The 72,089-nt window shown below is 45.1% G+C and overlaps 1 long non-coding RNA gene across 1 annotated transcript; it reads right to left on the reverse strand.

The window, feature by feature from the left end:
* Nucleotides 1–2,103: 2,103 nt before the first annotated feature.
* LOC137322559 (uncharacterized) lies at nucleotides 2,104–56,851 on the reverse strand. The gene is made up of 3 exons (XR_010963176.1): nucleotides 56,797–56,851; nucleotides 8,490–8,660; nucleotides 2,104–2,223 (listed from the first exon to the last, which is right to left on the reverse strand). It is a non-coding gene; the product is annotated as an uncharacterized lncRNA (long non-coding RNA).
* Between the last annotated feature and the right edge of the window lie 15,238 nt (nucleotides 56,852–72,089).

The following is a 72,089-nucleotide window of genomic DNA, read 5'->3' on the forward strand; positions in this document are numbered from 1 at the left end:
ATCGATTGCACCCATATAGCAATACGGGTACCTCCACATGAGCCAGGACTGTTCATCAACAGGAAGGGCTATCACTCCATGAACACTCAGCTCATCTGTGACCACCGCAAGAGATTCCTACACGTGTGCACCAGATTCCCTGGCAGCTGCCACGATTCCTTCATCCTCAGGGAGTCCACCGTGCCGCCCCTCTTCCACTCACCCAACACCCGCAAGGGCTGGCTCCTCGGGGACAAGGGATACCCCCTGCACACGTGGCTTATGATACCTCTGAGGAACCCCACCACTGAGCCACAGCGTCGATATAACGACAGCCACATCGCTACCAGGTCCACAATTGAGCAGGCTATAGGGCTGCTCAAGAAGCACTACAGGCGCCTTGATCATTCTGGGGGAGCGCTCCAATACGTGCCACGCAGAGTGGGACACATTATAGTTGTCTGTTGTGCCCTGCACAACATGGCACAACAGAGAGGGGTGCTGCTGGAGGAGGCCCCATCCACATCCGCCACCCATATTGAGGACGACGAGGAGGAGGCCGAGGAGGAGGAGGCCGAGGAGGAGGAGGAACGACCCATGGGCAGAACATCAGCTCACCTGGCTGCTCGTCAGGTTCTATGTCAATGGTTCTCCTAACATCAGACTGTCTGAAGAGTCCAGACCTCATCACGTGGACAGAGGAGCGGCCATACCAGCCCCCTCCACTGCCCCCCGCACGGAACAGTGGTGCAACTACACTTGCACCCACTGTAGTATGACCCAATGGGTGGGACCAGGTGTTCGTCTTCACGGTGAGTCCCACGAAAGGGACTTATTGCACAAGCCGGTCAAGAATGGACAAGACGTGGCAGTAGTGGTGATAACAATGGGGTTTATTGTGGATGTGCACAAAACAAGTATAAATAAAAACATGACAGATAGTCATACACCCTCGTGCATTCCCTTTGTGTTTACAACACCTTCACCTTACGCTTCCGGGAACCCCTAAGTGGTGCTACCCCTGTGGCTCCAGCAGAGGTAGTGGCAGGTTGCTCTTTCCATGCCCTGACCGATTAGATGCTTTGGGCCGACGCCCTCTGGGTTTCAATGCCCGTGAGGGCCCCTCCAAAGACTACTCCTCCTGCACCTGTGCAGGGGCAGACTCGGCCACCTGGAGAGGAGGCAGCATTGCGGGTACTGGTTGAGAGGGGGGCAACGGGTGAGACGTGGGGGCACTTTGAGTGGCGTCCCCACTTCCATGTCCCCTTTCACCATCATCCCTCTCGTGGCCCAGGCCAATATCACTCCTTCCACCCTGCTGGATGGCAGTTTGGATGACCTGTGTGAGGCCTTGGAAGGCCACCTGTAAAGTATCTGTCAGCCTGTTTAAGGCAGCAGAATGTTGCTCACCCTGAGTCCGAACGGCCATTGTCAGGGCCTGAATGAACTCATTGTTGAGCTGTGCGTGACGCTCGAGGGAGGCTAGCCTTTCCTCCATCGCAGACATTCCCGTACCTACCCACGACACTATCTCGCAGATACCCTCCTGTACTTGTGCCGCCATTCCCCTCATGCAGGAGTTGGACTCCTCCATCACCTGCACGATTGTGGAGAGTGCGCGTGGCACCTGTTCCAGCACCTCAGCAATGTGCTGGTGCCCCTCGATGACTCTCCTTTTCACGGCTGGCCCCCAGGGTTCAGCATCTGGGTCCGGCTGAGCAGAGCCTGGAGAAGAGTGCTCCCACCGACGCGAACTCTCCACGGCTGCCCCTGCCACCAGGGTCTGCTCATGCTCACATGTGCGTGGTGACTCATCATGTGCAAGCCCAACTAAGTGAGGACGGGGACCCACCGAGGTTTGTGTATCTGCGCTGGTGGATGCATGGCTCAGATGTGACGATGGACCCTCAGAGACCGGCAGGTCCTCTGAGGAATCGCCCTCCACGGTCACAGCGCTCGCAGATGGCCCTGCAAGAGAACAGAAAGCAATATTAGGCATGTGGACAGATGTTGAGGTGCAGCAGATGCCAAGTGATGCTAAGATCATTCGCTATTGTGAGTGCTGAGTGTCAGCTTTCTGTCACCGGCCGTTTCTGCAGCCCCAGCCTCGCCATCCGCCACGGACAGGCACTCCAGCGTGTGGCTGAGCTCTAATGCCTCCTGCTCCGTGTCTGTTAGCACCACCTGGTGTGGCAGGCCCCCTCCGGTCCGAGCCCTCTCCCGGGCGTTCTTGCATCTCTTCTCCTGTCAAAGAAAAACACAGAGGCGTGATTGAGTGATGCTTGCATGGTGAGACACTGCAAGCATTGGTGTGGGTGGGTTGAGCGTGAGGGACATGGATGGGAGGGTGCGTGTGCCACATGGCCATGACATTGTATGGGGATTGGGGTGTGTGGTAGTGTTCGAATGGGGACAGGGGCGGTGAGTACGTGCAGGCACGGTGAGGATGATAGGTGAGTGGATGTGAGGAGTGATGCGAGAGCGTTGTGGTGGCAGTGCAGAAGGGGTTGTGTGGTGGTGGAGGTGATGTGGAGGACGGAGTGTGGGAGATGCAAGATTATTACCACTGGGTCACAGTTGACACAACGGAATGTGCTGCTACAATTGGCTATTGAAATAAAGTTTCTATTAAAGAGGGAATTAGTGGTATGATTCCACATTCCAGCACTCCAGGCAGGAAATGGCACTTGTTGGGAGTGCATTTGGGAAATCACAGATTTGCAGACTGATTTTATGTCATTAATATTATTATGTGCACAAATAAAATCAACTGAATGAGGGGCAGTAATGAATGACTGGACACATAGATAATCCATATTTTAGCTCCCTATCACATTTCCTCCAACCGACAAATCATTGTTGTTTCCTAAAAGAACAAGTACCATCAAAACTGTAATATAATTTTAGTCATTAACTAAACTGATTTTCCTGGCCTTCACTTCAGGGGTATGCTCATTCTCTGGGCACCAAGGTCAGGAAAAAGTTGGGGGTAAAAAATGATTGCACTGGGCCTCCAGTCCCTTTACATTGCCCTAGGATTTCCAGGGCTTCTCCAGAGGCAGGGGAGCAGAGACAGTTGCCTGTGCCTACAACAGGTGCAGATCTGATGATGGGTTGCATCAGGGTTGCACCGTGGCCTGTGCCTACGACAGGCGCAGGTCTGTTAATGGGATGATGAGGCAAGATGGAGCATTCCTCACCTTCCCATCTTATTTTCCTGTTGCCTCTCTTTGTTGATGAACAAATCAAATCACTCAAAATGCTTTGTCTTTAAAAACATTTCATCCCCTACTTTATTCTCTCAGTGACTGAAATGATAGCCAAAATAAGATTTTAAACAAAATAAAACAATTGAAAAAGTTACATTTTTCACAATAACATGTTTAAATAAATCCATGAAATTGTCTTTTGTTTTTTTTACTTCAAGGCCTCAGCCTCTTTCAAAACCTTGGGCTTCAATTGGATACATTTACCTCATAGTCGCTGGAGGTAACTTTCAACTGTTCTGAGCATATGCAGTTTACAGAATTTCCCAGCAGGCAATCTGTACATTAACAGGTAGCTGAAAGGTCAAAGGAGGTGTCTCATTCTGTGAGTTTATTTGATCATTTCCCCCCCTCCCCCCAAAAAGATTTTGAAAGAAACTGGAGAGTGAATTGTCAAAGCTTTTATTTCAGGCCAGTCTAGCATTCATTTGTATTTCTTAACAACAGACAACACCTGTGAACCGGAACATGCCTAAACACAAGCACCTGTGATTGTGGTTTCTCTGTTGACTATTAGAAAAGAAAACAAATTGTTTATAGAGAATAGATTGCAAAAAAAATGGAAATCACATAAATAAGGAACTTTTGAACATTTTATGAGGTAACTTTTGTTTGGTTCTGGAAAGTTACATTTATTAAAGACTTATATAAGTTAGTAAACTCACTAATAGTTCACCAGATTCTAACCTTCTGCATTCCTGGCATATGCCTGCAGCGCCCATCGGGAAATTGTACAGTCTCAACCCATGATTTTCTATCTGTTCATTTTAAGGAGCAGAAGATTTATGCTTAAATGCTTTAAGGCAAGACTCTAAAGATAAGAATGGATTGACAGTGGGCAAAATTGAACCTTTATTTATGGCATTGTAATCTTCAATGTAATTTTCATATATGACAACAGCTTGGGTTTTCTTTTGTGCAGGAAGACATCATTCAGCATTAGAAAGACAAAATGGTGGCTGCTGAACAAGAGAGGAAAAGCAGCAAGTGCAAAGGATTGGACAGGGAGAAGGACAAGTCACAAGAGAAGAATTTTGAGGAGATTTTTAAAAGTAAGGAGAGAGATGAGTTGGAAGTTCTCGAGGGCAGGAGTGGATTGAACGAATGACCAACCCATAATGGTGGCATGGGCAGAGTAGGGGAGAAGGAGGGAGCTGTGTTAAAGGAGAAGAGGGTAAATCTGCAGACATTTGGGAATAAAGCAACGTTGTTATCACCCTGTGTTCCCCTCCCCCCACCCCGTACCACCATTACTTCTCCAAGAAATCAAAGATATTCTCTTTTTTTTAAGTAAAATTATCTTTCACGCTGGCATGCTAATCTTTTTAACAGCCAACATGGTCACCTACTAGCTAGCCCTGTGAACTGTTTATTGTTGCTGGGTCAAAATCCTGGAACCCCCCTATCTAGCAGCACAGTGGGAGCACCTTCACCACATGGACTGCAGCGGTTCAAGAGAAAAGCTTACCATCACCTTCTCAAGGGCAACTAGGGATGGATAGTAAATGCTGGCCTTGTCAGCAATGCCCATATCCCCAGATTGAATTAAAAAAACAAGCTTTTAGTCACCCGTCCTAATATTTCCTTCTTTGGCTCAATGTCAATTTCTGTCTGATTACACTCCTGTGCAGCGCATTGGGATGTTTTCCTATATTAAAGGTGCTATATAAATACAAGTTGTTGTTGTTGGTATATGTCTTGTACAAAGTCTATTTTAAGCATCTTTAAAGCAAATAGCTCTTAAACTAAGGTGAATGCAGGTAGATAATGCCATAAAAAAAGGCCAGCATCAATTTAGGTTTTATAAATAGGGGTATAGAGTACAAGAGCAAAGAGGTCATGATAAATTTGTAGAGGGCAATGGTTCCAGCTAGAATCATTGTGCAATTTTGGATGCCCCATTATAGAAAAAACAATAAAGCCATAGAGAGCGTACAGCATAGATGTACTAGCATGAACACCAGGATGAGACACTGGGGAAAAAATTGGATAAGGGTCTGTTCTGGTCGATGGCTAACACCCTGCGCCCGACGGACCCTGGGCAGGCAAGACGCAAGTTTGGACCCAAGGGAGCATTTAACTGCAATCGATGTTCCTTTCCAGGCCTGGCACGTGGAATCAATGCAATTTGCACTTTCCACCACCAGAGGGAGCTCAATCTCTTAAAGGGAGGATGTTCCTTAGAAATCTCTTAAAGGTAGCTTGTACCTGTTATTTGCTGAAAATAACAGTCTACTGTCTGCATGGAATCTGAATAGAGATCAGAAATCGCACATGTAAAACACAAATGCAGATCCCATCCCTATGTTTACACACTGATGAGTTATGTTAAAACATTGAATAAAGATTGCACACTACTAAATCCCACATCCTCCAATCTGCACGCCAGACCTCACCAATCTGCTGATCTGAGTTGGTACCAGGCCTGTGAGAGTGCATGCACCAAGGTTCTCTGCTGATGCACGAGAGACCTTGGTGCAAGAGGTGGACAGAAGGAGGGACATCCTATATCCACAGAGTGGGGGGGTGGGGGGGGCACCAGAGGCCCTCCAGACATATACTCAAAAGGCAGTGGGAGGCAGCGGGGGACGAAGTCAATGCCAGGCGCACAACATCATGAACATGGATGCAGTGCAGGAAGAAGTTCAATGCTTTGACATGAGTGGTCAAGGTGAGTGAGGTCAACTGTCAAGTGGCATCTCCTAACAACTGCATAACGCACTACGACCCCCCATCCCCCACATATCAATAAACTCTTTCCATCAGTACTCAACTCTTCCAATCAGATGCTTTTGCTCATCCTTATATATTACCACTGTTTCAAGCTGCCCACCCACAACTCACAGGCCACACACACTGGCAGCTATTCAACCATGACAGGCACATCACCCAGGCACATATCAAGAGGCAGAAAGTGGCGTGGCATTTAGCCCCTCGAGCCTGTTCCACCATTCAATGAGATCATGGTGGACCAGTGACCTAACTGCATATACCCATCTTAGCCCCATATCCCTTAATACCCTTGGTTCACAGAAATCTATCAATCTCAGATTTAACATTCACAAGTGAGCTAGCATCAACTGCCATCTGCAGAAGAGTGTTCCAGACATCTCCCACCCTTTGCGTGTAGAAGCATCTCCTAACTTCACTCCTGCACGTCCTGGCTCTAAATGTTAGGCTATGTCCCCATGTCCTAGTATTGAAGTCTACGTGACCTCCAAAAACAGTTACAAATGTCTCGGCAGCCAGAAGCAATAATCCAGCCACTAACCTGTAAATCCTGCATGGTCCCTTTAAATAGCACTGGTGAGGGGATCCTCCAGGCTCTCTAAGACACGTTCAGATGGTCAGGGTTAAGACTGTGTTGAGTTGAGCGTTAAGTCCCAAAATGCTGTGTATCACTTTAAATCAGCATTGCACATTGATTGAAGCCATTTTCTCCCTACTTTACATGATTCCAGCGTTCCTTATCTGCGCCTGTGCAAACTCCTACACCAAAATGCCTTCTGGCGCACGTCACGCAGGAAACATGCGTGCGCATCCAAGACGCCATCTTGGATGTTGGAGAGGCCGTGTAGCGCCGAAACAATGGACGTTACACGGCCCAATTCAGCGCCCACTGTACTTATGAGAAGGTGGATAATATACAAAGACTATTTCCACTAGAACAGAGAAGGTTAAGAGGAGAGCTAATAGAGGTTTATAAAATTATAAAGCGTTTCGATAGGATAAAATCTAGAAATGTTAAAACTGGATAGCCATGTGGTGAAGGATAGAATACCAGAGCCTGGTCTTTAGTTGCTTCCAAGCCTTTATTCACAGAGTTTCTTCTTGCACACACACCAGACCCTAGATAAGTTCTCCTATAAAAAGGATACAAGAGAGTCCCCAACCGATACCCACCACCCGAATACAATTAAAACCAAATGATACAAATCATACAATTAACAAGAAAGACTATGTTCTCTGATTGAAAAGTCAGTGATGAGGGACCATCAATTTAAAATTGCCACTGAGTGGGTGAGGAGCGAGTTTAGGAGAATTTTTTTTGTGCAGAGTGTTGTTGGTGCATGGAATGTTTTGCCTCAGGGAGTGCTGGAGGTAGAGACCATTGCATCTTTTGAAGGGAGGAGTAGATAAATATTTAAAGCAGCGAAAGGTACAGAGCAATGAGGAGAGAGCAGGGCAGTGGGATTAGTTTGGGATTGCTTTAGCAAAGAGCCGGCACAGATATGATGGGCCGAATGACTGCCTCCTGTGTTGTAAATTTCTATGGCGAGTTAGTCAAAAATTGCTTGTATTATAAATGCATTCGATCAGCTTTGTGTATCGAAAGCATAGAGTTTGTATGTTTATCTTCCACAAATGAGGTACCAGCTTTGAGTTCTGAAAGTGGGCAGCCTTCCAGATACCCACAGTTCAAGCTATTTGCTGGAAAATAAATAGTGGTCCCTAGAATGGGCACAATGTTAGTCATTGCTGGATGAGTAATTCATGTAGTTTCTCATAAACACACTTAGCAATAATACATGGGAAATGTTTCTTATCTCTTGGGAATTCACAGCAACTTGACTAAGAGGTTAACCTCTTGTCTTTCAAGCTCACCAATCAGTGACAAGCTAAACTGAAAGGCAGTGGGAACGTAAGCTGAGTGAAAGTGGCTTGTGTTTCCACATATTACTATTTCTATCTAAAATATCTCTTATTTAATGCAGCATGTTTGAGGGTACCAAAGTTCTTGTTATTCCCTTTGAAAGATGTTGTAAAGGACACGATGCACCAAGAAAGTGTCAAATCACAAAATCTTTCCTCTATGTGATCATAATTTAAATAATGCAAGGCTGTGTGGCCTTGTAATCATATCCAGGTTCTAGTAGGCAAGTTCTGGTTTTTAGAATACATTTAAAAAATCACTGGATAAACAAATCATCTAATAATTATTTTTAAACAGGTAATATCACAATTGTACCACAGTTAAAAGCCAGCTAGTATATTGAAAATATATTGCTGTTTTTCATGAAGTCTGATATTTTCAATTAGATTTAATTTAAATAACAATCTAGCCTTTGAGGATTTAACAATGCTGAGAACTTTTCTTTAAATCAGTATTTGAGATTTATGTGTAAACCAGTTAAAGACAGAGCTATGTTTTATAATATTGAATCCCAATTAAAAAAAATCTCCAGTACAGTGCAAGAAGGTGGCCACACTGGAAAGTCAATAACTGCAGTGTTCTTTTCTTACCGTTGTCTGAACGTCTTCCCTTTCTCCCTTAACAATAAATGGAGTCCTTGCTGTGATCAGCACTATTACAAAGGGACTGTAAGGTTCTGCTGTGTGTCTCCATCACCAAATCCATTTGGCTCCATTTAGATGTTGAGTACAGGAAGGCAGTTGTTGTGCACAATTGGTTTCCTGTATGCCATAAATTGGCAGCAAAGGAAAATAGAGGATGAATTTATTAGCTTACAAGGTCAGCTAATCGGAAGCATCTTGCAACCTGAAATGTTCCTGCTGACGATTCAGTTTTAAAACAACAGATTTTTTTTAAATATCAGAAAAAAGGAACTTGAAGGTTTAGAAAGATGTTTCCTATTAACTTTAACTGCATTTTTTCTGAATTGTATTTTAGGAAGAATTGTCGATTATAATAAACAATAATTACAAGGACAAAAACTGCTTATTTTTCATTTATTTCACATTTATTATTTTCCCGACTTGCATATCCTCCATTGTCCTCTTAAGGATATCTGCACTGGGCAACCTTTCCTGAAATGGGAGTCTGTCAGCCAGCTCACAGACCTCTCCACAATTACACTTTCTAACCGGCTGTTGGAAGGTGCACTCTAACATTTAACCCCTTCTTGAAGGTACATGCTTTCCTATGCTTGGTGTTGCACCAGCTATTGAAGTTAGAACTCACTTCTCTGTGATGTGAGCAGGAATCTGTGAGCTATCACTCTGTGACAAAGTCGATGGCTTAACCAATGTTTTTTCCCATCAGGTCACTTGTGTTGGTCTTTTAGAATCTCTGCCGTATCTCTTCTTTATCTCAAGGGGGCTGGAATACTAGATTGATTCCTGGGATGAGAAAGTTGTCCTTTGAGGAGAGATTGAGTATAATGGGCCGAAATCCTCTGGAGTTTAGAAAAATGAGAGGTGATCTCATTGAAACGTATAAAATTCTTAGAGGGCTGGACAAGGTAGATGCTGAGAGGCTGTTTCCCCTGGGCTAGAGAGTCTAGAACTAGAGGTCATAGTCTCAAAATAAGGGGTCAACCGCTTAGGACCGAGGTGAGGAAAAATTTCTTCACTCAGAGGGTTGTGAATTTTCAGAATTCTCTACCCCAGAGGGTTGTGGATGCTCAGTCGTTGAGTATATTCAAGACTGAGATCGATGGATATTTGGACACTAAGGGAATCATGGAATAGGGAGATAGGGCGGGAAAGTGAATCTGAGGTAGGAGATCAGCCATGATCTTATTGAATGGCGGAGCAAGTTCGAGGGGCCATATGGCCTACTCCTGAATCCAATACTTATTTTTCTTATGTTCTTATACAAAGTGATGCTTCAGTTGTACAGAGCCTTGGTCAGATTCCATCTGGAGAATTGCGCTCAGTTCTGGACATCGCATCTCAGGAAGGATATATTGGCCTTGGAGCGGGAGCCGCTCAGATACACCAGAATGATTCTGGGGGTTAAGGGGTTAATTTATACAGACCGGTGCCATAAATTTAGCTTGTATTCCCTTGAGTATGGAAGATTGAGGGGTGATCTAATCGAGGTGTTTAAAATGATAAAGAAAAATTATTTCCTCTGGTGGGGAAATCCACAGTACGGTAGCATAGTGGTTATGTTAATACAGAGGCCTGGACTAATAATCCGGAGTCATGAGTTCAAATCCCGCCACGGCAGCTGGGGAATTTAAATTCAATCAATTAAATTCAATTAATTAAGTAAAATCTGGAATTAAAATACTAATATCAGTAATGGTGGCCATGAAACTACCGGATTGTCGTAAAAACCCATCTGGTTCACTAATGTCATTTAGGGACGGAAACCTGCCGTCCTTACCCGGTCTGGCCTATATGTGACTCCAGACAGCAATGTGGTTGATTCTTAATTGCCCTCTGAAATGGCCGAGCAAGCCACTCAGTTGTAAAATCTCGCTTTAAAAAAAATCATAATAAGAATAAAACTGGACTACGAGGCACCGGACACGACAAAGGCAAACCAACCCCTGAAAAGTTCTCCTCACTAACATCTGGGGACTTGTGCCAAAATTGGGAGAGCTGTCCCACAGACTAGTCAAGCAACAGCCTGACACAGCCATATTCAAAGAATCACACCTTTCAGCCAACGTCCCAGACCATTCCATCACCATCCCTGGGTATGTCCTGTCCCACTGGCAGGACAGACCAACCAGAGGTGGCAATACAGTGATATACAGTCAGGAGGAAGTGGCCTTGGAGTCCTCAACATTGACTCTGGACCCCATGAAATCTCATGGCATCAGGTCACACATGGGCAAGGAAACCTCCTGCTGATTACCGCCTACGGGCCTCCATCAGCAGATGAATCAGTCCTCCTCCATGTTGAGCACCACTTGGAGGAAGCACTGAGGGTAGCAAGGGCTCAGAATGTACTCTGGGTGGGGGACATCAATGTCCATCACCAAGAGTGGCTCGGTAGCACCAATACTGACCGAGCTGGCCGAGTCCTGAAGGACATAACTGCCAGACTGGGCCTGTGGCAGGTGGTGAGTGAACCAACACGAGGGAAAAACTTACTTGACCTCGTCCTCACCAATTTACCTGTCACAGATGCATCTGTCCATGACAGTATTGGTAGGAGTGACCACCGCACAGTCCTCGTGGAGACGAAGTCCTGTCTTCGTAATGAGGACACCATCCAACGTGTTGTGTGGCACTAAATGGGATAGATTCAGAACAGATCCAGCAGCTCAAAACTGGGCATCCGCATCCATGAGGCGCTGTGGGCCATCAGCAGCAGCAGAATTGTATTCCAGCACAATCTGTAACCTCATGGCCCGGCATATTCCTCACTCTACCATTACCAACAAGCCAGGGGATGAACCGTGCTTCAATGAGGAGTGTAGAAGAGCATGCCAGGAGCAGCACCAGGTGCACCTAAAAATGAGGTGTCAACCTGGTGAAGCTACAACTCAGGACTACATGCATGCTAAACAGTGGCAGCAACATCTACAGACAGATCTAAGCGATTCCACAACCAACCGATCAGATCAAAGCTCTGCAGTCCTGCTACATCCAGTTGTGAATGGTGGTGGACAATTAAACAACATAACGGGAGGAAAAGGCTCTGCAAACATGCCCATCCTCAATGATGGTGGAGTCCAGCACGTGAGTGCAAAAGACAAGGCTGAAGCATTTGCAACCATCTTCAGCCAGAAGTGCCGAGTGGATGATCCATCTTAGCCTCCTCCCGATATCCCCACCATCACAGAAGCCAGTTTTCAGCCAATTCGATTCACTCCACGTGATATCAAGAAATGGCTGAGTGCACTGGATACAGCAAAGGCTATGGGCCCCGACAACATCCCGGCTGTAGTGCTGAAGAATGTGCCACAGAACAAGCTGCGCCTCTGGCCAAGCTGTTCCAGTACAGCTACAACACTGGCATCTACCCGACAATGTGGAAAATTGCCCAGGTATGTCCTGTCCACAAAAAGCAGGACAAATCCAATCCGGCCAATTACCACCCCATCAGTCTACTCTCAATCATCAGCAAAGTGATGGAAGGTGTCGTCGACAGTGCTATCAAGCGGCATTTACTCACCAATAACCTGCTCACCAATGCTCAGTTTGGGTTCCGCCAGGACCACTCAGCTCCAGACCTCATTACAGCCTTGGTCCAAACACGGACAAAAGAGCTGAATTCCAGAGGTGGGGTGAGAGTGACTGCCCTTGACATCAAGGCAGCATTTGACCGAGTGTGGCACCAAGGAGCCCTAGTAAAATTGAAGTCAATGGGAATCAGGGGGAAAACTCTCCAGTGACTGGAGTCATACCTAGCACAAAGGAAGATGGTAGTGGTTGTTGGAGGCCAATCTTCTCAGCCCCAGGGCATTGCTGCAGGAGTTCCTCAGGGCAGTGTCCTAGGCCCAACCATCTTCAGCTGCTTCATCAATGACTTCCCTCCATCATAAGGTCAGAAATGGGGATGTTCGCTGATGATTGCACAGTGTTCAGTTCTATTCGCAACCCCTCAAATAATGAAGCTGTCCGAGCCCGCATGCAGGAAGACCTGGACAACATCCAGGCTTGGGCTGATAAGTGGCAAGTAACATTCGCGCCAGACAAGTGCCAGGCAATGACCATCTCCAACAAGAGAGAATCTAACTACCTCCCCTTGACATTCAACGGCATTAGCATCGCCGAATCCCCCACCATCAACATCCTGGGGGGTCACCATTGACCAGAAACTTAACTGGACCAGCCATATAAATACTGTGGCTACAAGAGCAGGTCAGAGGCTGGGTATTCTGCGGCGAGTGACTCACCTCCTGACTCCCCAAAGCCTTTCCACCATCAACAAGGCACAAGTCAGGAGTGTGATGGAATACTCTCCACTTGCCTGGATGAGTGCAGCTCCAACAACACTCAAGAAGCTCGACACCATCCAGGACAAAGCAGCCCACTTGATTGGTACCCCATCCACCACCCTAAACATTCACTCCCTTCACCACTGGCGCACTGTGGCTGCAGTGTGTCCCATCCACAGGATGCACTGCAGCAACTCGCCAAGGCTTCTTCGACAGCACCTCCCAAACCCGCGACCTCTACCACCTAGAAGGACAAGAGCAGCAGGCACGTGGGAACAACACCACCTGCACGTTCCCCTCCAAGTCACACACCATTCTGACTTGGAAATATATCGCCGTTCCTTCATCGTCGCTGGGTCAAAATTCTGGAACTCCCTTCCTAACAGCACTGTGGGAGAACCTTCACCACACGGACTGCAGCGGTTCAAGAAGGCAGCTCACCACCACCTTCTCAAGGGCAATTAGGGATGGGCAATAAATGCTAGCCTCGCCAGCGATGCCCACATCCCATGAACGAATAAAAAAAATCCAGAACAAGGGGAAATAATCTTAAAATCAGAACCAGGCCATTCAGTAGTGAAATCAGGTAGCACTTCTTCACACAAAGGGACGTAGAAATCTGGAACTCTCTCAATTGAAATTTTCAAAACTGAGGTTGATGCATTGTTTAGGTAAGGGTCTCAATGCATATGGATCAAAGGCAGGTAAATGGGGATGAGTTACATATCAGTCATGATCTAATTGAATGGTCTTCTCCCATTCATGTGTTCCAGTGGTAAATATTAAGATTAGGAGGCTTCCTCCTTCCTCAGGTGAACGATGTGGAAAGAGGAAGGAGGTAGCCTCCGAAAGCTTGTGAATTTAAAATAAAATTGCTGGACTATAACTTGGTGTCGTAAAATTGTTTACAATTGTCAACCCCAGTCCATCACCGGCATCTCCACATCTTAGTTGCTTACGACAGCAGAAAAATTCAATGTTGATTTCTTCATCGGAATTTGTGTGTACTGGAAGAACTTCCAGGAATATGTGCATCTGGCTGCAAGACCAATAGATTCTTTGGTGACCACTATCAGTTCCCAAACATTGATTTCTGTCAATCTTTAAACCTATACCAAACTCTGGCTGCAATACTCTTCTCACGGCTAGTTCCACAATATCTCCATGGCCATGATGTGAAAGGAAGTATCAACAGTTGCTGCTTTGTTTTGTAACTCTATCAAGCAAAAGACTGCACCAGTGGTGAACCCCTGAGATACCAACCCCACTGAAGAGCCATTGCTGCCAAGGAATCTCCTGGTATTGTTCTACTCCTTCTCCTGGCCACACTTTGGAGTTGGAGTTGGCAGATCACTGAAGTACCATTGGGAAAGATATGTTCCAAGCACAGGAAGATAGCCACTAGTCCACCCCTTGCATTCAAACAGATAAGGAATGTCTTTCTCAGCTGGAAGATAGCTAATTTTAATGAGCAAAGAAAGGAACTCTCAAACATGAATTTCTGACTGCTCACCTCAGCCATTTAGAAGACTGATCTCGTTGTAACAAACTGTAACTCACCAGCTGGGAAACCCACTGGACCACGTAGAATGCTGGATTTACACCCCGCCCAATATCACTCTTCACAATCGGGCAGGGTGTAAAAGCAGCATTCCGCCCAATCTCAACAATTTCCCAACAGATGGGTTAGTTTAAAATTGATCCCCCTATATCTTTGGGATACCAGAGATGCAGAATGGGTCATCCAACTATAAAGAAACACTCACACTGGGCCTGAAAGACCCAAAGGCACCATTGCAAGAAAGTGCACCATATTGCATCATGCTTTACTGATGGTAAATGGCTGGAGATTCTAAATGTATTTATTTTTATTAAGTTTATTTTTAAAAAAAATTCCAGCTAAGGAGCACAATAACATTATATAGCGTCTTTAAGAACTTAAAAGAACTTGCATTTTTATAGTGCGCCTTTCATGATGTCTCAAAGCGCTTTACAGCCAATGAAGTACTTTTGAAGTGTAGTCACTGTTGTAGTCTAGGAAACACAGCAGCCAATTTGCACACAGCAATGAGATAATGACCAGATAATCTGTTTTAGGTGTTGGTTGAGGGATAAATGTTGACCAGGACACTAGGGAGAACTCCCATGCTCCTCTTTGAAATAGTGCCATGGGATCTTTACGTCCACCTTAGAGGGCAAACGGTGCCTTGGTTTAATGTCGCATACGAAGGATGGCACCTCTGACAGTGCAGCACTCGCTCAGTACTGCACAGGTAATGTCAGCCTAGATTTTATGTCTCTGGAGCGGGGCTTGAACCCACAACTTTCTGACTCAGAGGTGAGAGTGTCACTACTGAGCCACGACTGACACAATATAAAGAAATGTGCAAACTGCTTCACAGAAGCTTTATTGGAAGAAATTTATCGGCCAAGCCAAAGAAGATTTTAGGAGGAGGAACCAGCAGCTTGGCCAAAAAGATGAGTTTTAAAGAGGCTCTTGAAGGAGGAGAGAGAGGTGGTGAGACAGAGGGGTTTAGAGAGTCTAGGCGGCTGAAGGCACAATCATCAATTGTGGGGCGAGGAGGGGGAGGGAGGGGAGGGAGGGGAGGGGGCTGCACATGAGAAGTTAAGTCAAGAGAAAGAGACAATTTACCTAAGATAGTAACTGGACCTCTTTCTTGACCTTCATCAATATCGATGGTATTACCACCAGCCCTAGAATAACGCCAATTGGAAATTTAGGCCGCCAGGTTTTATGCTGTATATTTTTAACTTCAGTGATCAGCATTCGGGCAGCTGAACCTTTCTTGGGCCTCAGTAAGATCCTTCCGTTTTTTAAATTCCTGGGATTTGGTGGAAGATAAGAAGATCTGCAGACAACCACTTTGCCCTGTTAATCGATCGTGTTGACGGAGTTCAAAAAATTCCTTCCCATCTCTTCCACAGATTGAGTCAGCCTGCACCTTGGAGGGAATGGATTGGAGGTGGAAGGAATTAGAGGAAAATTTTAAAGGACCAAAGAAGAAAGTTGAATTGGGTAAATGGAGTGTTCTTAAGGGATTAGGGATTTTTTGAGATATCTCAATTAATACTTTTTCTTTACTCCATTTCTCTGTAATAACTAATGGTATTAACTGCCTCAGTCGACATTTTTAAGCATGCAATAAGATTGCCTGCTATTCAACCTTTGTTTGCCATAGCAGCTGAACCTTTACCCAATGCAGTCGGATGATATAGGTGGTACGCAAACAATAGTTGGACAGAACGAGATTTTGCTTGATGCAATTAATGCTCTCATTTGTGTCTCTAGTCCAGTACTAACACTTCCTAATATTGGCCAGGTATTGAACATTCTTATTCTCTGTCCAGGGCAACGATCATGGCTCTTAACACCCAGAGAGAGTTAAAGAGTCTGTTCCCTTCAAGTAGACCAGCAGTGTGTTTAAATACCTACATTCCCAGATTACACAAGATCTACAAAGCTGATTCTCTTTCTGTGCTTTACACTCTTCTGTATGATATAATTAGATGATTTCCCCTCCCATTAAATGTTCCCTGTTTATACTCCCAAACCCTATTTAAGGGAGCTTGATTGTGTGAAACAACAATAACCCAGCTTCATATTAAGAATAGTGGAGGAACAGCTCTTCCGAATCTGTGGTACTATTCCTGGGCTGCTTTAGACACAACTGAAATATGGTTAATACATGTTCTACAAGATCATCCTTAGATAGGAATGAAACAGGAGTGCTCCCATCTTGGTTCCTTTTCTACTCTACCATTCCACTCCAGTGCCTTGGTACCTCCCACAGTTTGATCACATCTCATTGTTTGAAACAGCTTGAGAGGTTGGATAGATGCCTTTCATCACTCGCAGAATTCTCCTAGGGCTTCTCGCCAATTCAGTGCTCAATGTAAACCTTGATTCTAGCTGATAGTAAGGGGCATTCAGGTTAAGGTAGGACAGGGTCTCCAATCTAGGCAAGTTCTTGAGGAAGGTAACGAAAGTGCTTGCATTTATACAGTGCCTTTCATGTTCTCAGGAAATCCCAAAGTGCTTCACAGCCGATGAAATATTTGTAAAATGCAGTCACTGTTGTTTTGTAGGCGAACGTAGCAGCCAATATGCACACAGCAAGGCCCCACAAACAGCAATGAATAAATGACCAGTTAATATGTTTTGATGGTATTGGTTTAGGGATGAAAGTTAACCAGGACATTGGGAGAACTCCCTGCTGTTTTTCAAAAAACTGCAATGGGATTTTTTATGTCCACCTGAACAGACGCCAGATGCCTCAGTTTAACGTCTCACCAAAAAGATGGAACCTCCAACAATGTGGCACTTCCTCAGTATCTGAAGTGTCAGCCTACTATGCAATCCTATCATTTGTTACAACTAAAGTTTCATCTTGCGTCCTGAAGGTAGGAATTTTTTCTGAGGCTGTCAGGTGCATCACTTGTTATGAGAGCCTGTAGTTACTTTCTTTTTATTCATTCATGGGATGTGGGCATCGCTGGCGAGGCGAGCATTTATTGCCCATCCCTAATTGCCCTTGAGAAGGTGGTGGTGAGCCGCCTTCTTGAACCGCTGCAGTCCGTGTGGTGACGGTTCTCCCACAGTGCTGTTAGGAAGGGAGTTCCAGGATTTTGACCCAGCGACGATGAAGGAACGGCGATATATTTCCAAGCCGGAATGGTGTGTGACTTGGAGGGGAACGTGCAGGTGGTGTTGTTCCCATGTACCTGCTGCTCTTGTCCTTCTAGGTGGTAGAGGTTGCGGGTTTGGGAGGTGCTGTCGAAGAAGCCTTGGCGAGTTGCTGCAGTGCATCCTGTGGATGGTACACACTGCAGCCACAGTGCGCCAGTGGTGAAGGGAGTGAATGTGTAGGGTGGTGGATGGGGTGCCAATCAAGTGGGCTGCTTTGTCCTGGATGGTGTTGAGCTTCTTGAGTGTTGTTGGAGCTGCACTCATCCAGGCAAGTGGAGAGTATTCCATCACACTCCTGACTTGTGCCTTGTAGATGGTGGAAAGGCTTTGGGAAGTCAGGAGGTGAGTCACTCGCTGCAGAATACCCAGCCTCTGACCTGCTCTTGTAGCCACAGTATTTATATGGCTGTTCCAGTTAAGTTTCTGGTCAATGGCGACCCCCAGGATGTTGATGGTGGGGGCTTCGGCGATGGTAATGCCGTTGAATGTCAAGGGGAGGTGGTTAGACTCTCTCTTGTTGGAGATGGTCATTGCCTGGCACTTGTCTGGCGCGAATGTTACTTGCCACTTATCAACCCAAGCCTGGATGTTGTCCAGGTCTTGCTGCATGCGGGCTCGGACGGCTTCATTATTTGAGGGGTTGCGAATGGAACTGAACACTGTGCAATCATCAGCGAACATCCCCATTACTGACCATATGATGGAGGGAAGGTCATTGATGAAGCAGCTGAAGATGGTTGGGCCTAGGACACTGCCCTGAGGAACTCCTGAAGCAGTGCCCTGGGGCTGAGATGATTGGCCTCCAACAACCACTACCATCTTCCTTTGTGCTAGGTAGGACTCCAGCCACTGGAGAGTTTTCCCCCTGATTCCCATTGACTTCTATTTTACTATGGCTCCTTAGTGCCACACTCGGTCAAATGCTGCCTTGATGTCAAGGGCTGTCACTCTCACCTCACCTCTGGAATTCAGCCCTTTTGTCCATGTTTGGACCAAGGCTGTAATGAGGTCTGGAGCCGAGTGGTCCTGGCGGAACCCAAACTGAGCATCAGTGAGCAGGTTATTGGTGAGTAAGTACTGCTTGATAGCAATATCGACGACGCCTTCCATCACTTTGGGACTTCCTGAGTAGATGAAGGGTGCTATATAAATGAAAGTACTTTCTTTGGTTCTTTAATTTCCTCAATAATTTACCAAGTTTCCAGAATGCTGAAATGTACTTTTGTCTGATTATGTACAGGAAACTGATGAATCTTCCCATAAACATGAAGTTCCAAAGTGCTTCACTGCCAGACTTTGGCAGATTAAGCAATTTGTGTGAATTATATACGCTTGCTCTGTCTCAATCCAGCAAATTATCTAAAGTTATGACTCCTTTTCCTAGTTTATTTTTGCTTAGGAGCTGGAATGTAGTCATTTCGACATCTCTGACTGACTGACTATGTGACAAAAGCATTGTGATTGAGATTGACTTTTCCTTTCCTGTCCCGCATTTTGTCTTTCAGAGACAAACAATTATAAAATTAGAGCTGAGATCCACTAAAATATGTCTATAATGTATCTGGTAAATTTTGTACTATTTTATATTCCTTACAGAACAAATACAACCAGACAGTTGGCACTATTGACATGATCTCCACCCTCATCAACAGATAAGGGCAGATTTACTTCTAAGAATAAAAAAGTTACACTTGCATGCGTTCATTCATCCGGTACAGTTAATGCTCTGTTTTGTGCTGCCTGTTTATGCTTAAAATTTTAATATACAAAATAATTATTCAAAACCTAATGCTAGAAAAAAATAGACCATCAGAGAATTACCATCCTGCACTAGCCACTGTACATTAGACAACTCAGGACAAGACCTATAGGGGAATCAAACTGAGCTCCCACAGGATAGCAAAGGGTAGGGTAGATTTTACAAATTCGCGCTCCCAGCATGGGGTTTGTGTTCCATCAGCACATATCAAGAAATTGTGTGGGGAGGTGAGCAAGTCCCTGAGCTTTGCGCCTGAGTTCACAATATACACTCACAGCCCGCAAAGCTCTGCACCGAGGGCATGAATTTGTTCTGCTGTATCTACACTCTAAGTCTTTGTGCTGTGCCTTGGTGTGCTGGTGTAGAACACACAGCCTATTTGCTTTCCAAGGGATTTACAGTGCTGGGTAACAGCACATTTTTTCCACTTTACATTTCATAGTACTTTACAACTCTAGACCAGATATGGTGTGGAAGGGAACATAGACACCGGCAACATCCTGGCTGTTGTTTGCAGTTCCAGCTCCATGTTATGACACGTTTTCTCTCCCCTATTAAGTGGCTTTTCCATTGTCTCCACATTAAAACCAGGCAACTTACAATGATGTTTTTCTCATAATTGACAACTGACTTTTATTCCATTTGTAGTCACAAGAATTGGGGGGCAGGGGTGTTATTTTAATACCCAGCTAAGAAAACAGGGAAGAGAATACAGTTATATGAACTGCAGAGTCAAGTATGACTGCTCAAGTCACAACATAAATCCTCTCACTCACTGAGGGAAATAGTCAAAGCAAAATATTACCACAACCCTTTATTGACAGAGTTTACCAACTCTTTTATGATGCTTACGAATAGGTAATAACTCCATGACATTCGGGACAAGGCAAGCCTCTTCTTAGGTAGTTGAAGAGGGTGAAGGAAGCAGGAGAACTATGACAATTGTACTGCTCCCGTTAAAATAATGCTGATCGGAAAATTATGGCTAGCTGGTGTTGGGAAGGGAGGAATAGTCAGAATAATCCCTGAAGATGGGGATGAGGTAGTTTGTTGAGGCAAAGCAGAGGCAGCATTACTCTGCAGCTAACCTGTGACATGTCTGACTTAGTGCTTGATGCTCAGACTGGACACCAAAGAGGAAAAGTGTCCCATTTCCCTGTACTGACATCCTGCACTTTGAGGATGACACAAATTCAGCAAAAAATAGAAGAAAAACATGAATGACAGAGTGCCAGTTATAGAGCTTTAGGGTATAAAATATTGTGCCATAAAATGAGTTTACAACCATTAATTCGCCTCCAAGTGAGTCCCTGATCCCGGTCAAATTATCATGGATCTGCCAAGCCAAAGTTCTCCACAGAGAAAGGGAAATATAGAGAGCGGGTCATACTGAACCTCTTTTACAGATGGTTCCAGAGTGAGACTTTGAGGGACTGACCAGACATGGTCACCTCCTCTGGGGCATTATCCTAATTCTTCCAGGTTGTCATTAGCCTATGCTTGTTTGAAAAGGAATAGGAAAAGGAAAAATATTGTAAAACCTCCAAAAATTGTCTCACAGCCACTACAATAAACAATTTTGTTGTAGTAGCCAGAAATAGACTTTGTGCTTCTATCCAACTATCTCTTCAACTAGGATGTTCTTAATGAATTAACCAAAACATAAATTAAAGCTTTAAGGAGTAGGGCTGCAAGGAGCAACAAACAAAGATTGGACAGCATTGCCAACTCATTCATATCATAATATTGATTTATTTTAAAATAGTATCAGAACTCTTGGAATGTATCCAATGTTAATGATGCGTTATGGGAAAGGGCAAAAAGATGCAGTTACAGACACAGACAGAAAAAGCTCTGTATCTTCTCGTACAGCACAGAGAATAATCAAGAAAAACATTAGTAAATCTGGTAAATAAGGAAAATGTCCTCTAATGCATTTTTAAAAGTTATATCAATGCAATAAAAAAAATGAATGAACATCCAGACCGTTTACATCAAGTTAAGCACTGGACACTCTCACACGGCAGATATGGGGAAGATCAAAATGACTGAGATAGATTTAGAGGTGAATTTTACAATTTAGTGCACACAGAGCAAAGTTTCACACAACAAGAGCACATGACGGGAATTGAGGTAACCCATCAATTTGTGGGCCATCGATCTTACATGCATTGAAATTAATGGATGGGAAATTGTGGAGGTGGTGAATCGAGATTGCCGGCTCCATGCTCAGATTCCCGATATGAACTTACATGTCCGGAAGTGCTGAATGTTAAAATTTACTCATAGTTTACTCAAGTAGGCTGACACGCCGTCTTTCACATGAGATGTTAAAATGAGGCCTTGTCTGCCTTAAAAGATCTCATGACACTATTCGAAGAAGAGCAGGGAGTTGTCTTGGTGCCCCGGCCAATAATTATCCCTTAACTAACACCACTAAAACAGGTGATCTACTCATTTATCTCACTGCTTCGTGGAATTTTGTTCTGTGTGCCTTGGCTGCCACATTTCCCTACATTACAACTGTAAACAATTTTACAACACCAAGTTATAGTCCAGCAATTTTATTTTAAATTCACAAGCTTTCGGAGGCTTCCTCCTTCCTCAGGTGAATGTTGTCCACCTGAGGAAGGAGGAAGCCTCCGAAAGCTTGTGAATTTAAAATAAAATTGTTGGACTATAACTTGGTGTTGTAAAATTGTTTACAATTGTCAACCCCAGTCCATCACCGGCATCGCCACATCATGGCTACATTACAACAGTACACTATACTTCATTGCCTGTGAAGCACTTTGTCATATCCTCAGGATATAAACTTAAGTCCCTTCTTTCTTTTACTCCTCAGTGTGATAAATTCTGATAAGGAAGAAAATAGTCATATGGATCTAGACTTCTCCACTTCCTCAGAATAGGGCTTTATCTCTGGCTGGGCGAGACTTCTGGCCTCGGGTTCATTAGAATTTTGGAGATGGGCAATTTTCCACCCGCCCCAGATCCGCTGAAAAATCAGTGCAGGTGGGTGGAAAATCTAGGCCAACATGTTTGTATATTTGATTTCTAAATTAAGATGAAGGCCACAGTTGGAACCTTTACCCCTTACTTAATTTAGCATCCCATGGCAGACCATTGCATATTGTCCAATAATAGATTCACATGCCCTTAGATTGACCCATCATCTCAACATCCCATTGGTAAGATTGCTAATTTAGTTGTTGAACTTGGAACAGCTTGAGGCTGTTGACTTATGTCTATTGGGAACTAAACTACTAGATCCCAATTTTGCCAGTGAGAATATTCTTACCTCCATTATTTGTAATCAGTCTGCAGAGGTACAGATTAATGAAAGAAAGATATGCATTTAATTAGCACCTTATCACATCTTTCAGAAATACCTCAAAGCAATTTTCACCGTAAATAACTTTGAAATGCGATGACTGTTGTTATGTAAACAAACGTGGTAGCCATGTTGTGGACAATAAATCCCACAGACAGCAATGAGGTGAATGGCCAGTTGGTCTGTTTTTATTGTTGTTTGAGGGAGAAATGTTTGCCCCCAGCTCTAAACAGTGCTACGGGATCCTTAACACTCACCTAAACTAGTGGAACCAGTGGACGTCGGTTTAACGTCTCAATTGGACAGCACTTCTGACAATGAAAGACCCCCTCAGATCTCATTGACCAGTAAGTATCAACCTGATCAGGTGTCTCCCGGTGAGGAGCAGAAGTTTTCAGGCAGCACTGGTCAAGAATAGTTTGGAGCCCCTGATTTTCAGTTAATTATGGAAGATCATGGCCTGTGGACCCATGATTTCCCTTCATGGACCTCCTGCAAGTAACTCTCCTCACTGGGAACACCCAACTGGGAAATTGTCTCTTATCTGCTGACGTCCTTGAACCCATCACTTTCTGACTCAGAGGCTGAGCCAAGCTCACTGACTGCAATGACTTTCTTAATCAGCTGCACAAACTAATATTTTTCCGATTTTTGTGCACTTATTTAAATCACATGATATGACTCGGAAGTATTTTAAAAGAAAATATTCCAGTTGTCACACTGCATTTTACTTTTTGAGCAAATATTAAGAACAATGAAGTGAATCATTTTGAGTGCCAATGTAGCTCTTTGACACCAGTTAATTAGGAAATTGGAAAATCCAGGTGTGAAATTGTGAAAAACCAAAACTAAGAGTTCTCACAGTCAGAGAATGAAGCCAAAGGAGACCAGTGGAGGCCTTGCCATTGCCAAGCTAACAACTTTAGAATTGCATGCACCAGTTAGATTAAATGCTGTTGGTTTGCAGACCTCTCTCAAGTGAGTCTCTCCCATGCCCAGTTCTAAAATTCTAACTCCCTCTCCCAATATAATTAGTTATTCATTAATGATGACTTTGCTTTTTGTAATTTAAGAGATAGAATAATTTGCATAGTTCACTAGCATTTCATTTGCTTTAAAATTGCCTGTTACATACAACAACCGGCAATAGTATGATGCTTTAATTTAAAAGATATCTCAAAGCACTTCACAAACTGTCGTAATAAAAATGGACACTGCACCAGGAAGGGAGAGATCAGGAAGCTTGGTTGAAGAGATGAATTTTGAGCAGATTTTTAAAGGTGGAGGGAGAGGCGGAGAGTTTTAGGTAGGGAGTTTCAGTAGGGAAAGACTGAATCAGTTGAATGATCCGCCACCAATGGTTGGGCGAGGGGAGAGGTAGATGAACAGAAGGCCAGAATCAGAGGAGCAGAGTCAGGAAGAGAGCTGGAGGAGATTGCACAAATAGAGTGAGACATGGCCATGGAGAGCATTAAAGATGTCGGCAAGGATATTGACTTTAATGCATTGGGGGATGGGGAGCCAGCCTAGGTCACCGAAGATGGATGTGATGGACGAGCAGGACTTAGTGCGGGACAGGAGTTTTAGTGCAGCAGAGTTTTAGACAAGTAGCATGTTCTCAGTCCATAACACAGTACAATATCCAAAAATTAATTTGAATCTCTTAGGAAATTAAATCTTTATCCTTTGAGAAAAAAACCTACTGTTTGTGGTTTTTTTGCTGAAAAATAATTGTCACAGCAAAGTAGTTCAGGTTTGGATCATGTGAACTTTACTTGGTCCGGGGCAGCTATGCTCAGATTTATTTTCAAATGACTGGAGTAAATTATAATTGGCTGGAAATATGGAGCTGAGCCAATTTTTAGTTGTTTGCCATTGAATTCTATGAGAAAATAGCAATATTTGGATCAGCTGCTTCTGAGTTCAGTGGGTTTGGGTCAATTTGACTCCAACCAAAACACATGTTAAATGGAATTTGTTTAGTCCATTCCTAAGAAATGAATTCACAGCTGACCCAAGTTTTTAGTTCAAAACACTCACCAGATGTCACTTTAGGAAGTGTACTGCCGTTGAACAACGGGAGGCCTTCAAGGAGGAGTTGGTTCGGGTACAGAGTAGACACATTCCTATGAGGGGGAAAGGAAGGGTATTCAAAGCTAGAGTGCCCTGGATGATTAAAGATATAGAGATTAAAATGAAACATAAAAGGGAGACTTATAATGAATGTAAGTTTCAGAATACTGTCGAGAAACAGACTGAATACAGAAGGTACAGAGGAGATCTAAAAAAAGGACTAAGAGGGGCAAAGAGAAAGAATGAGACTAGATTAGTGGCGAACATAAAAGGAAACCCAAAAGTCTTTTATAAACATATAAATAGTAAAAGAGTAGTCAAAGGAAGGGTGGGACCGATTAGGGGCAAAAATGGAGATCGTCTTGTGGAGGCAGCGGGCATGCCTGAGGTACTAAATGAATACTTCATATCCATCTTCACGAGAGAAGAGGATGCTGCCATTGTAGCAGTAAAGGAGGAGGTAGTAGCAATATTGGATAGGATAAATATAGATGAAGAGGCGATACTTAGAAGATTGGCAGTACTCAAAGTAGAAAAGTCACCCTAGGTTACTGAGGGAAGTAAGGGTGGAAATTATGGAGCTCTGGCCATAATCTTCCAATCCTCCTTAGATATGGGGATAGTGCCGAAGGACTGGAGGATTGCAATTATTATACCCTTGTTCAAAAAAGGGGAGGGGGTAAACGGGCAATTACAGGCCAGTCAGCCTAACGTCGGTGATGGGGAAACGTTTGAAGACAATAATCCAGAACAAATTGAATTGGCACTTGGAAATATATGGGCTAATAAATGAAAGTCAGCACGGATTTGTTAAAGGAAAATCGTGTTTAACTAACTTGATTGAGTTCTTTGATGAAGTAACGGAGAGGGTTGATGAGGGTAGTGTGGTTGATGTTGTGTATATGGACTTTCAAAAGGCATTTGATAAAGTACCACATAATAGACTTGTTAGCAAAATTAAAGCCCATGGGATTAAAGGGACAGTGGCAGTGAATAGTGGTGAACGGTTGTTTTTCAGACTGGAGGGAAGTATGCAGTGGGGTTCACCAGGGGTCATTTATGACAACAGCTCTTTTTGAAATATATTAATGACCTGGACTTGAGTATATAGGGTATAATTTCAAAGTTTACAGATGACACAAAACTTGGAAATGTAGTAAACAATGTGGAGGATAGTAACAGACTTCAGGAGGACATAGACATACTGGTGAAATGAACAGACACATGGCACAATAAATTTAACACAGAGAAGTGTGAAGTGATGCATTTTGGTAGGAAGAATGAGGAGTGGCAATATAAACTAAATAGTACACTTTTAAAGGGGGTGCAGGAATAGAGAGACCTGGAGGTGCACATACAGAAATCTTTGAAGGTGGCAGGACAAGTTGAGAAGGCTGTTAAGAAAGCATGTGGGATCCTGAACTTTACTAATAGAGGCACAGAGTACAAATGCAAGGAAGTAATGCTAGACCTATGCTAAAGTGGTTAGGCCTCAGCTGGAGTATTGTGTTCAATTCTGGGCACCACATTTTAGGAAGGATGTCATGGCCTTAGAGAGGGTGCAGTAGAGATTTATTAGAATGGTACCAGGAATGAGGGACTTCAGTTATGTGAAGAGACTGGAGAAGCTGAGGTTGTTCTTAGAACAGAGAAGGCTAAGGGGAGATTTAATAGAGGCATTCAAAATCATGAACGGTTTTGATAGAGTAAATAAGGAGAAACTGTTTCCAGTGGCAGGGTGAATAAGCAAAGGACACAGATTTAAAGTGATCAACAAAACAGCCAGAGGCAACATGAGGAAACATTTTTTTACGCAGCGAGTTGCAATGATCTGGAATGCATTTCCTGAAAGGGTGGTGGAAGCAGATTTAGTAGTAAAGGGAATTAGATAAATACTTGAAGGGAAAAAGTTTACAGGGCTATGGGGAAAGAGCAGCGGAGTGGGACTAATTGAATAGCTCTTTCACAAGTGCTGGAACAGGCACGGTAGGCCGATTGGCCTCCTCCTGTGCTGTACCTGCTATGATGCTATGATAATGGGTCTGAAATGTTGACTAATTGCTTCCAGAGATTCATATACAGATATTTGATAAACAATCAAGTGATATTGAAAATATATTTGAAATACTTCATGCTTCACCACCTTGTTACTTACATATCTTGAACAATATCCCAATAAGCCACTGCCAACTTTGCATACAGAAGAGTTGACATGGTTAGTATCGTCAACTAACCCCCTGCTCCATCCTCCATAGGCAACTAGTCATGTTTGTGTCCTATGAAATCACAAAATGTTGACAGAACACAGTAGGTCCGTCAGCATCTGATAACAGAAAGGATTGGCTAACGTAGTACAGTACTGCACAATGGAGTTCTAATTTTATGATCCTGTACTCCCAGTGAGGACGTTGACTCAAGAGGAGAGTGGTTTAGAGATGGGGCTACCTCATTGTAGCCACGATTTTCTGACCCGCACTCCATCAAGCAAGACTTCCTGCTGTGAGCCAGAAGTCATGGAATTAACCTGTACGCAAGTGTCAGCTTGGCTTAATGGTAGCACTCTGGCTTCTGAGTCAGAAGGTTCAAGCCCCACTCTAAGGATTTGAGTGCATAACCTAGGTTGACATTTTACTGCAACTGAGGAAGTGCTGCATAGTTATAGGTGCCAGGTATTCTGCCCTCTGCCTGTCCGAAAGTGGTGTCTGAAAGTGGAGGTCCTGAAACATTTACCTGAGGAAGGAGGTAGTCTCCGAAAGCTTGTGAATTTAAAATAAAATTGCTGGACTATAACTTGGTGTTGTAAAATTGTTTACAATTGTCTGAAAGTGGTGAGCATGGGCAGAGGCTGGCCGGGGATTGTGCTCTGCCAAGTCTCCTCTCACATATTTATTTCCGCCCTTGAATGTAGGGTGGAACTTGACAGAAGCATTTAATTGAGGGCGGGATAATGGAGTAATCATCCACATGATATCTTGTTATCCTGCACTTGCTAGGCTTGTTGGCACAGTTTAGACAGACCGAGCACTAAAAAAAAGTGTTTGGGAAGTTGTTTGAGCAAGGTGAGATTTGTTAGGAGACTATTTGCATCAGGAAACTTTTTATTGCTGCTGTCAGTTTCAGTTTTTGAATGTATGGGTATCTATTCCTCAGGACTTATGCTGTTAATCAAGGAGGGAGGTGGTGGGGGGGGGGTTTAAACAAGGTCCCACGACTTCTTAAAGTGGAATTCTCTTTGGGGTGCCAGTGAAAATTACTTTAGCTCTAGCCATTCCTCTGTATTTGCCTTTCCTTGATGTGGAAGGAGGAGGAAAGGGACCAGAGAAGGATCTGTCCGCATACGAAGTGAACGAGGAGGGTTAGGAATTACCCAGCCATCATAGCATACACAGCATAAAACTCTTGAGGCGACTATGATTTCCCAGGGAAACACTCCATGTGCTATGCAGGATCCTGGAATGGGACCTTAATCAGTCATCATGGAATGCAACCACACTGTCTGTGGAAGTGAAGGTATTAATGGCACTGACATCCTACTCATCTGGATCCTCCCAGTTAAGTGCAATGGACCTCTGCAGCATTTCATAGTAAGTGGGCTACCATTGAATCAGGCAGGTGAGTGATACACATTTCACTAAAGCTGGCCAGTTCATGCATACCTATGGATCCTATGAATGCAGCTTCTCAATGAGAGAGTGCATTGGTATTTTTCAGTGTGGCTAGGTTCCCTAGGATCCAAGGAGCTGTGGACGGCAACCATCTGGCCATAAGAGTCCCGCCCAAGGATGCCATGGTGTATGTTAACATGAAGAATTACCATTCATTAAATGATCTGCTGGTCTGTGACTTAGGCATAAGATACCGCATGTCAATGCACAGTACCCTTTTGAATGCAATGATGCATTTATAATGAGACAGTCATCTGTACGAGCTATTCTTGCAGACAAGAGCCAGGTACCAAATTGGCTTCTAGAAGATATGGAGTACCCTCTCCAATCGTGGCTCACGGCCCCACTGATGCTGAGGAAAGATACAATGAGGCACATTTGGCCACCAGAGTCATAAATTTGGAATGCTAAAGACATGACTCCAATGCCTGGACATGTCTGGTGATGCTTTGCAATATAATCCAGCTTCAGTATTAAGGATAGTCATCACCTGCATAAAATTATGCATCAGAGAGAGGCGTCCAGCTACAGGAAGAAGATGAAGCATCTTGGGCAAGGAAAAGGAATCATGATCAGCAGGAGAGTAAGGACAAACCAAAAGATCATTCTATGTCTTGTCCAAGAAATGTTAGAATGGCACTAATGAGGGACACATTCTCTTAGAAATACAAGTGTCCTTACCAAACTCACTGAGTCACACAGACCCCTATAGCTATTATCACCAACATCTCTCCACAACAATGTAATCTCAAATTTATTGAAAATTCCAAAAAGGTCTATCATTTTCCAAACCCAGTACCTTTATTAATGTCAATGGAATGATAGCTGAAAAATAAGCACCAGTGAAATTTATTACTTAACATTAAACATAAGCCAAACATGATTCTCAATCATCACCATCGTGCTTCTCTCTTCTGCCTCTACTGCCTTTAATACATCTCGCTAACCATGAGTTTTTTCTAGGTGCTGAGTGTCCGAAGTGCAGAGTGCTGACTATCACTGAGTCACATGAAACCGAGGTGGCAGTTGTCTCCAGCAGCCACTGTCCTGACAATATGTGTCAGCCATGGCTCAGTTGGTAGCACTCTCGCCTCTGAGTCAGAAGGTTGTAGGTTTAAGTCCCACTCCAGAGACTTGACCACAAAATCCAGACTGACCTTTCAATGCAGTACTGAGGCAGTATTGGACTGTAGGAGGTGCCGTCTTTCAGATGAGAGGTTAGACCGAGGCCCCATCTGCCCTCTTAGGTGGACATATTCGAAGAAGAGCAGAGGGGTTATCCCTGATGTCCTGGCCAACATTTATCCCTCAACCAACACCATTAAAACAGATTATCTGGTCATTATCACACTGCTGTTTGTGAGAGCTTGCTGTATGCAAAGTAGCTGCCGTATTTCCTACATTACAACAGTGACTACACTTCAAAAGTACTTAATTGATTGTAAAGTGCTTTGGAACGTCCTGAGGTAGTGTGCTATATAAATGCAAGTCTTTCTTTCTATCAGTACCTATTGCAGGTTGCATCTCCAAACTGGTCATACTGCTGCAAACCAACATGTTCGGGCATGTGAAAGAACTGACCTGTCATAGATGCTGGGTGCATGCTCCACTGATCAGTGCAAATACCCTTATCAATGCTCCCTTTGAGGCAGGAACCCATGGCTTGTTGGCAGTGGGGAAGCCAACATTGCTCAGTGATAGAGCCAGCTTCTACAATCCTTCCTGGAGCTGCCACCTGCTGCAGTGAGGAAAATTCCTTCTTACTGGATTCCTCCAACTGGCCAGACAGATGTGGCATGTTCTAGGAAACAGACAACAGTGCCTGTACATGCTGTTAGCATCCATTGATTGAAAGCAGGACCCCTGATATCTATGTCTCAGAGCTCATCAAGCCAAGTCTCTGGACCCTCTGAGCTTAGACGTCATCATCCTCTTCACCTGTTCCCTCATTCCTCCTGTTCATTCATGCATAGTGTATCACCCATTGCTCTCCCTTCCTGATCACTATGCTGCCCTTGTGCGCTAGTTTTTGGGTCGGTAGTTGAAACTGATGGAATGAGTGGCTGAGTGGTTGGAGGGCAGTAACCAAAATGGGATGTCTCCTATTCCTCCATAGCATCAAGCACATAGGGCTGGGAATGGTCGACATGGTTCAGTAATGTCCTTCAGGGAAGGAAACCTGCCGTCCTTACCCAGTCTGGCCTATATGTGACTCCAGACCCACAGCAATGTGGTTGATTCTCAATTGCCCTCTGAAATGGACTAGCAAGCCACTCAGTTGTAAAATCTGGCTTTAAAAAAAGTCATAATAAGAATAAAACCGGACGGACCACCCGGCATCGGACCACTAGGCACCAGACATGACAAAGGCAAACCAAGCCCAGTCGACCCTGCAAGGTCCTCCTCACTAACATCTGGGGACTTGTGCCAAAATTGGGAGAGCTGTCCCACAGACGAGTCAAGCATCAGCCTGACATAGCCATACTCACAGGATCATACCTTTCAGCCAACGTCCCAGACTCTTCCATCACCATCCCTGGGTATGTCCTGTCCGACCGGCAGGACAGACCGACCAGAGATGCCGGTACAGTGATATACAGTAAGGAGGGAGTGGCCCTGGGAGACCTCAACATTGACTCTGGACCCCATGAAATCTCATGACATCAGGTCAAACATGGGCAAGGAAACCTCCTGCTGATTACAACCTACCGCCCTCCCTCAGCTGATGAATCAGTCCTCCTCCCTGTTGAACACCACTTGGAGGAAGCACTGAGGGTAGCAAGGGCTCAGAAAGTACTCTGGTGGGGGACTTCAATGTCCATCACCAAGAGTGGCTCAGTAGCACCAGTACTGACCGAGCTGGCAGAGTCCTGAAGGACAGAGCTGCCAGACTGAGCCTGCTGCAGGTGGTGAGCGAACCAACATGAGGGAAAAACTGACTTGACCTCGTCCTCACCAATCTACCTGTCGCAAATGCATCTGTCCATGACAGTATTGGTAGGAGCGACTACCGCACAGTCCTCGTGGAGATGAAGTCCCGTCTTTGCACTGAGGATACCATCCAACGTGTTGTGTGGCACTACCACCGTGCTAAATGGGATAGATTCAGAACAGATCTAGCAGCTCCAAACTGGGCATCCAGGAGGCGCTGTGGGCCATCAACAGCAGCAGAATTGTATTCCAGCACAATCTGTAACCTCATGGCCCGGCATATTCCTCACTCTACCATTACCAACAAACCAGGGGATCAACCCTGGTTCAAAGAGGAGTGCAGAAAAGCATGCCAGGAGTAGCACCAGGCCTACCTAAAAATGAGGTGCCAACCTGGTGAAGCTATAACTCAGGACTACATGCATGCTAAACAGCGGAAGCAACATGCTATAGAGAGAGCTAAGCGATTCCACAACCAATGGATCAGATCAAAGCTCTGCAGTCCTGCCACATCCAGTCGTGAATGGTGGTGGACAATTAAACAACTAACGGGAGGAGGAGGCTCTGTAAACATCCCCATCCTCAATGATGGCGGAGTTCAGCACGTGAGTGTAAAAGACAAGCGTTTGCAACCATCTTCAGCCAGAAGTGCCAAGTGGATGATCCATCTCGATCTCCTCCCGATATCCCCACCATCACAGAAGTCATTCTTCAGCCAATTCGATTCACTCCACGTGATGTCAAGAAACGGCTGAGTGCACTGGATACAGCAAAGGCTATGGGCCCCGACAACATCCCAGCTGTAGTGCTGAAGGCTTGTGCTCCAGAACTAGCTGCGCCTCTAGCCAAACTGTTCCAGTACAGCTACAACACTGGCATCTACCCGACAATGTGGAAAATTGCCCAGGTATGTCCTGTCCACAAAAAGCAGGACAAATCCAAACCGGCCAATTACCGCCCCATCAGTCTACTCTCAATCATCAGCAAAGTGATGGAAGGTGTCGTCGACAGTGCTATCAAGCGACACTTACTCACCAATAAACTGCTCAGTTTGGGTTCCGCCAGGACCACTCGGCTCCAGACCTCATTACAGCCTTGGTTCAAACATGGACAAAAGAGCTGAATTCCAGAGGTGAGGTGAGAGTGACTGCCCTTGACATCAAGGCAGCATTTGACCAAGTGTGGCACCAAGGAGCCCTAGTAAAATTGAAGTCAATGGGAATCAGGGGGAAAACTCTCCAGCAGCTGAAGTCATACCTAGCACAAAGGAAGATGGTAGTGGTTGTTGGAGGCCAATCATATCAGCCCCAGGACATTGCTGCAGGAGTTCCTCAGGGCAGTGTCCTAGGCCCAACCATATTCAGCTGCTTCATCAATGACCATCCCTCCATCATAAGGTCAGAAATGGGGATTTTGGCTAATGGTTGCACAGTGTTCAGTTCCATTCAAGTAATGAAGCAGTCCAAGCCCACATGCAGCGAGACCTGGACAACATCCAGGCTTGGGCTCATAAGTGGCAAGTAACATTCGCGCCAGACAAGTGCCAGGCAATGACCATCTCCTACAAGAGAAAGTCTAACCACCTCCCCTTGACATTCAACGGCATTACCATCGCCGAATCCCCCACCATCAACATCCTGGGGGTCACCATTGACCAGAAACTAAACTGGACCAGCCACATAAATACTGTGGCTACGAGAGCAGGTCAGAGGCTGGGTATTTTGCGGCGAGTGACTCATCTTCTGACTCCCCAAAGCCTTTCCACCATCTACAAGGCACAAGTCAGGAGTGTGATGGAGTTCTCATCACTTGCAGCTCCAACCACACTCAAGAAGCTCGACCCCATCCAAGACAGTGCCCACTTGATTGGCACCCCATCCACCACTTTAAACATTCAATCCCTCCACCACCAGTGCACAGTGGCTGCAGTGTGTACCATCTACAAGATGCACTACAGCTACTTGCCAAGTCTTCTTCGATAGCACCTCCCAAACCCGTGACCTCTACCATCTGGAAAGGTCAAGGGCAGCAGGCACTTGGGAACAACATCACCTGCACATTCCCCTCCAAGTCACACACCATCCTGACTTGGAAATATATCGCCGTTCCTTCATTGTCGCTGGGTCAAAATCCTGGAACTCCCTACCTAACAGCACTAGGCAGAATCTTCACCACACGGACTGCAGTGGTTCAAGAGGTGGCTCACCATCACCTTCTCAAGGTGTGGAGATGCCGGTGATGGACTGGGGTTGACAAATGTAAGGAATCTTACAACACCAGGTTATAGTCCAACAGTTATAGTCAAATAAAACTGTTGGACTATAACCTGGTGTTGTAAGATTCCTTACCTTCTCAAGGGCAATTAGGAATGGGCAATAAATTCTGGCCTTGCCAGCGACGCCCACATCTAATGAACGAATAAAAAAAATGTCTTCTGCTACCAGATGACCTAGAATGGTGAGTGCCACATCCTCATAGGGAGTCAGTTTGCAAATATTAGCCACTCCTCCACCTACGGACTCTCTCTCCCTGACTTTCTACCTTGTCTTTTACTAGAACACATATTCTTATGATGTTGACTGTTTCTGTCTCTTTCCGCTCATGTGGAAATTCAGAAGGGGAATGAGTGACTATGCAAACTGGAAGAGTCCTGACTCTAGCACAGAGACAGCTGACAGCTGAAAGTTTCAGTTGGTAGCATATTTGGTGTTGATGATTATGCAATCTCTTGCAGGGGTGTCGATGGACAGATAGCTGTGTTATAGAGCCTGAGTGCTTCACAATGTCCATAGGGGCAGCACAGAGATATTTGTGGTGCCAGTGAGACCTTTAGTGAGGTGGGTGATGCACATACCTCGCCCATCCTGCCTGTCTGGGGGTTGTGGAAGTGACACTCGCAGCTTCATCTACCTCCCTCCACTTGGCCCTCACCATGGAAAAAGATGGTCTCTACCCTTGGGTGCCAAATAATCCTGCCCGCCTTGCCCTCATTTCTTTCAATACTACCTCCATCTCAGCACCTGACATGTTGAAAGCTTTTCTTCCTGTACGTTTTCTTGCAGCCATCACTTTCATTCCCTCCTCTGTTTGATTTATTGACACTTCCCCTTTAAGTTGCTACAGGATCCTGTAGCAGTATGTCAGCCTCCATCCCCACTGGCAAATCTGCCCAATCCCTGGTGGGTCTCCAATGGGAACCTACCAAAAATATGCAAATAGCCTGACCCCAGAAAATCTGCCAGGGTCAGTGGTGTGGCCATTGGGCAAATGGTAAAGCATATTTGCAGCACTTCCAGCAGCAGTCAGAGTCAGCAGGAAGTCTAGCCTGCTGTCCTTTGAGACCTTAAACCGAAGCACCATTTTGCTGTTCAGGTGGATGTAAAGGATCCCAAGGCAATATTCAAAAAAAGAAGGAACTTTCTTTTATATAGCACCTTTCACGACCTCAGGATGTCTCACAGTCAATGAAAAACTTTTGAAGTGTAGTCAATATTGTAATACAGGAAACGCAGCAGCCAATTTGTGCACAACAATGTGATATTGACCATTGGCCAGGACACCGGGGAGAATGCCTCTGCTCTTCTTCGAAATAGTGCCACAGAATCATTTACCTGCGAGGGCAGACGTTTTACGTCTCATCCAAAATATGGCACCTCCAACAGTGTAGCACTCCCTCAATGCAGCACTGGAGTGTCAGCCTAGATTTTGTGCTCAAGTCTCTGGAGTGGGGCCTGAACCCATAACCCTCTAACTCAGAGGCAAGAGCATTACCAACTGAGTTACAGCTGACTCTAAGGAGAACAGCATGTACTCCTAATGGCTCTGGCCAATATCAATCCCTCAACCAACACTACTAAAAACAGATTAACTGGCCATTTGTCTCAATTTAATTTGTGGGACCTTGCTATGAGCAATTGGCTGCGTATTTGACGACGCTTCAAAATAATTAATTGGCCATAACACCTTTGGGATGTCCTGAGGATGTGAAAGGCTCTGTATAAATGCAAATGCTTTTTTTTCTGTTAAGATATATGAGGGTAAATTTTCGAACACTTTGCACCAGGTGCGGGTTTCACTCGATGCAAGGGCCAATCAGAGAACTGGGTGTGGAAGTATCCATATCTGCTTCAGGGAGCACCTAATTATCTCACTATTAAAATTAATAATTGTAAAATTGGGAACAACCTGCACTGAGCAAGCTGGCCTCTGAACCCGATTCTCCAGTCAACACACCCGTCGAGTGAAATGGTCCACCAGGCAAGGAGTCTCACAAAATTGACTCTTGTGCCTTATATATTGCAGTACTGTGCTGAGGTGTAGCATAATTAAACATACACAGCATACTTAAACGTGTGTAGCATAATTAAACACATGCGGTACAATTAAACACGTGTAGCATAATTAAACATACGTATCGTTGAACCTCTCAGCATTTTGTTCTGAAATGTGATGCTCCACCCTGGCACTTACCCACCATTTGATGTTAAATGAAAGCTCTGAATTGCTAGTTATGACAAAGCATTCAACAAAAGAGGTGGGGTCAGTGAAAGAATAAGTCAGCACTCTAGTCAACAAACAACATCAGAAATGTTCTTAAGGTAACTAGCAGTGTAATATAAGTACCTACTTTTATCAGTCAACATAATTTGATGGTCATGAAACATCATTGGCAGAAAATGGTGGCTAGTTCATACTTATAATCTTCTATACTTGTCAGCTGATCATTCTTTTGGTGCTGCTGAGCTGTTGATTGTTGTTCATGCCTAGTTATTAGTTATGCTTGGGAGAGTTTAGGATTGTGTGATTCAGTAGGGGGAATTCTAAATTAGAGCGGAATTCAGGTGTTGGGCGAGGTCCCATCGTTTTTAATGCCCAGGTCTCATCTGCTTGCTGCCAGTCAGCTGCCCGGTGGGCAGGAGTAGACGTTTGAGCGGTAGGAGGCTACCGGTTTAGGGAGGGTCTCACAAGAGAGAAGGGGGGTGGGCCCAGGGCAGGGCAGGCCTAAACTTTCCTTGTGGGCCCAGAGGAGCACTGCTGCTCCTCCTCACCCCACAAGAAAAGTAATAAAAACTTACCTTAAATGACCGCTTCTGGTCCCAGATCCTCTTCCAACTGTCTTCGCCTGGCGGGAAAGCCACAACGGCTTCCCCGCTCAGACCAGAGTTAAAATTGCAGTCAGGGCCCAATGATGTCATCGGACCCTGATCTGCATATTTGAAGAAGGATCCTGCCTGCACCAGGCAGCTGCCTTTGCCACATGCTCATAAGATCAGGTTAAAATTGAAGGCGGCAGGATGCAGATGGGATGTCGGTGGGTAAGACAACTGGCCAATTTTAACTGCCCACCTGCCCGGTTTTCATCTTTCAGAGAAGCTGCGTGATTAACTTCAAGGTTTCTCTTGGTAAAAGTTCCAGCATGGATTTTCCACTCGATGCTACACAATGTCAATCAGGTAGCAGAAATTGTGCGGGAATTTTGTCCCGCACAAACTCTGCCCACTTTGCATGTGGGATAATTTCTGGAGGAGGTGGGGAAAGTTGCCTCAAATGGACAGAAGCTTCATTTGAATATTAATCAGAGGACAGGACTTCTCATATGTGAAATGTGCACCCAACGTTGCTGTAGCAGTTGCTGATTTAAGGGATGCAGGTAAATAAAGAACTAACTTTCATATATATAATACCTTATCCTCAGGATGTACCAAAGTGCTTCACAACCGATGAAGTACTTTTAGTATGCATTCGCTGTTATATGGGCTAATGCAACTGCTGAGTTGTGCAAAGCAAGATTCCATAAACCGCAAAAGAATGAATAAATAACCAGAAAATGATAGTTTTGGTTGAGGGAACAATGTCAGCCTCAACGCTGGTAGAACATTTCTTCGAATAGTTCCATGGGATCTTTTACATTCACCTGAGCAGGTAAATGAGGCGTCGGTTTTGGCATCCGAAAGTTAGAACCTTCGACAATGCAGCACTACCTCAATACTGCACTGAATTGTCAGTTTAAATTATGTACTCAAATCCTTAAAGTAGGGTTTCAACCTACAACCTTCTAACTCAGATGAGAGTCATACCAACTGAGTCAAGCTGACTTGGCTCAGTTGGTAGCATTCTCATCTCTGTTCATTGAATCTGCTCTATTTCAATGATTTTTGACAATTTATGCCCATTTCTACTGCTACTTAGGTTGACTTCAGCCTTTGTGCTAATGGTTCCATTTTTTTTTGCCCCAGCTTTACTACAGAGACCAGTGGGTTTCCCAATGGGATTCCCACTATCTGAATAGTTTGAAGAAGAGGAGGGCCTATGGAGGGGTGTCACAGAAGCATTGTTACAAGATAGAAGCTCTGGGACCACCTGCCAAGAATCTGAAACCCTCATCTACAGACAGAGGTGACAAGGCCTCAGATTATTAATACATACAGATGCTCGCCTTCCCAATCAAGCATGGAAGAATCCAAATCACACATTGATGAGGATTCTCCTCTTTGGGGCAGAGTTCCAATAGGTGGGACTTCTAACCACCCTTCCATATCAGCCCAACCCAATTTGCTGGGTCAGGATCATTTCAAATGCACGGCAAGGTCCTGGTGTCATTTGGAGGCCCATCAATGTGAGCAAGGAATCTCAAGCAATGCTCAAAGTGAGGATGCCGCTGAAGCACCAGAAGAGGTGGCAAGGGACTTTAAAGGTCAGAAGTGAAGATCGGAAGGAAGGCTTCCACCAAAGGCTTCAGCCGAGACCCAAGGCCTTCAGCAGGTAAATCTCTGAGGCTTTCCAAAGGCTTTCAGAATTTTTGTCCCCCTATCCTGATAGTCCCCTTTAATTGACCCCTTCCCTTTAAATTGCACTTAAATGCAATATTCCACTCTACCATTATGTTGCTCCCTGCACCTGTCCAAATCTGCACCTGATGCTGTACTAGTGAGCTGACCTCAGAAAACGAAGTGCAAACTGTACACTTCCTTTCAGTCCATCCAAAATCCACTACTAGCCACTCTAATCTACACTGATAGTGGAAAGTTTAAACTTTTCTATCCCCTTTTCATGGCCAATGTTATTGCATTCCCACATGAAGGAGGCACTGGTCTCATTTCATGCTTGGTATCTGCATTCACGATAAACTCACTCTGGGTTTCTGTCTCTTTGCTGCTCTGATACTTTCATATACCACTAAAGAGTATTCAATTACCCATTTATTTTATATGGCTGATCCTCTATCTCAATATGGTATTGAGATAGAGGGTCAGCCATGATCATATTGAATGGCGGAGCAGGCTTGAAGGGCTGAATGGCCTACTCCTGCTCCTATTTTCTATGTTTCTATTACCTGGAAAATAACATACTATTAAATGGAGGATGGTTGTGGCAAGCATTGTGGGTAATGATACATGTGAATGCATTATGCTATGCCATGTGAGTATATTGTATAGTTTGAACTCGGACTTCTTTCATGCTATGTTTCAACCCTTTCTGATGTTGCAGAAGTCATTCCTGATCCTGGACAAGCCTTTGAAAGTTTTTTCAAATTATATAAGTCCTGAAATTGTCAGGCTCCACTTCCAGCACAGAGTCTTGCTGACAGGAGTGCTGCTCAATGACTTGGATGCAGAGGTCAGTATGCCTGATTCGCAGATTTACCAGCCAATTAAATTAGAGATTTCCATGTCCAATTTTCCATTTGGTGCTCCCATCGAGCAAGTCTCCACGCTGGGAGAAAAGTCTTGTAATTTTGAAACTATACAGTGATTTCAATGTTTGCATTAGATGTGTAATTTTCTGACTTCAAGCTACCGATGAGGAGCCTCGCACATCTCAAATCTAGGCACTATTCCCTAAATCCTTTGAAATAAATCAGCAGAAAATCAGGTAATGTGTACGCCCCAATTCAAGTTGGAAAATTACCCCTTACTCGGAAATTGATGAGCAGAGTTCTGTGCAGGTGCACACATACTCTATGTCGGGAGCATAAGTTCATAAATGCTGCCCCTATGTGTCAGGTTTGTGGTCTTACAATGATTGCAGAAATCATAAGGCACCACTGCCTCCAAGGAGGCTCACTAGATGTGAGCGTGGATCAGAGTTTGGACTATAACATTGTAGCCCCAACTCTCAGTACCATGTTCGCATCTAGCACCATTTCTGCACTGACAAATCAGCAATTCATCTAGAAGCATCATACATCATAGACAGTAAAGCATACTTTCCTTGTATGGGTAACTGACATGGTGCCATGTCAGTCTTGGCTCAGTGGTAGCACCCTCACCTCAGAATTAGAAGGTTGCAGTGTCAAGTCCCACTCCCAACAATTGCTTTTATTACAATTATTGAAGTTGCATGGTAGCATAGTGGTTATGTTACTGGACTAATAATCCAGAGGCCTGGACGAATAATCTCAGAGTTCATTGGCCCGATATTACCAGGGCGGCGGGTTCAAGGCGGGGGGGTCGATTGGGCGCGTGGGTAACGCGCCCGGTGAAAGCAGTCTGCCCCGCGCGCAATCGCAGGCTAATTGGATCCACTTACCTCTTGTTCCGGGTTCCCCACTGCTGAGCTGCGCGTTGGGCGGACTGCGCATGCGCAGTAAGGTCTGTCAGCTGGAGGAGCTCTATTTAAAGGGGCAGTCCTCCACTGACTGATGCTGCAAAAAATAGGAAAAATTACAGAATGGAGCAGCCCAGGGGGAAGGCTGCTCCCAGGTTTAATGATGCATCACTCCAGGTATCATTGGATGGGGTGTGGAGGAGGGGGAGAACAGAGATCTTCCCCCCGGCGGGCGGGAGGAAGCGGCCTGCCTCTGCCACCAAAAAGGCCTGGCTTGAGGTGGCAGAGGAGGTCACCTGCACCACCAACATATCGCCCACCTGCATATAGTGCAGGAGGCGCTGCAATGACATAAGTACGTCAGCCAAAGTGAGTACACTTACTCATTCCCCTACACTCCGTCTGCCACATCACCGCCTCCACCCCACATCTCCTTCTGCACTGCCAAAACTACTCTGTCACATCACCCCTCACACCCACTCAAACCTCATTCTCATCTTACCTGCACTCACTCACCTCGCCAGTACTCATCCTGCCACTACCACTCAACCCAATCCTCATACAATCTCATGGCTCTATCTCATACTCACCCTCTCATGATCTCTTTCACGGTCAGCCTCACTCAACCAGCCACTACCTGTGCTGCAGCCACAGGGCATGCATCACATAAGTGCAGTAGGCAGCGTAAGGCAAACATGTCGTGAGCATGAAGGGGATGCACAAGGGTGTTTGAGGGTTTCTCATGGTTTTTACTTATATTTAATTTCTGAGCAACTCACATTACATATTATATTGGCACCACTACTGTCACGTCTTTGCGAATCTTGTCTGCTTTCCTGAGGATCACAATGAAGACCTACAACTGATGCCACCCATTGTGTCACTGCAGAGTGGGTGTAGGTGTATTTGCAGGGCTCTTTTGTGTAGACGACTGAGAGACGTCGGCGATGTTCCCGGTGGCACCCTGGAAGGATGCGGAGGAGAAATTGTTGAGGGCAGTGGTGACTTTGACAGCGACAGGTAAGAAGATGGTGCTCGGGCCAGCCGGGAGCAGCTTGGCATGAAGGAGGCTGCAGATGTCCACGACTACATGTTGAGTGACTCTGAGCCTCCGTGTGCAGTGCTGCTCAGAGAGGTCCAGGAAGCTGAGCCTCGGTCTGTGGACCCTGTGGCGAGGGTAGTGCCCTCTGCAACGCATCTCTTTCTGTGGTTGCCCTCCCTCCTGCTGTGCAGGTGGATGTGTCACAGCACTCTGTTGTGGAGCTCCACGTGTCAGAGGTGGACGGCGAGGCTGGTGAGGCTGGTGATGCTGTTCACCCTCCGAGGAGGTCATGACTGCAGCTACGGCGGCCCCCATCCGGAAGATGTACATCTGAGGGGGTCCGCAACGTAGGTACATGTCTCTGGACCCTGGGGTAGGTGTGCAAGTTGGTGAATTTTATTGTTAGGAGGAGGGTGGTGGAGGCCAAACTTTGTCCCAAGTGACAGAGTGGCCTCCTACAATGAGTGTGGGTCCCCCCCTCCCACCTGTCAAATGGACCTTTGCAGCTGCCACAGGCTGATGGCTGCAACACGTCCATTTGAACTGGGAGTGTTTCCCCCAGTACAGGAAACAGTCCCAGTTGTTTGTAAAATCCCACCCCTCCTGAAATATCTCCTTAATCAGGTCTGTAAACGACCTGAAATACCGAAATAAATAGTTTATGTGGCACCCCGCCGGCTTTAATTGCCTCCGGGAGTCCCACATATGGGAGCTGCGCGCGCATGTCGGCGCGTCTGTGGGAAATCCGGAAGTGGGCGGGTTGCAGCCGCGCTCCCGACTCGCCCCGGGATTCCCCGATTTTCGGAGCCCCCCCGCCAGGAACGCACCCAATTGCGGGTGCTAAAATCGACCCCCATGAGTTCAAATCCTGCCACAGCAGCTGGGGAATTTCAATTCAATTAATTAAATAAAATCTGGAATTAAAAAAAATTGTACCAGTAATGGTGGCCATGAAACTACTGGATTGTCGTAAAAACCCATCTGGTTCACGAATGTCTTTTAGGGAAGCAAACCTGCCGTCCTTACCTGATCTGACCGATATGTGACTCCAGACCCACAGCAATGTGGTTGATTCTTAATCGCCCTCTGAAATGGCCGAGCAAGCCACTCAGTTATACAATCTTGCTGCACAAAGTCACAATAAGAATAAAACTGGACAGACCACTAGGCATCGGACACGACAAAGACAAACCAAGCCCAGTCGACACTGCATCAGTCCTCCTCACTAACATAAGGGAACTTGTGCCAAAATTGGGAGAGTTGTCCCAAAGAGGAGTCAAGCAACAGTCTGACATAGCCATACTCACAGAATCACCATCCCTGAGTATGTCCTGTCCCACCAGCAGGACAAACCCACCAGACATGGCAGGTACAGTGGTATACAGCCAGGCGGGAATGGCCTGGGTGTCCTCAACATTGACTCTGGACCCCATGAAATCTCATGGCATCAGGTCAAACATGGGCAAGGAAACCTCCTGCTGATTACCACCTACCGCCCTCCCTCAGCTGATGAATCAGTCTTCCTCCATGTTGAGCACCACTTGGAGGAAGCACTGAGGGTAGCAAGGGCACAGAATGTACTCTGGGTGGGGCACTTCAATGTCCATCACCAAAAGTGGCTCGATAGCACCACCACTGACCGAGCTGGGTGAGTCCTGAAGGACATAGCTGCTAGACTGGGCCTGCGGCAGGTGGTGATCGAACCAACTCGAGGGAAAAACCTACTTGACCTCATCTTCACCAATCTACCTAGCGCAGATGCATCTGTCCATGAGAGTATTGGTAGGAGTGACCACAGCACAGTCCCGTCTTCACACTGAGGACACCATACAACGTGTTGTGTGGCACTAACACTGTGCTAACTGGGAAAGATTCAGAACAGATCTAGCAGCTCAAAACTGGCATCCAAGAGGCGCTGTGAGCCATCAGCAGTAGCATTGTAATCCAGCACAATCTGTAAGCTCATGGCTCGGCATATTCCTCACTCTACCATTACCAACAAGCCAGGGGATCAGCCCTGGTTCAATGAGGAGTGTAGAAGAGCATGCCAGGAGCAGCACTAGGCGTACCTCAAAATGAGGTGCCAACCTGTTGAAGCTACAACACAGGACTACTTGCATAGTAAACAGCAGAAGCAACATGCTATAGACAGAGCTAAGCGATTCCACAACCAACGGATCAGATCAAAGCTCTGCAGTCCTGCCACATCCAGTCGTGAATGGTGGTGGACAATTAAACAACTAACAGGAGGAGGAGGCTCCATGAACAGCCCTATCCTCAATAATGGCAGAGTCCGGCACATGAGTGCAAAAGACAAGGCTGAAGCGTTTGCAACATCTTCAGCCAGAAGTGCCGAGTGGATGATTCATCTCGGCCTCCTCCCGATATCCCCACCATCACAGAAGCTAGTTTTCAGCCAATTCAATTCACACCACGAGATATCAAGAAATGGCTGAGTGCACTGGATACAGCAAAGGCTATGGGCCCCGACAACATCCCAGCTGTAGTGCTGAAGACTTGTGCTCCAGAACTAGACACGCCTCTAGCCAAGCTGTTCCAGTACAGCTACAACACCCAACAATGTGGAAAATTGCCTAGGTATGACCTGTCCATAAAAAGCAGGACAAATCCAATTTGGCCAATTACCACCCCATCAATCTATTCTCAATCATCAACAAAGTGATGGAAGGTTTCGTCGACAGTGCTATCAAGCAGCACTTACTCACCAATAACCTGCTCACCGATGGTTAGTTTGGGTTCTGCCAAGACCACTCAGCTCCAGACCTCATTACAGCCTTGGTCCAAACATGAACAGAAGAGCTGAATTCCAGAGGTGAGGTGAGAGTGACTGCACTTGACATCAAGGCAGCATTTGACCGAGCGTGGTACCAAGGAGCCCTAGTAAAATTGAAGTCAATGGGAATCAGGGGACCCAGCACAAAGGAAGATGACAGTGGTTATTGGCGACGAATCATCTTAATAGTTCCTCAGGGCAGTGTCCTAGGCCCAACCATCTCCAGCTGCTTCATCAATGACCTTCCCTCCATCAGAAGGTCAGAAATGGGGATGTTCGCTGATGATTGCACAGTGTTCAGTTCCATTCGCAACCCCTCAGATAATGAAGCAGTCTGTGCCCGCATGCAGCAAGACCTGGATAACATCCAGGCTTGGGCTGATAAGTGGCAAGTAACATTCACGCCAGACAAGTGCCAGGCAATGACCATCTCCAAAAAGAGAGAGACTAACCCCCTCCCCTTGATATTGAACAGCATTACCATCGCTGAATCCCCCACCATCAACATCCTGGGGGTCACCATTGACCAGAAACTTAACTGGACCAGCCACATAAATACTGTGGTTACAAGAGCAGGTCAGAGGCTGGGTATTCTGCGGCGAGTGACTCACTTCCTCACTCCCCAAAGCCTTTCCACCATCTACAAGGCACAAGTCAGGAATGTGATGGAATACTCTCCATTTGCCTGGATGAATGCAGCTCCAACAACACTCAAGAAGCTCGACACCATCCAGGACAAAGCAGCCCGCTTGATTGGCACCCCATCCACCACCCTAAACATTCATTCCCTTCACCACCGGCGTACCGTGGCTGCAGTGTGTACCATCCACAGGATGCATTGCAGCCACTCGCCAAGGCTTCTTCGACAGCACCTCCCAAACCAGCGACCTCTACCACCTAGAAGGACAAGAGCAGCAGGCACATGGGAACAACACCACCTGCACGTTCCCCTCCAAGTCACACACTATCCCGACTTGGAACTATATCGCCGTTCCTTCATCGTCGCTGGGTCAAAATCCTGGAACTCCCTTCCTAACAGCACTGTGGGAGAACCTTCACCACACAGAGTGCAACAGTTCAAGAAGGTGGCTCATCACAGCCTTCTCAAGGGCAATTAGTGATGGGCAATAAATGCTAGCCTTGCCAGTGACGCCCACATCCCTTGAACGAATAAAAAAAAACGTAGAGTTTTGGATGAGCTCAAGTTTACAGAGGGTGGAAGGTCAGATGTCGGCCAGGAGAGCATTGGAATACTTGAGTCTGGAGATAACAAAGGGATGGATGAGGGTTTCAGTAGCAGATGAGCTGAGCCAGGGGTGGAGAAGGGCGATATTACGTAGGTGGTTGTAGGCTGTCTTAGTGATGGAGAGAATATGGGGTCAGAAGCTCAGCTCAGGGTCAAATAGGACGCCAAGGTTGCAAACAGTCTGGTTCGGCCTCAGACTGTGGCTAGGGAGAGGGATGGAATCGGTGTCCAAGGAACAGATTTTGTGACAGGAACCAAACGCAATGGCTTCGATCTTCCCAATATTTAATTGGAGGAAATTTCTGCTGAACCAATACTGGATGTCAGACAAGCAGCATGACACCACAAAGGCCATGGAAGGATCGAGAGAGGTGGTGGTGAGGTGGACCTGGGTGTCGTCAATGTACATGTGGAACCTGACGTGTTTTCGGATGATGTCACCGACGGACAGCTTGTAGATGAGAAATAGGTGGGGCCAAGGATAGATCCTTGGGGGACTCCAGAGGTACTGGTGTGGGAGTGGGAAGAAAAGCCATTGCAGGAGATTCTCTGGCTATGATTGGATAGATAGGAATGGAAGCAGGTAAGGGCAGTCCTACCCAGCTAAACAATGGAGGAGAGGCATTAGAGGGGAATGGTGTGGTCAACCATGTCAAAGGCTGCAGATAGGTCGAGAAGGATGAGGAGGGCTAGTTTATCACGGTCACAATCACATAGGATGTTATTTGTGACTTTGATAAAGGCTGTTTCAGTATTGTGGCAGGGGCATAAACCTGATTGGAAGGATTCAAACAGGGATTTGCAGGAAAGATAGGCACGGATTTGGGAGGCAACAACACATTCTAAGACTCTGGAGAGAAAAGGGAGGTTGGAAATGGGGGGGTTGTTTGCAAGGACAGAGGGGTCAAGGCTAGGTTTTTTAGCAGGGGTGTGATGACGGCAGATTTGAAGGGGAGAGACACAGGACCTGAGGAGTGGGAACCATTAACAATATCAGCTAACATGGGGGCCAGGAAGGGAAATTGGATGGTCAGCAGTTTGGTGGGAATAGGGTCGATGGAGCAGCAGGTGGGTCTCATAGACAAGATGAGTTCAGAGAAGGCATGAGGGGAAATAGGAGAGAAACTAGAGAAAGATGTGAATTCGGGGCTAGGGCAGGGGAGAACCTTAGGGGAAGTTTGGCTTGGTGGGCTGGGGGAAGGAAGGGAAATGGCAGGGGCAGCTAAACGCATGGTCTCAACCTTAGTGACAAAGAAGTAATTGAGCTCTATGCACTTGTTGGTGGTGAAGGTGCAGGGGGGAGGGGAGAGGGGTTTAAGAAGATGGTTGGTAATGGAGAATAGAAGCCAGGGGTTACCTTTGCATTCCAGGATGATCATGGAATAGTGAGCAGTTTTGTCAGAGGAGAGCAGGACCCGATTGTGCTTTATGTGGTCCAGCCAAATCTGGTGATGAATGGCTAAACCAGTTGGCTGCCCTAAACATTCAAGTCTACATCCCTTGGACTTAAGGGAGCAAAAATGGGGGTCATGCGAGGGGGAATGACCAGGGTGAGAAAGAGTAATGGTTTTACTGGGCACAAGGGCATCAAAGGTGGAGGTGTGGGTGTGATTGAGCAGATCTGTAGCTGCAAAAATGTTGTGGCGAATGGAGGGCCAAAGAGTAGATAGTTGGGAGTTTGAAAGTGCCATTGTAAGTGACTTGAGAGAGAGTTTTTTCCAGGGGAGGACACAGAAGGAAATGGGATTAGGTTTGGGATGGGGGATGTCGGTGGAGAGTGATACAAGGAAGTGATCAGAGATAATCGCATCTGTGATTTGACATGATGGGAGTAGAGAGGCCACGTAAGATGGCAAGGTTGAAGAGATGGCTGTGAATATGGGTAGGCAAGTTTATATGGAGGTAGAGGTTAAGGGAGGACAGGAAGGCAGTGTACTCAGAGAGAGAGGGCAAGATGAGTTGAGATGGAGGTTGAAATCTCCAAGGACGAGAAGTCGCTCGGTGCAGAGACTGAGAGAGGAAAGCAGTGAAGATAACTCGGTGAGAAGCATGGCATGGTACTTGGGTGGGCGGTAGAGAACGAGAATTTTAAAGGTTAGATGAAGGGTGGAACAAAGTGAGATGCTCAAAGGAGGAGAAGGTGTCAGAGGAGTAGGGGGACAGACCAAGATATGATTTGATGATAAGGGCCACACCGCCACTGTGGCAGCTTGGGTGGGGCAGGTGGTGGAAGGAATAACCAGGTGGAGAGGCTTCTTTAAGGGGGAAGGCGTCATCACACATAAGCCAATTTTCCACCAAGTCCATGATGTCAATGAAATCATCCACAATAAGGTCATGGATGACAAGGTCCTTGTTCACAAGTGAATGGACATTCTGGAGGGAGATGCAGAGAGGGGCGGTGATAGCTGATCCCCTGGCAGAATCCAGAGGGTCAGCGGGACATTCTACTATCATTTTTATCCAACGCATTAAGACGTTTGACTCCATTGGCCGTGTGGTTGATAATGAGGAAGAAAGCTGTAGACTGCAGGAAGATATCAATCGACTGGTCAAGTGGGCAGAAAAGTGGCAAATGGAATTCAATCCAGAGAAGGGTGAGGTAATGCATTTGGGGAGGGCAAACAAGGCAAGGGAGTACACAATAAATGGGAGGATACTGAGAGATGTAGAAGAAGTGAGGGACCTTGGAGTGCATGTCCACAGATCCCTGAAGGTAGCGGGACAGGCAGATAAGGTGGTTAAAAAGGCATATGGAATACTTTCCTTTATTAGCCGAGGCATAGAATGTAAGAGCAAGGAGGTTATGCTGGAACTGTATAAAACACTAGTTAGGCCACAGCTTGAGTACTGCATACAGTTCTGGTCACCATATTACAGGAAGGATGTGATTGCACAAGAGAGGGTACAGAGGAGATTTACGAGGATGTTGCCAGGACTGAAGAATTTTAGCTATGAGGAAAGATTAGATAGGCTGGGGATGTTTTCCTTGGAACAGTGGAGGCTGAGGGGTGATTTAATTGAGGTGTACAAAATTATGAGGGGCCTAGATAGAGTGGATTGGAAGGACCTATTTCCCTTAGCAGAGAGGTCAATAACCAGGGGGCATAGATTTAAAGTGATTGGTAGAAGGATTAGAGGGGAGCTGAGGAAAAAAAATTTCACCCAGTGCGATGGAATACTCTCCACTTGCCTGGCTGACTGCAGCTCCAACAACACTCAAGAAGCTCGACACCATCCAGGACAAAGCAGCCCGCTTGATTGGCACCCCATCCACCACCCTAAGCATTCACTCCCTTCGCCACCGGCACACCGTGGCTGCAGTATGTATCATCCACAGGATGCACTGCAGCAACTCGCCAAGGCTTCTTCGACAGCACCTCCCAAACCCGCGACCTCTACCACCTAGAAGGACGATGTGGAGATGCCGGTGATGGACTGGGGTCGACAAATGTAAGGAATCTTACAACACCAGGTTATAGTCCAACTGTTTTATTTGAAAATCACAAGCTTTCGGAGGCTTTCTCCTTCGTCAGGTGAGCGAGTGTGGGATTCCATGGAAGGTTACCGCATTTATATTTAGAGAACAATACCTGGTGATTACAGATAATCTTTCCAACTGCCCGTTGTCAAGGCAATCAAAGTGTTCAGACAGGGTGATGTTACCTACAGGACCACCGAAAAGTCAAACGGCCAGAAGGCAACAGCAGTAGGTACACGGGAACAACACCACCTGCACATTCCCCTCCAAGTCACACACCATCCCGACTTGGAAATATATCGCCGTTCCTTCATCGTCGCTGGGTCAAAATCCTGGAACTCCCTTCCTAACAGCACTGTGGGAGAACCTTCACCACACGGACTGCAGCGGTTCAAGAAGGCGGCTCACCACCACTTTCTCAAGGGCAATTAGGGATGGGCAATAAATGCTGGCCTCGCCAGCGACGCCCACATCCCATGAACGAATAAAAAAAATACAAGGAGCGTATACGACCCTGAGTTTCAGGCAACAATGCTGTCTGTGAGAGTGTTGCACAGGCAGGAGGAGTGGTGTGTGAAGCTAGTATTCAGATGGATATTTTGGATTGATAGAGCTGCCATAAATATAGAAGTCCGGCTGAAGTATTTTCAACTTTTATGGTAGTACTTCAGATATGATCTAGTAGCGCCAATGTTGACAAAGGTGGATTTTGGTATGGAGTAAGCCACATGATCCAGTCTACTGGTCTGAATAGCTATGAGCTGCTAGATCTGTTCTGAATCTATCTCATTTAGCACGGTGGTAGTGCCACACAACACGTTGGATGGTGTCCTCAGTGCAAAAACGGGACTTGGTCTCCACAAGGACTGTGCGGTGGTCACTCCTACCAATACTATCATGGACAGAAGCATTTGCGACAGGTAGATTGGTGAGGACGAGGTGAAGTAAGTTTTTCCCTCGTGTTGGTTCGCCCACCACCTGCAGCAGGCCCAGTCTAGCAGCTATGCAAAAATCAGGGTTGTTGGAGCATGCATCAGACTATGGGAAATCTCAGACCTAGCACGCATTACAACTTTATCGTCATGTCATGAGATATCTGTCCACAATTCAGTTACTTTCAGCTCTTCTTTGTTGTTACACCATCTAATACTGAAAGAATAAGGTTGTAGCGTGAAAACTACCACAACCTACAGAAGCATTATTTATTACCAAAGCCCAGAACATAGTAAGGAGCCCCTTTATTACCTACTTTACAACAATGACTACACTTCAATAAAAGTATTTAATTGGCTGTAAAGCATTTTGGGATGTCCTGGGGGTCATGAAATAACTATATAAATATAAGTCTTTCTTTCTCGTTATCAACATCTTTATGTACTCATGAGGTAAGCTAAAAGGTGATATGGACCACTTGAACAGCACAGGAGAATTGAGAATAGCATGTCAGTCATCAACCCCCTATTATAATATCAGAGTTTGTCCATTATTACTTAAATAGCTCTAATCAGAAGGTGGAGGCTGCTATTTGTATCTATAACAGTTCACCATCACCCATTTCTTGCCAGCAGGATATATGGCCATCTTTCTGAAATAGAAGCACCTAAAACACATCAAGCATTATGTAGAAATATTTAAATAGGCACATACTTGCAAAAAGTGGTAGGTTTATTTTGGTGTGTTATAATACTATGGGAAGATAATGATCAGGATATCCAGTGCTAGCTGTTGTTCCACATATCCAAGGCTGACTATTAGTTAAGTCCAAACCAAATCATAGCCAATATGGGTAACAGAGCAACACTCAATGTTCACTCAGTAGTTGTTACATGTAGTGAAATTCTGTTTGTCAATTGGAATGGTACCTTGAACAAAGCTGAAACAGAGAAAGGTTGCTTTTATTGGTGAACAATAGACACTTTTACATTTCTGTTCAGGCACCAAGAGAGTGGCACACCAGCAGAAACCAGTGAACTCCAAGTGCCACCCTGCTTATCTTAATTTCATCAGTGCTCTGCCAGTGATTCCCAATGGAGGGCCAAAGGGGAAAAAGAGCCTTGTTTTCTGAACCTCCAATCTCCTCTCTTGGGACCCATGTAAAGTTCATCCAGGGCCATTGAAGGCATGGAGTTTGCCTCCTTTATAACCTAGTGTGACAGCACCAGTCAGATTACTGTGCTCCTGCTGCCAGTAGCACATTGTCAATGTGAAAGTGCCTATAGCTCCCAAGGAAATTTGTTATTACAGTTCATAAATTTTCTAAAGTCAGGGAGTAAATAAGGAAATTGTACAATTTGGCTCTGTAATTACCATTCACTATTGATGTCATCTGCATCTTTCTATGAATGTCTGCTGTTTTACTCTTTGCATTGGATGACTGATGTGCCCTGGATGCCCCGTTTCTATTTCTGTGCTTCATCATTGAGCTGGTTTCTCTCAACACTCTGATTATCTTCTTGTAATATTTCCAGTTAATTGGTATTTCCAAATGCTGGGATGTCATTTCCTTCCTCTTGTGGTTAATGAGGTTCTTTAGCATAACTGTTGATTTTTTTTGTCTTTCTCCAATCCCTCACCCCTGTCTTCCTGAGCAGTACATGTTCTGTGGTCAAGAGAGTGAGTGGCCAACTTAGTCCGAAGGTTCCTCTAGTGCCACTAGTCCATGGTCCAGGCACGAGGAGGAATGTGAGCAGCTGCTGGATGAATCTTCCTCCAATTTTTGTTGTTGTTATGATTGATAGTAAGATTGGCCAATCACAGTCTTCCTGTTTTAAGCCCTGCCTCAATGTTTAGTTAGACACAGTAAAAGATAACATCCTTAAGTTGCATTTTCTAAGATTTAGCCCATGAGGCTGACATACATGTCATGACTGGTGCACTCTGTGAGTTGTAGTCCACCTACATGACATGCACAGAGTGACACTGGTACATAGAATTTACAACACCGCAACAGGCCATTCAGTCCAAATGTGCAATGCCGGTGTTTATGCTCCACACAAGCCTCTTCCCACCCTACTTCATCTAACCTTATTAGTATATCCTTCTATTCCTTTCTCCCTCATGTACTTATCTAGCTTCCCTTAAATGCAGCTATGCCATCCGCCTCAACTACTCCATGTGGTAGCAAGTTCCACATTGTCTGGGTAAAGAAATTTCCCCTGAATTATTATTGGATTTATTAGTCACTACCTTATTTTTTATAACCCCTAGTTTTTAACTCGCCCACAAGTGGAAACATCTTCTTCACGTTTACCCTATCAAACTCCTTCATAATTTTAAAGACCTCTATTAGATCACGCCTCAGTCTTCTCTTTACTAGATAAAAGAGCCTCAGCCTGTTTAGTCTTTCTTGATAGTTATAACCTCTCAGTTCAGAATCCTGGTACATTCTGTGAGGCTGGTATTTGGTTTAAATAGAATTACATAGAATGTAGAGCACAGAAACAGGCCATTCGGCCCAAATGGTCCATTCTGGTGATTTTTTTTACTCGTTCATGGGATGCGAGCGTCACTGGTAAGGCCAGCATTTATTGCCCATTGCTAAATGTCCCTGGGAAGGTGGTGGTGAGCTGCCTTCTTCAACCGTTGCATTCCGTGTGGTGAAGATTTGCCCACAATGCTGTTGGGTAGGGAGTTCCAGGATTTTAACCCAGTGACAATGAAGGAACAGCGATATATTTCCAAGTCAGGATGGTGTGTGATTTGGAGGGGAATGTGCAGGTGGTGTTGTTCCCATGTGCCTGCTGCCCTTGTCCTTCTAGGTGGTAGAGGTCGGGGTATGGGAGGTGCTGTCGAATAAGCCTTGGCGAGTTGCTGCAGTGCATCCTGTAGATGGTACACACTGCAGCCACAGTGTGCCAGTGGTGAAGGGAGTGAATGTTTAGGGTGGTGGATGGAATGCCAATCCAGCAGGCTGCTTTGTCCTGGATGGTGTCGAGCTTCTTGAGTGTTGTTGGAGCTGCACTCATCCAGGCAGGTAGAGAGTATTCCATCACACTCCTGACTTGTGACTTGTAGATGGTGGAAAGGCTTTGGGGAATCGAGAGGTGAGTCACTCGCCGTGGAATACTCAGCCTTTGAACTGCTTTTGTAACTACAGTATTTATATGACTGGTCCAGTTAAGTTTCTGGTCAATGGTGACCCCCAGGATATTGATGGTGGGGGATTTAGCAATGGTAATGCCGTTGAATGTCATGGGAAGGTGGTAAGACTCTCTTTTGTTGGAGATGGTCATTGCCTGGCATTTGTCTGGTGCAAATGTTACTTGCCACTTATCAACCCAAGCCTGGATGTTGTCCAGGTCTTGTTGCTTGGAGGCACGGACTGCTTCATTATCTGAGGAATTGCGAATGGAACTGAACACTGTGCAATCACCAGCGAACATCCCCATTTCTGAACTTATGATGGAGGGAAGGTCATTGATGAAGCAGCTGAAGATGGTTGGGCCAAGGACACTGCCCTGAGCGACTCCTGCAGCAATGTCCTGGCGCTGAGATGATTGGCCTCCAACAACCACTATCATCTTCCTTTGTGCTAGGTATGACTCCAGCCACTGGAGAGTTTTCCCCCTGATTCCCATTGACTTCAATGGGCTCCTTGGTGCCAAACTCGGACAAATGCTGCCTTGATGTCAAGGGCAGTCACTCTCATCTCACCTCTGGAATTCAGCTTTTTTTAAACTAAGCATCGGTGAGCAGGTTATTGGTGAGTAAGTGCTGCTTGGTAGCATTGTCGTCGACAGCTTCCATCACTTTGCTGATGATTGAGAGTAGTCTGATGGGGCAGTAATTGGTCAAATTGAATTTGTCCTGCTTTTTTGTGCTCAGGACGTACCTGGGCAATTTTCCACATTGTCGGGTTGCCAGCGTTGTAGCTGTACTGGAACAGCTTGGCTAGAGGTGCAGCTAATTCTGGAACACAAGTCTTCAGCACTACAGCCGGGATATTGTCGGAGCCCATAGCCTTTGTTGTATCCAGTGCACTCAGCCGTTTCTTGATATCACGTGGAATGAATCGAATTGGCTGAAAACTGGCATCTGTGATGGTGGAGATATCGGGAGGAGGCCAAGATGAATCATCCACTCGGCTGAAGATGGTTGCAGATGCATCAGCCCCGTCTTTTGCACTCACGTGCTGGACTCCGCCATCATTGAGGATGAGGCTGTTCACGGAGCCTCCTCCTCCCGTTAGTTGTTTAATTGTCCACCACCATTCATGACTGGATGTGGCAGGACTGCAGAGCTTTGATCTGATCCATTGGTTGCGGAATCGCTTAGCTCTGTCTTGCATGTTGCTTAGCATGCATGTCGTCCTGTGTTGTAGCTGCACCAGATTGGCATCTCATTTTCAGGTACACCTGCTGCTGCTCTTCTACACTCCTCATTGAACCAGGGTTGATCCCCTGGCTTGTTGGTAATGATAGAATGAGGAATATGCCGGTCCATGAGGTTACAGATTGTGCTGGAATACAATTCCGCTGCTGCTGATGGCCCACAGCGCCTCATGGATGCCCAGTTTTGAGCTGCTAGATCTGTTCTGAACCTATCCCATTTAGCACGGTGGTAGTGCCACACAACACATTGGACGGTGTCCTCATTGTGAAGACGGGACTTCGTCTCCACAAGGACTGTGCGGTGATCACTCCTACCAATACTGTCATGGACAGATGCATCTGCGACAGGTAGATTGGTGAAGACGAGGTCAAATAGATTTTTCCCTCATGTTGGTTCGCTCACCACCTGCCGCAAGCCCAGTCTGGCAGCTATGTCCTTCAGGACAGTAGTGGTGCTAGCGAGCCACTCTTGATGATGGACATTGAAGTCCCCCACCCAGAATACATTCGATGCCATTGGTATCCTCAGTACTTCCTCCAAGTTGTGCTCATTTATCAGCTGAGGGAGGGCGGTTGGTGGTGATCAGCAGGTTTCCTTGCCCATGTTTGACCTGATGCTAGGAGATTTCATGGGGTCCAGAGTTAATGTTGAGGACTCCAAGGGCCACTCACTCCTGACTGTATACCACTGCCATCTGGTGGGTCTGTCCTACCGGTGGGACAGGACACATTGATTCTGTGAGTATGGCTATGTCAGGCTGCTGTTTGACTAGTCTGTGGGACAGCTCTCCCACTTTTGGCACAAGTCCCCAGATGTTAGTGAGGAGGACTTTGCAGGGTTAACTGAGGCTTGTTTTGCCTTTGTCATGTCCGGTGCCTAGTGGTCCATCCGGTTTTGTTCTTATTGTGACTTTCTTTAGTGAGATTGTACAACTGAGTGGCTTGTTAGGCTATTTCAGTGGGTGATTAAGAATCAATTACATTGCTGTGGGTCTGGAGTCACATATAGGCCAAACCGGGTAAGGACAGCAATTTTCCTTCCACTAAACGGCATTAGTGAACCTGATGGGTTTTCACAACAATGCAGTAGTTTTATGGCCACCACTACTAAGACTAGTTTGTTTTAGTTCCAGATTTTATTTAATTTAAATTCTCCAGCTGCCGCCGTGGGATTTGAACTCATGAACCACGGATTATTAGTCCAGGCCTCTGGATTACTAATCCAGTAACATAACCACTTTGTTACCATACCCAATTTTTTGCTGTACACCCCTCTTCATCTAACCCTATCAGCATAACCTTCTATTCATTTCTCCCTCATGTGTTTATCTACCTTTCCCTGGTTAGGCCTCTTCATAATAAAACATGGGGAATGCAGCAGAATTCAAGCTCCAGAACTCTTGGAGGCATTTCTAACATACAATGACTGATTTTATGGATAGGTTTAACATTTTTTTCAGAATTGTAAAATTTCTTATGGGTCTATTATCCTATAAATGTTTTATATGTTTATATTTTCAGATAGGTCAAAAATAAAAATGGCAGCTGCAACGACTTTGCATTTCTGTAGAATCATTGATGATTTATGTTTCAGCAAATATAGCTACGTTGGTTATTGGAGCCCAATAATAAAGTATAATACTTCAGATTTCAAGTGCACCTACCAATTTAATATGTGATGCACTATAACTTCAGGTGAAGTGGGGTTAAAGGTTGGGTAATAATTGGACTAGGACAAGAAAACATAATTTAATCCTCAAATTAAAGTCATACATTCTGTCCTTACAGTAACATAATAACAGTTTCAGGCAGTAGAAGACCTTGGCTCCATCTAGCCCACCTATCCCTAGTATTTCCTTGGTGCATCTCTAATAACCCTGAATCCCATTCGTTGACAAGAACCTGTCTGGTTCTTTCTTGAAACACATTAAGGTTTCCTGATCCACTATCCAAGCCGGTAATCTGTTCCACATACATATCACACATTTTGTAAAAAAAAAGTTCCTCCTGCTTTTCCTATTTTCTCATGGTGTCAGCCATGGCTCAGTGGTAGCACTCTTGCCTCTGAGTCAGAAGGTTGTGGGTTCAAGTCCTACTCCAGAGATTTGAGTACATAAACCCAGGCTGACATTCCAGTGCAGTACTGAGGGAGGTGCCATCTTTGTAAAAGATCCTATGACACTACTTTGAAGAAGAGCAGGGAAGTTCTCCCTGGTGTACTGGCCAATTTTTATCCCTCAACTAACATCGCTAAAACAAATTATCTGGTCATTATCTCATTGCTGTTTGTGGGCCCTAGCTGTGGTTAAATAGGCTGCCGTGTTTCCTACATTACAACAGTGACTACACTTCAAAAAAGTACTTCATTGGCTGTAAAACGTTTTGGGATGCCCTGTGAAAGGCGCTATATAAATGCAAGTCTTTCTTTTTTGTTGTCCTTAATTTGGAAATATGACCCCTTGTGCTTAAATCTGAACATGGCAGAAAGCTTACTTTGATCCAATTTGTCCAAATCTTTCATAATTTTAAACACTTCTATCATTTCCCCTCTCGGTGATCTCTTTACAAGAAAGAAATGACCCAGTTAGTCAATCTTTCCTCATACATCATTCCCTTAAGTTCTGGGGTCAACTATGTAGCCCTTCTCTATACCCCCTCCAATAACAATATCTGTTTAGAAAGAGGGAGACCAAAACTGCCGCAGTACTCCTGATGTGGGTGGGACTTACAAATTTGGCAGGGGCGTATAGCGGGCGATATCAGATTGGACGGGGTGTATAAGGGGCAGCCGATCTGATATCGCCCATTATACACCCCCACCGAAGTTAAAAGTTTCACTGGGGCCAAAAACAGTTTAAAATGACATCTCTGGATTCATAGGTTATATCCCTTGCTATGCATCCCAATATGTTGTTTACTTTTTCAACAGCCTTGAGAACATTGTGCTGATGGTTTTAGTGACCTGTTAAATAAAACCCCAAGACCTCTCTCCTTATTTTGATATAATACTATACTTTGATTTTACATTATTAATTATAGTTAAATAACAAAACTTACAGTAATTTGGGAGGCAGAGAAGTAGAGTTGATCGGAGCATCGGAGTTTCTCTGCAGTACAGGCTGAGGAGTTTGAGATATAACTGAGGTGCTACAGCGCCATTACTGGTGGGAGGATTACAGCATGACAGATTTACATAGGCAGTTTCCATTATAAATATAAAACATAGGAATTTACAGTGCAAAAAATTTCCACAAATGGCAGTAAAGTTTGGTAAACAACAAATGTGCACAGATGTAAAATTTTTTTTTACAGATTATAGATACACTAGAGGGTTACCCATGGCACGTGCTTTTTTTGGTCTTCCCGTGCAACACCACATTTCCAGGATAAAAGAGCAGACGTGTGACATGCTCTATGGCCAAATATCTGGCACCCATGCGTTGCATTCCTCTGACAATGCAGCGAAGATCTGGAATTTGGAGAATGTTGAGTGTGAACCCACAACTTATCAACCTCACAGACCTTTGAGAAGTTGCTTGCTGTTTGGAGCAGTTATCCTTTTGCATGCCAATTCCTTAACAAATGTGGCCACTAAAATACTTTAATTCAATAAGTTCCTTTTTGACCTACTTCTGGGCACAGCCTCAATGATGTTATTTTCTATTCAGTCTTATCTCAGACGTTACAGGTAAATCCTTTCAAAAACTTTGAAGTTTGAACCTGGTACCTGTAATCAGTTTAATCCATTGGCACAATTTTGCTCACTATCCATGTTAGCAACTTTATATTGTTATTAATAATGGCAGATTATATAATGTTACTATTAAAGGCAGTAGTTTATAGACACTAACCTACTGTAACAATATTATTATTTAACAGGCTTATAAATGAAAAAAAAATGTCTACAATGTGGAACTTATAAACATGGTTACTAAATTAATTATATGACTGTCAAGTCAGATTCATAATTATTTCACCACCAAGAATCCCAGTAACTTTTACTGCTGTTGGCCAGATTATGCACATCAGGTTTACAAAGTCTCTATATGGTCTGAGGTTAAGAACCTTCCAATAGGGATTTTTTAGTACTTAGTCATATGTACAAATATGATTGTCCCACAGGCAACAACGTTCACCACACTCTCTTTCCCTCCTATTTACAAAATGTGATTTATACTGGCTCTAGAGTTAAGAGAGAAATCAGGAGGGCAAAAAGGGGACATGAGATTGCTTTGGCAGATAAGGCAAAGGAAAATCCAAAGAGCTTCTACAAATACATAAAGGGCAAAAGAGTAACTAGGGAGAGAGTAGGGCCTCTTAAGGATCAACAAGGTCATCTATGTGCGGAACCACAAGAGATGGGTGAGATCCTAAATGAATATTTCACATCGGTATTTACGGTTGAGAAAGGCATGGATGTTAGGGAACTTGGGGAAATAAATAGTGATGTCTTGAGGAGTGTACATATTACAGAGAGGGAGGTGCTGGAAGTCTTAACGCACATCAAGGTAGATAAATCTCCGGGACCTGATGAAATGTGTCGCAGGACGTTATGGGAGGTTAGGGAGGAAATTGCGGGTCCCCTAGCAGAGATATTTGAATCATCAACAGCTACAGGTGAGGTGCCTGAAGATTGGAGGGTAGTAAATGTTGTGCCTTTGTTTAAGAAGGGCGGCAGGGAAAAGCCTGGGAACTACAGACCGGTGAGCCTGACATCTGTAGTGGGTATGTTGTTAGAGGGTATTCTGAGAGACAGGATCTACAGGCATTTGGAGAGGCAGGGACGGATTAGGAACAGTCAGCATGGTTTTGTGAGAGGAAAATCATGTCTCACGAATTTGATTGAGTTTTTTGAAGGGGTAACCAAGAAGATAGATGAGGGCTGTGCAGTAGACATGGTCTACATGGACTTCAGCAAAGCCTTTGACAAGGTACCGCATGGTAGGTTGTTACATAAGGTTAAATCTCACGGGATCCAAGGTGAGGTAGCCGATTGGATACAAAATTGGATTGACAACAGAAGACAGAGGGTGGTTGTAGAGGGTTGTTTTTCAAACTGGAGGCCTGTGACCAGCAGTGTGCCTCAGGGATCGGTGCTGGGTCCGTTGTTATTTGTTATTTATATTAATGATTTGGATGAGAATTTAGGAGGCATGGTTAATAAGTTTGCAGATGACACCAAGGTTGGTGGCATTGTGGACAGTGAAGAAGGTTATCTAGGATTGCAACGGGATCTTGATAAATTGGGCCAGTGTGCCGATGAATGGCAGATGGAGTTTAATTTAGATAAATGTGAGGTGATGCATTTTGGTAGATCGAATCGGGCCAGGACCTACTCCGTTAATGGTAGGGCGTTGGGGAGAGTTATAGAACAAAGAGATCTAGGAGTACAGGTTCATAGCTCCTTGAAAGTGGAGTCACAGGTGGATAGGGTGGTGAAGAAGGCATTCAGCATGCTTGGTTTCATTGGTCAGAACATTGAATACAGGAGTTGGGATGTCTTGTTGAAGTTGTACAAGACATTAGTAAGGCCACACTTGGAATACTGTGTACAGTTCTGGTCACCCTATTATAGAAAGGATATTATTAAACTAGAAAGAGTGCAGTAAAGATTTACTAGGATGCTACCGGGACTTGATGGTTTGACTTATAGGGAGAGGTTGGATAGACTGATTCTTTTTCCCCTGGAGAGTAGGAGGTTTAGGGGTGATCTTATAGAAGTCTATAAAATAATGAGGGGCATAGATAAGGTAGATAGTCAAAATCTTTTCCCAAAGGTAGGGGAGTCTATAACGAGGGGGCATAGATTTAAGGTGAGAGGGGAGAGATACAAAAGGGTCCAGAGGGGCAATTTTTTCACTCAAAGGGTGGTGAGTGTCTGGAACGAGCTGCCAGAGGCAGTAGTAGAGGCGGGTACAATTTTGTCTTTTAAAAAGCATTTGGACAGTTACATGGGTAAGATGGGTATAGAGGGATATGGGCCAAGTGCAGGCAATTGGGACTAGCTTAGTGGTATAAACTGGGCGACATGGACATGTTGGGCCGAAGGGCCTGTTTCCATGTTGTAAACTTCTATGGTTCTATGATTCTATGATTCTCTATTTGTTGGTGCTAGTGAAGTTCTAGTACAGCATGTTCAGACTAGTGCAGGCAGAGAGCACAGAGCTGTGTAGGGAGATTTTCCTCTTCTAGCGCTCAAGTGCAAGCACAGGAAGGAAAATAGAGATGGAAGGATTGCATGGCTGTGAAAGAACCTGCCCATTAATTTAAATGTTTTGAAAATCATTCAGCTACCATTGCGGGTGTATGATCCTTTCCACCCAAAAATTCCTCACTGCGCCCCATTCAGTAGATGCTTTAATCACGTGCTAAAGAGTAAAAACCTCTCCAAAGCATCTCACCATTTCTCTCTCCACCTTCGATAATTTTCGCAAAACACATCTCTTTGACCAAGCTTTGACCAACCTTTCCCAACTCTTGCACCATACTCGGTAGCTGTTCCTTTTTCCTTCTATGCATATTCTTCCACACCCACCCACATCTGCAATGTGCCTTGGGACGTTATCTGGAAACATTGCTCGAGTATGTCAATTTTACAGCCATTGAAAGGAAAGATATGTGACATCAGTGCATGTACCACACTACAGTGGTAACCCCATTGCAGTCACATGGCATTGATGGCCTTATTGCACTCACAGTACAGTGATTTCCCAATTGAAGTCACACTATGGTAATTGCCTTATTGCTGTCACATTATTGTGATTGCCTTATTGCAGTCACAATATGGTGATTGCCTTATTGCAGACACACTACGGTGTTTCCCTTATTGTAGTCACACTATGGTGGTTGCCCTATCACAGTCACACTACAGTGGTTGCCATATTGCAGTCACACTACAGTGATGGCCATATTGCAGTCGCACAATGATGATTGCCTTATTGCAATCACACTACAGTGGTAGCCCTATTGCAGTCAAACTGTGGTGATTACCTTATTGCAGTCACGCTGCAGCGATGACCTTATTTCAGTCGCACTATAATGATTGCTCTGTTGCACTCATACTACAGTGATTGCCCTATTGCAGTCACAATACAGTGATTGCCCTATTGCAGTCACACTGATGTGATTGCCTTATTGCAGTCACACAATGGTGATTGCCTCTTTGTAGCCACACTACATTGATTGCCCTATTGCAGTCACACTATGGTGATTGCCTTTTGCAGTCACACAATGGTGATTATCTTATTGCAGTCACACTGATGTGATTGCCTTATTGCAGTCACACAATTGTGATTGCATCTTTGCAACCACACTACATCGATTGCCCTATTGCAGTCACACTGTGGTGATTTCCTTATTGCAGTCACACTGCAGTGATTGCCTTATTGCAGCCACATCATGGCGATTGCCTTATTGTAGCCACACTGCAGTGATTGTTCTATTGCATTCACACGATGGTGAATGCCTTATTGCAGTCACACAAGGGTGATTACCGTATAGCAGTCACACTGCAGTGATTGCCTTATTGCAGTTACACCAGGTTATTGCCTTGTTGGCGCCACACTGCAGTGATTGCCCTATTGCAGTCATACTGTGGTGATTTCCCTATTGAAGTCACACTTCAGTGATTGCCTTATTGCAGTCACACTGTGGTGATTACATGATTGCAGTCATACTGCGCTGATTACCTTATTTTAGTCGTGCTATGGAGATTGCCCTATTGCAGTCACACTACCGTGATTGCCCTATTGCATTCACACTATGGTGATTGCCTTATTGCAGTCACGCTTCAGTGATTACCTTATTTCAGTCGCACTATAGTGATTGCTCTATTGCAGTCACACAACAGTAGTAGCCCTGTTGCAGTCACATTATGGTGATTGCCTTATTGCAGTCACACTATGGTGACTGCCTTCTTAAAGTCACACTATGATAATTGCATTATTGCAGTGATTGCCTTATTGCAGTAACACTTTGCTGATTGCTGTTGTGCAGTCACACTATAGTGATTGCCTTATTGCAGTCACACTGCAGAGATTGCCCTATTAAAGTCATACCATGGAGATTGCACTAATGCAGTTACAATACAGTGATCACCTTAATGCAGTAACACTATGCTGATTCCCTTTCTGACGTCTCACTATAGTGATTGCCTTATTGCAGTGACACTAAAGTGATTGCCCTAATGCAGTCACACTAGGGTGATTGCCCTATTTCACTCACACGGCAGTGATTGTATTATTGCAGTCACGCTGAAGTGATCACCTTAGTGAAGTCGCACTATGTTGATAGATCTATTGCAGTGACACTACATTGATGCCCTATTGCAGTCACACTATGGAGATTGCCTTATTGCAGGCACACTGCAATGATTGCCCTACTGCAGTCGCACTATAGTGATTGCCTTATTGCGGTCACGCTACAGTGGTATTCCTATTGCAGTCACATTACAGTGGCAACCCTATTGCAGACACACTGGAGTTATTGCCCTACTGCAGTCACGCAACAGTGACTGCCCTATTGCACTCATGTAAAGAATCTTACAACACCAGGTTATAGTCCAACAATTTTATTTGAAAATCACAAGCTTTCGGAGGCTTTCTCCTTCGTCAGGTGAATGTGGGAATCCTTGAACGTTTCGCATTTATATTCAGAGAACAATACCTGGTGATTACAGATAATCTTTCCAACTGCCCGTTGTCAAGGCAATCAAAGTGTTCAGACAGAGAGGTGTTACCTACAGGACCACCGAATATACAAATGGCCAGAACACAAAACAGAGAGAGAGAGGGAGAAACATCCGAAAGGAAGAGAAAGACAGAAAATGACCCGTTGTATTAAAAACAGATAACTTTTATTCGCTGGTGGGGTTACGTGTAGCGTGACATGAACCCAAGATCCCGGTTGAGGCCGTGTCTCACAATGTCTTCACCTTCGATAACCAGTTCTTTACCCAAACACACGGAACAGCCATGGGGACCAAATTCGCACCCCAATACGCCAACATTTTCATGCACAAGTTCGAGCACGACTTCTTCACTGCACAGGACCTCCAACCAACGCTATACACCAGATACATCGACGACATTTTCTTTCTATGGACCCACGGCAAAGAATCACTGAAGAGACTACACGATAACATCAACAAGTTCCATCCCACCATCAAGCTCACCATGGACTACTCCTCAGAATCGGTTTCTTTCTTGGACACACGAATCTCCATCAAAGACGGGCACCTCAGCTCCTCACTCTACCGCAAGCCCACGGACAACCTCACGATGCTCCACTTTTCCAGCTTCCACCCGAACCACATCAAAGAGGCCATCCCCTATGGACAGGCCCTGCGAATACACAGGATCTGCTCAGACGAGGAGGAACGCGATGGACACCTACAGACGCTGAAAGACGCCCTCGTAAGAACGGGATATGACGCTCGACTCGTCGATCGACAGTTCCAATGGGCCACAACGAAAAATCGCATAGACCTCCTCAGAAGACTAACATGGGACGCAACCAACAGAGTACCCTTCGTCGTCCAGTACATCCCCGGAGCGGAGAAACTGCGCCATGTTCTCCGCAGCCTTCAACATGTCATCGATGACGACAAACACCTCGCTAAGGCCATCCCCACACCTCCACTACTCGCCTTCAAACAGCCACCCAACCTCAAACAGACCATCGTTCGCAGCAAATTACCCAGCTTTCTGGAGAACAGCGTCCATGACACCACACAACCCTGCCACGGCAACCTCTGCAAGGCATGCCAGATCATCGACACAGATACCAACATCACAAAAGAGGACACCACCCACCAGGTACATGGTTCATACTCCTGTGACTCGGCCAACGTTGTCTACCTCATACGTTGCAGGAAAGGATGCCCCGGAGCATGGTACATTGGCGAGACCATGCAGACACTGCGACAACGGATGAACGGACACCGAGCAACAATCGCCAGACAGGAGGGTTCCCTCCCAGTTGGGGAACACTTCAGCACTCAAGGACATTCAGCCACCGATCTTCGGGTAAGCGTTCTCCAAGGCGGCCTTCGAGACACACGTCAACGCAAAATTGTCGAGCAGAAATTGATAGCCAAGTTCCGCACCCATGAGGACGGCCTCAGCCGGGATCTTGGGTTCATGTCACGCTACACGTAACCCCACCAGCGAATAAAAGTTATCTGTTTTTAATACAACGGGTCATTTTCTGTCTTTCTCTTCCTTTCGGATGTTTCTCCCTCTCTCTCTCTGTTTTGTGTTCTGGCCATTTGTATATTCGGTGGTCCTGTAGGTAACACCTCTCTGTCTGAACACTTTGATTGCCTTGACAACGGGCAGTTGGAAAGATTATCTGTAATCACCAGGTATTGTTCTCTGAATATAAATGCGAAACGTTCAAGGATTCCCACATTCACCTGACGAAGGAGAAAGCCTCCGAAAGCTTGTGATTTTCAAATAAAATTGTTGGACTATAACCTGGTGTTGTAAGATTCTTTACATTTGTCAACCCCAGTCCATCACCGGCATCTCCACATCTATTGCACTCACACTGCAGTGATTGCCTTATTGCAGTCACACTATGGAGATTTCGTTATTGTAATCACACTGCGGTGTGTCTTATTGCAGTCACAGCATGGTGATTGCCTTATTGTAGCCAAACTGCAGTGATTGCCCTTTTGCAGTCATACTGTGGTGATTTCTCTATTGAAGTCATACTTCAGCGATTGCTTTATTGCAGTCACGCTGCAGTGATTACCTTATTTCAGTTTCACTATATTGATTGCTCTATTATAGTCACATTACAGTGATTGCCGTATTGCAGTCACACTGTAGTGATTGCCCTATAGCAGTCGCTCCATGGTGATTGTCTTGTTGCAATCACACTACAGTGATTGTCTTATTGCTGTAAAAGTACAGTGATAGCCCTATTGCGGTCACACTGCAGTAATTACATTATTGCAGTCACACTGCAGTGATTGCCTTATTCCAGTTACGCTACGGTGAGGACTTAATTACAGTCACACTACACTGATTACCTTATTGCAGCCACACTGCAGTGACTGCCTTATTGCAGTCACACTATGGAGATTGCCCTATTGCAGTCACACTACAGCGATTGCCTTATTGCAGTCACTCTACAGTTGTAGCCCTATTGCAGTCTCACTACCGTGATTATTTATTGCAGCCAAATGACAGTGATTGCCTTATTGCTGTCAAAGTACACTGATTGCCTTCTTGCAGCCACACTATAGAGATTGCCTTATTGCAGTCACACTACAGTGATTGCGCTATTGCAGTCACATTACAGTGATTGCCTTATTGCAGTCAAACTACAGTTGTAGCCCTATTGCAGTCTCACTACAGTGATTGCCTTATTGCAATCAAACTACAGTTGTAGCCCTATTGCAGTCTCACGACAGTGATTGCCTTATTGCAGTCACACTACAGTGACTTCCTTATTGCAGTCACACTATAGTGAGTGCTTTATTGTAGTCACACTGCAGTATTTGCCTTATTGTAGTCACGCTATGGAGATTGCCTTATTGCAGCCACACTGCAGTGATTGCCCTATTGCAATCACACTACAGTGATTGCCTTATTGCAGTCACGCTACAGTGGCAACCCTATTGCAGTCACACTAGAGTGATTGCCCTACTGCAGTCACGCTACAGTGACTGCCCTATTGCACTCACACTGCAGTGATGACGTTATTTCAGTCACACTATATTGATTGCTCTATTGCAGTCACACTACAGTGATTGCCGTATTGCAGTCACACTACAATGATTGCCTTATTGCTGTAAAAGTACATTGATAGCCCTATTGCAGTCACACTGCAGTGATTGCCTCATTGCAGTCACACTGCAGTGATTACATTATTGCAGTCACACTGCAGTGATTGTCTTATTCCAGTCATGCTTTGGTGAGGGCCCTATTACAGTCACACTACACTGATTGCCTTCTTGCAGCCATACTGTAGCGACTGCAGTCACACTATTGCAGTCACACTACGGTGATTGGCTTATTGCTGTCACACTATCGTGATTGCCTTATTGTAGTCACTATATGGTGATAGCCTTATCGCAGTCACACTATAGTCAGTGCTTTATTGCAGTCACACTACATTGACTGCCCTATTGCAGTCACACTATAGTGCTCGCAATATTGTAGTCAAACTGCAGTGATTGCCTTATTGCAGTCACACTGTAGTGATTGCCCTATTGCAGTCACAATATGGTGATAGCCTATTGCAATCACACAGCTGTGATTGACTTATTGCAGTCACACTACAGTGGTAGCACTATTGCAGTCACATTATGGTGATTGCCTTATTGCAGTCACACGATGGTAATTGCTTTCTTAAAGTCACGCTATGGTGATCGCGTTATTGCAGTCACATTACAGTGATTGCTTTATTGCAGTCACACAACAGTGATTGCCTTAATGCAGTAACGCTATGCTGATTGTCTTTCTGCAGTCACACTGCAGTGATTGCCCCAGTGCAGTCACACAACAGTGGTAGCCCCATTGCAGTCACACGACAGTGAATGACCTATTACAGTCACTCTATTGTGATTGCCCTATTTCACTCACACTGCAGTGATTGCCCTATTGCAGTCACACAATGGTGATTGCCTTATTGCAGTCACACTGCAGTGATTACCCTATTGCAGTCACACTACAGTGGCAACCCTATTCCAGTCACACTGGAGTGATTGCCCTACTGCAGTCACATTACATACAGTGACTGCCCTATTGCACTCACACTGCAGTGATTACCTTATTGCAGTCGCATTATGTTGATTGCTCTATTGCAGTGACACCACAGTGATTGCCCTATTGCAGTCATACTGTGGTGACTTCCCTGTTGTGATTTCTTTATTGCAGTCATGCTATGGTGATTGCCTTCTTGCAGTCCCACTGTGGTGATTACATTATTGCATTCACACTGCAGTGATTACTTTATTTCAGTCGCACTAGGGTGATTGCCCTTTTGCATTGACACTACAGTGATTGCTTTATTGCAATCATACTACAGTGGTTGCCCCATTGCAGTCAGTCTACTGTGATTGCTCTATTACAGCGACACTATGGTGATTGCTTTATTGCAGTCATACTATGGTGATTATCGTATTGCAGTCACACTGCAGTGATTGCTTTATTGCAGTCACGCTATGCTGATTACCTAATAGCAGTCACACTGCAGTGATTGCCCTATTGCATTCACACTACAGTGATTGCTTTAGTGCAGTCACACTACAGTGGTAGCCCCATTGTAGTCACATTACAGTGATTGCCCTATTATAGTCACACTATGGCGATTGCCTTATTGGAGTCACACAATGGTGATTATTGTATTGCAGCCATACTACAGTGGTTGCCTTATTGCAGTCATACTGTGGTGATTACATTATTGCAGACACAATGCAGTGATTACATTGATTCAGTCGCACCAGGGTGATTGCCCAATTGCATTCACAATACAGTGAATGCTTTGTTGCAGTCACACTATATTGATTGTCCTATTAACATACAAACATAGAAAATAGGAGCAGGAGTAGGCAATTCGGCCCTTCGAGCCTGCTCTGCCATTCAATATGATCATGGCTGATCCTCTATCTCAATACAATATTCCCGCTCTCTCCACATACCCCTTGATGCCTTTTGTGTCTAGAAATCTATCTAGCTCCTTCTTAAATAAATTCAGTGACTTGGCCACCACAGCCTTCTGTGGTAGAGAATTCCACATGTTCACCACCCTCTGAGTGAAGAAATTTCTCCTCATCTCAGTCCTAAATGTCCTACCCCGTATCCTGAGTCTGTGAACCCTCGTTCTGGACCCCCCAGCCAGGGGAAACATCCTCCCTGCATCCAGTCTGTCTAGTCCTGTCAGAATTTTATACAATTCACTGAGATCCCCTCTCATTCTTCTAAACTGGAGTGAATACAGGCTGAGTCGACCCAATCTCTCCTCATACGACAGACCTGCCATCCCAGGAATCAGTCTGGTGAAACTTTGTTGCACTCCCTCTATGGCAAGTATATCCTTTCTTAGGTAAGGAGACCTAAACTGCACACAATACTCCAAGTGTGGTCTCACCAAGGCCCTGTATAACTGCAGTAAGACATCATTGCTTCTATGCTCAAATCCTCTTACAATGAAGGCCAACATACCATTTGCCTTCCGAACTGCTTGCTGCACCTGCATGTTTACTTTCAGTGACTGGTGTACAAGGACACCCAGGTCCCTTTGTACATCAACATTTCCCAATCTATCACCATTTAAATAATTTTACAACACCAAGTTATAGTCCAACGATTTTATTTTTAATCCCACAAGCTTTCGGGGGTTTTCCCCTTCCTCAGTCCACACTGCCTGATAGTAATTGCACTACCATTTCCTTGTTCCCCATTATCAATTCTCTTGTTTCTGACTGTAAGGGACCTACATTTGTCTTCACTAATCTTTTTCTTTTTACATACTTATAGAAGCTTTTACAATCCACTTTTATGTTCCTTGCAAGTTTACTCACATATGCTATTTTCCCCTCTTAATCAATCTCATGGTCCTTTTTTGCTGAATTCTAAACTGCTCCCAATCCTCAGGCTTGCTACTTTTTCTGGCAAGTTTATATGACTCCTCTTTGGATCTAATACTATCCTTAATTTCTTTTGTTAACCATGGTTGGGCCGCTTTTCCTTTTGTGTTTTTGCGCCAGAAAGGAATGCATAATTGTTGCAATTCATGCATTTGTTCCTTAAATGTTAGCCATTGCCTATCCACCATCATGCCTTTTAATGAAGCTTCCCAATCTATCATAGTCAACTCACTCCTCATACCTTCGTAGTTTCCTTTGTTTAGATTTAGGACCCTAGTTTCAGATTGGACTACTTCACTTTCCATCTTAATGAAGAATTCTATCATGTTATGGTCACTCTTCCCTAAAGGACCCTGTACAACAAGATTATTAATTAACCCCTTCTCATTGCACAATACCCAATCTAGGATAGCCTGTTCCCTGGTAAGCTCCTCAATGTACTGGTCTAAAAAAACATCTTGTACACACTCCAGGAATTCATCCTCCACAGTATGATTGCTAATTTGGTTTGGCCAATCTTTATGTAGATTAAAGTCACCCATGATTACTGTAGTACTCTTGTTACATGCATCTCTAATTTCCTGTTTGATGCCGTCCCCTATATTACCACTATTGTTTGGAAGCCTATAGACAACTCCCACCAGTGTTTTCTGCCCCTTGGTGCTTCTTAACTCCACCAGACTGATTCTACATCTTGATTTTCTGAGCCAATATCCTTTCACACTATTGCTCTGATTTCATCCTTTACTAACAATGCCACCCCACCTCCTATTCCTTTTTGCCTGTCCTTTCCAGATATCAAATACCTTTGGATATTCAGCTCCCAGCCTTGGTCACCCTGCAGCCACGTCTCCGTAATCGCAATTATATTGTATCCGTTTACATCTACTTGCGCTGTTAATTTGTCTACCTTATTACCAACACTTCATGCATTCAGATACAGTGCCTTTAGATCTGTCTTTTTAACATTTTTAGACATCTTAACATTTTTTTGTACTGTGGCCGTATTTGTGTTAGTAGCATTTTTTCTTACCCAGTTAGTGTATTCTTTTGTTTGTACGCTCTGTCCCTTCCTGACACAATCTGGTTATCCTTACCCCAATCACATTCCTGCACTGCCTCTTTGTCTTTTCTCTTTAGCATTCTAGATTTCTCTAACCGGGACCCTAGACCCCCCACCCCCCCCATTTAGTTTAAAGCCCTATCTACCTCCCTAGTTATTCGATTCGCTAGAACACTGGTCCCAGCATGGTTCAGGTGTAGTCTGTCCCAATGGAACAGCTCTCTCTTTCCCCAGTACTGGTGCCAGTGCCCCACAAATCAAAACCCACTTCTCCCACACCAATCTTTGAGCCATGCATTCATCTCCCTGATCCTATTGACCCTATGCCAATTTGCTCGTGGCTCAGGTAATAATCCAGAGATTAATACCTTTGTGGTTCTACTTTTTAATTTAGTCCCTAGCTGCTCAAACTCTCTCAGCAGAACCTTTTTCTTAGTCCTACCTATGTCGTTGGTACCCATGTGGACCACGACAACTGGATCCTCCCCCTCCCACTCCAAGTTCTTTTCTAGCTCGGAGGAGGTGTCCTTAACCCTAGGATAGGCCGCATAGCCTTCGGGACTCACACTCCTGGCTGCAGAGAACAGTGTCTATCCCCCTAACTATACTGTCGCCTACTACAACCACCTTCCTTTTTACTCCCCCCATTTGAACGGCTTCCCGTACCATGGTGCCGTGGTCAGTTTGCTCATCCTCCCCACAGTCCCCGCACTTGTCTACAAGGGTTGTAAGAACCTCAAATCTATTGGACAAGCACAGGGACTGAGGCTCCTGCAATGCTACTTCCTAGATCCCCGTACCTGCCTCACTCGCAGTCACACCCTGCTGTCCCCGACCACGTGTCAATTCTAAAGTATTTGATCTAAGGGGTTGCAGTTACATTACATTGATTGCCCTACTGCACTTAGACTACAGTGGTCGCCCCATTGCAGTCATACTACCGCGATTGCCCTATTACAGTCACACCATGGTGATTGTCTTATTGCAGTCACACTATGGTGATTACCATATAGCAGTCACACTGCAGTGATTGCCTTATTGCAGTCACACCAAGGTGAGTGCCTTATTGCTGGCAAAGTGCAGTGATTGCCTTATTGCAGTTACACTGTGGTGATTGCCTTATTGTATTCACTATATGGTGATTTGCTTATTGTAGTCACTATATGGTGATTGCCTTATTGCTGTCACACCAGAGTGAGTGCTTTATTGCAGTCACACTGCCCTGTGAGCCCTATTGCAGTCACACAATGGTGATTGCCTTATTGCAGCCACAATGCAGTGATTGCCCTATTGCATTCACACTACAGTGATTGCTTTATTGCATTCACACTACAGTGATTGTCCTCTTGCAGTTACATTATATTGATTGCCCTATTACAGTCACACTACAGTGGTCGCCCCATTGCAGTCACACTACCGTGATTGCCCTATTACAGTCACACTATGGTGATTGCCTTCTTGAAGTCACACTATGGTGATTACCGTATTGCAGTCACATTGCAGTGATTGCATTATTGCAGTCACACCATGGCGATTGCCTTATTGTAGCCACACTGCAGTGATTGCCCTATTGCAGTCACACTATGTCGATTGCCTTATTGCAGTCACTATACAATGATTGCCTTATTGCAGTCACTCTACAGTTATAGCCCTATTGCAGTCTCACTACAGTGATTGCCTTATTGCAGTCTCACTACAGTGATTGCCTTATTGTAGTCACTATATGGTGATTGCCTTATTGCAGTCGAACTACAGTGGTTGCCTTATTGCAGTCACACTACAGTGGGGACCCTATTGCAGTCACACTACAGTGACTGCCCTATTGCAGTCACACTATAGTGCTAGCAGTATTGTAGTCACACTGCAGTGATTGCTTTATTGCAGTCACACTAGAGTGATTGTCCTATTGCAGTTATATTACATTGATTGCCCTATTGAAGTTACACTACAGTGGTCGCCCCATTGCAGTCACACTACCGTGATTGCCCTATTACAGTCACACTATGGTGATTACTGTATTGCAGTCACACTGCAGTGATTGCCTTATTTTAGCCACACTGCAGTGATTGCTCTATTGCAGTCATACTGTGGTGATTTCCCTATTGAAGTCACACTGCAGTGATTGCCCTATTGCAGTCACACTATGGTGATTGCCTTATTGCAGTGTGATGATTACCTTTTGCAGTCACATTACAGTGATTGCCCTATTGCTGTAACACTCCGGTGATTGTTGTAATGCAGTAGTACTATGCTGATTGCCTTTCTATGGTGATTGCATTATTGCAGTCACACTATAGCGGTTGCTTTATTGCAGTCACACTATAGTGATTGCCTTATTGCAATCATACTGCAGTGATTGCCCTAATGCAGTCACACTTCAGTGGTAGCATAGATCTATTGCAGTAACACTACAGTGATTGTCCTATTGCAGTCACATTATAGTGTTTGCCCTATTGCAGTCACACTACAGTGGTTGCCTTATTGCAGTCACTCTACAGTGGTAACCCTACTGCAGTCACGCTACAGTGACTGCCCTATTGCACTCATACTTCAGTGATTACATTATTGTAGTCGCACTATGTTGATTGCTCTATTGAAGTGACACCACAGTGATTGCCCTATTGCAGTCACACTTCAGTGATTCCCTGTTGCAGTCATACTGTGGTGATTTCCCTATTGAAGCCACAG

Source organism: Heptranchias perlo, chromosome 6, assembly GCF_035084215.1.
Source record: "Heptranchias perlo isolate sHepPer1 chromosome 6, sHepPer1.hap1, whole genome shotgun sequence".
Lineage (NCBI taxonomy): Eukaryota > Metazoa > Chordata > Chondrichthyes > Hexanchiformes > Hexanchidae > Heptranchias > Heptranchias perlo.